The 72,089-nt window shown below is 44.9% G+C and overlaps 1 pseudogene; it reads right to left on the reverse strand.

Annotated features, from left to right (window-relative positions):
• Positions 1 to 26,462: 26,462 nt before the first annotated feature.
• Positions 26,463 to 46,673, reverse strand: LOC123989611 (annotated as a pseudogene).
• Positions 46,674 to 72,089: the final 25,416 nt, after the last annotated feature.

Genomic DNA, 72,089 nt, shown 5'->3' on the forward strand with positions numbered 1-72,089 from the left:
TCAGCCAGTTCTGAGATAAATTGAAATTCCTGTTGAAGATTTGAAAAGTAGCTACCATCATTTACTTTCATGATCAAATTGACAATGCCTTCTGTTGTGGTGGCCAATCCTGAGGGAGCTCTTTGGTTTATAGTTCCATTTGACTATATACACCAAATCCCGACTCATTGGAGTCATTCTTAATATTGAGTAACACTTAGGATTCCTTTAAGTGTTTCTGTCTCTTTGACATTTACATTATGTGGCGCACGTGAATGAGATTTTACGATTATGCCTGACCCTGACCTTGAATTTAGACCTAAAAGCTTTTTTTTGTTATGAATTTTTACAATATGAACACAATTTTGACTTTGCAGCACCCCATCTAGTGGATTTCGCTAAATTCTGCCTCCAGGACGAGATTCATCCCAATAAACATCAACTTGTGCCACAATGCTTGAGAAACGTAATTACTAGAACAATACCCTGTTCCTTTTCCAACAGAATTCTTCCCCAATTGTAGCCCAAGGTACATAAATGTGTTGTTTGTTGCAAGGTACCTAAGTTCCTAAACGAGAGAGAAAATAATGCAATCTGGAGAAGACGGCAATCTGAGTGTTGTTGTCCACAGGGGCCGTGGATATAAACAGGCTAAATCTGAGTGTTGTTGTCCACAGGGGCCGTGGATATAAACAGGCTAAATCTGAGTGTTGTTGTCCACAGGGGCCGTGGATATAAACAGGCTAAATGTGAGTGTTGTTGTCCACAGGGGCCGTGGATATAAACAGGCTAAATGTGAGTGTTGTTGTCCACAGGGGCCGTGGATATAAACAGGCTAAATGTGAGTGTTGTTGTCCACAGGGGCTGTGGATATAAACAGGCTAAATCTGAGTGTTGTTGTCCACAGGGGCTGTGGATATAAACAGGCTAAATGTGAGTGTTGTTGTCCACAGGGGCCGTGGATATAAACAGGCTAAATGTGAGTGTTGTTGTCCACAGGGGCCGTGGATATAAACAGGCTAAATCTGAGTGTTGTTGTCCACAGGGGCAGTGGATATAAACAGGCTAAATGTGAGTGTTGTTGTCCACAGGGGCCGTGGATATAAACAGGCTAAATCTGAGTGTTGTTGTCCACAGGGGCCGTGGATATAAACAGGCTAAATCTGAGTGTTGTTGTCCACAGGGGCCGTGGATATAAACAGGCTAAATGTGAGTGTTGTTGTCCACAGGGGCCGTGGATATAAACAGGCTAAATGTGAGTGTTGTTGTCCACAGGGGCCGTGGATATAAACAGGCTAAATGTGCAAACAATGAAATTAGCTAAATTAATAAGTTCTGCAGTTCAAATAAAAATAGGAAATACCTTGTATTTGTCATTTGCGTTGTTCTTTTTGGATTGTCAAAGAAGGATTTAAAATTAATGATATTCGATGGCTGTCAGCCAAACAGCATTCAGGGCTCAAACCACCCAGTTTATAAATGAATGATATACCACAAACAAGTGATAGGCTAAGCACGTAAACACACACACGTTGTCGTCATCGTAAATCGTTCTCCAAACTTTCTTTTGTGATGCACTTGCTCTAGTGAGGATAAAATGCACCCTCCTTCACCTCCTGCTAGTATAGCAGCGATGAGTTGTTGGCATCGCCAAAAAGGAGTAGCTATGTCATAGTCCCATGAAAACATATGCCTGAGGGTATCTTGACAAAACAATAAAAACTTCAAAGTCACTCTGCATCCACGATAGAGCCCACTGGAGCCCTGGCATCAATTTTAGATCATAGAAATCTCAACAAGAACAAAAATAACAACCGAGAAGCGTCTACATTACCAACACAACACATGGACCAATTGTCAAAGCTTCTGCGTGCGTGGACTTGAGTTGCGAGTTGATGCTCAAGTGTTCTTTTGAGTTTTTAAAGGTTCCAAAATGTATTGCTTTTCCATGATTGTTTTCAACAGAAATTCCACTTTATGCTGTTATGTCTCCCATCCTAAATTGGCAGAACCTTCCTATCTCTCGGTGAAACCCACTTGAGACTACTCAAGACAGTGAAAGTATTATATTTCCTTCTCGCTACAATGTAAAACGCCTTAAAATGCCATAGATTTCAATGCACTATGGGTGTTAACAGGTGTAAACAGTATATGATACCGTAAATACAGTGCATTCAGACCCCTTGATGTTTCCGGGAGGAAGCTGCCCGGGACCTAATCCAGCTTGATTTCCAGGTTGATTTCCGCATGTTGGCAGTGGAGAGTGCTTGGAACCAAGAAGCACTGTTCGATATGTTCCTGCACGGCATCTAGGAGGTGGTCAAGGACAAGCTTGCTGCTCGGGAGTTACCTTCGGATCTTGATTCCCTCATCGCGTTGACCATCCGTATAGATGGGTGACTACGGGAACGACGGACAGAGAGGAAATTTGACTGCACTCATACGTCCAGGGATTCCACCTTGCCTCCGAGTCATCCCCGACGATCTCGTTGCAGAGAGAACCTGAGGCCTCCCGACTTGCCACGAGAGTTGCCGGAATCGGCTGAGTTGCCGCTTCCCAAGCTTATGCAACTAGGTAGAGCTGGGCTATCGCCAGAGGAACAGAAATACAGGATAAACACAAAGAATTGTCTGTATTGAGGGACTCTTGGTCATTTTGTGTCCTCTTGTCCTTTAAAGAGATCAGGCTCACTGATAGGAGCAAGTACTCTAGTGGGCCATATGGAGAACTTTCCTGCTTTCCTTGTTCGCACCCCTGTTCCTACCATTCTGCTGTGGGGTAGCCAGTCTAAATCTCTTTGGGTCCTCATTGACTCTGGGGCCAGTGAGAGATTTTTGGACGCTACCCTGGATTCCGAGCTGAACATCCCCTCTCAGCCCCTCTCCACTCCGATGGAGGTTAGAGAGCTGGACGGGCGCCCTATAGGCCGGGTCACTCGTATTACCACTCCCATCAACCTACGGGGGTCAGGGAATCACAGCGAGAATATTCAATTCCTGCTCATCAAGTCTCCTCAGATTCCCGTGGTATTGGGATTCTCCTGATTCCAGCGACACAATCCCCTCATCAACTGGTCTACTGGTGCCATCGTGGGTTGGAGCCTGTCCTTCCCCACTCATTGCCTGAAGTCTGCTCTGCCTGCCCCGGTACGTCTTCCTAGGAGCTTGGAAATTTCCCTGGACCTCTCCACCAGCCCCGCAGAGTACCAGGACCTCCGGGAGTATTCAGTAAGGTTCTGGTCACTTCGCTTCCGCAGCACCGACCGGTATCCAAGAAGGTCAAGCCTAAGGTGCTGGCACGCCGCTATAGTGCTGTGGCTACACCCCTGGAAGCTGAGACCATTCACCCCACTCTAAGATCATTAGCCCCTCTGCTTTTTGTCCTCTGTTGCCCCGTACCCTCCATATTTTTCCTACCTTTTCTGTGTCTAGAGTTAAAACCATGCCTGACTGTCTTTTTTCTCCTGTTTCCATGCCCACCCCTCTCACTGATGGCCGACCGGTGTACATAGTGAGACTTCTCCTGAAGGCTCGACTTCGAGGCAGGGGAATCCAGTACCTGGTTGACTGGGAGGGTTATGGCCCAGATGAGAGGTGCTGGGTCTCTGCTATGGACATCCTGGACTCTCATCTCTGACTTCCAGCTCCGGCAACGCGCTCAACCAGGTATACGCATAGGTAGGACGCCAGGTGGCATCCCTAGAGCGGAGGGTACTGTCACGCCCTGATCTGTTTCACCTGTCTTTGTGCTTGTCTCCATCCCCTCCAGGTGTCAGCCATCTTCCTCATTATCCCTTGTGTACGTATACCTGTGTTTTCTGATTGTCTGTTTGTCTTGTATGTCAAGCTTACCATCGTCCATCCTGTCAGCTCCTGTCTTTTCCCAGCCTGTCTTTTTCTCATCCTCCTGGTTTTTGACCCTTGCTTGTCCTGACCCTGTACCCGCCTGCCTGACCACTCTGCCCGTCCCTGACCCTGAGCCTGCCTGCTGTCCTGTACCTTTGCTCCTACTCTGGATTATCGACCCCTACCTGCCTTGACTTGTCATTTGCCTGCCCCTGTGGTTACAATAAACACTGTTACTTCACACAGACTGCACTTGGGTCTTACCTTGATTCCTGATTGTAGGGATGGTGGCAGGTTTCCTCCAGACGTGATGCTTGACAGTTCAATCTCATTTCCTCAGACTAGAAAAGATTGTTTCTCATTTTCTGAGAGATATTTAGGTGCCTTTTGGCAAACTCCAAGTGGGCTGTCATGTGCCTTTTACTGAGGAGTGGCTTCCGTCTGGCCCCTACCATAAAGACCTGATTGGTGGAGTGCTGCAGAGATGATTGTCCTTCTGGAAGGTTCTCCCGTCTCAACAGAGGAAGTCTGGAGCTCTGTCAGAGTGACCTTAGGGTTCTTTGTCATTCCCATTGGTCCTTCTCCTCCGATTGCTCAGTTTGGCCGAGCAGCCAGCTCTAGGAAGCGTCTTGGTTGTTCTAAACTTCTTCCATTTAAGAATGAGTGAGGCCACTGTGTTCTTGGGGACCTTCAATGCTGCAGACATTTTTTGGTACCCTTCCCCAGATCTGTGCCTCGACACAATCCTGTATAAGAACTATACGGACAATTCCTTCGACCTCATGGCTTGTTTTTTTGTAAGGACAGATGCTTGGAAATGAGAAGCAAGTACAGGGAGTGAACATTTAATTAATAAGCAAACATGAAACAAGACTTGCCAGCATCTGGTCATGAAAAACGACACTAATGCTGATACGGGGATGAAGCAGAGGAGCAGACAGATATAGCGAAGGCAATCAAAGCATGACGGAGTCCAGGTGAGTCCAATGAGGGCTGATGTGCGTAATGATGGTGACAGGTTGTTAAAGGAATTATATTGCTCTATGTTTTAATACCCAATTAAAATTAAGCACTCTGTCAATTCATAAGGATTTGTAATATTCTATAATAATAGACAGAGCCAGTCTTAAAGTCAATCAGCAGAGTTTATTCACGAGAGTACTAAATACGATACTGTTTACCACAGGTTATAAACTGAAAATGATGTCATTAGTTTCAGCACCAATCCGTGCCATCTCCGTTCCAGTACAAAGGCTGTATCTCAAGCCTTCCCACATCCGTCTCCCTACCAATTTAATATAATTTACGAGCCAAGATCTTCTCGTGTAGATAAGCATTCTAGCCAGTCTGAAGATATCGTTCATTCATTTCTACCAAGGAACAGACAGTCATTGTTCTAAGTCTTGACCACATTCACACACATTATATTCAGTACTGGGATCAAGAAAGAAACTCATACATATAGAGTAACATAATAGTATTCTGATTGGTCAGTCCTGATTGAAATGTATACATAATTAGTCATCATTGATAAAAATTCCCCTAACACAGGTGTTCATAATGATGGGTAGCCTGGCGCCCTCGAGCACTAGAGAGGGGAAGTGGGCGCAGACGTGACAGTAACCCCTCAAGGGGTGCCACCGAGGCATGGGCGCTGGACAAGCCAGCTAAGGTGTAGAAGCTCTACGTGCCGGCGGAGGCGTGGGAGCCCGACGAGCCAGCTGGGGCATGTCGTGAGGTGGGAGCCTGCCGAGCCAGCCGAGGCAAGGAAACCTCTCGAGCCAGCTAAGGCATGGAAGCCCGACAAGCCAGCTAAGGCACCCCTGGTTCCATCGGCGGTGGACCACCAACAAAACAAAAACCAAAACTCACTGATGCTTCCAATGGTGGTGTTTGCATTCTGTAAGGACAGACGCTTGGAGACGAGAAGCAAGTACAGGGAGTGAACATTTAATTAATAAGCAGACGTGAAACAGGACAGTACAGCGTCTGTCAAAACGACATTAAACATAACGACTTTATTGCTGACACGGGGATGAAACAGAGGAATACACAGATATAGGGAAGTTAACTTTTTATGGCTGCAGGGGCAGTATTGTGTAGCTTGGATGAAAGGTGCCCATATAAAACAGCCTGCTCCTCATTCATAGTTGCTAATATTTGCATATTAATATTAGTTTTGGATAGAAAACATTCTGAAGTTTCTAAAACTGTTTGAATTATGTCTGTGAGTATAACAGAACTCATAGAGCAGGCAAAATACCTGAGAAATTCCACTTCCTGTTTTTTTTATGGAGGTGGCAGATTTTCAACCAAGGTCTCATTGAAATTACAGCGAGATATGGATGAGTTTTCACTTCCTATGCCTTCCACTAGATGTCAGCAGTCAATAGAACTTTGTCTGATGACTAATGTGAAGGGGGGTCGATTGACACAGGAAATAATCACCACAGCCATGGTGGACCATGCTTTCACCAGGCGCGTTCACAGGGGAAGGGCTTGCGTTCCACCGCTCATCTGAAGTAATTCTAATTCTCCGGTTGGAACGTTATTCAAGATATATGTAAAAAACGTTCTAAAGATTGATTCAGTACATCGTTTGACATGTTTCTACTGACTGTTATGGAACTTTTGGACATCATCACGTTAGGAATTGTTTACCAAACGCGCTAACCAAAGCAGCCAATTGGACATAAATAGCAAACATTTTCGAACAAATTAAGCATTTATTGTGGACCTGGGATTTCTAGGACTGCATTCTGATGATGTTCATCAAAGGTAAGGAAACATTTATCATGTATTTTCTGGATATGTTGACTCCAACATGAAGGCTAATTTGGCTACTGTTCTGAGTGCCGTCTCAGATTATTTGCATGGGTTGCTTTTTCCGTAAACATTTTTTGAAATCTGACACAGCGGTTGCATTTTAAGGAGAGGTATATCTATAATTCCATGTGTATAACTTGTATTATCATCTACATTTATGATGAGTATTTCTGTTGAAACGATGTGGCTATGCAAAATCACTTGATGTTTTTGGAACTAGTGAATCTAAAAAGCCAATGTAAACTCAGATTTTTTTATATAAATATGAATTTATCAAACAAAACATGCATGTATTCTGCAACATGAAGTCCTATGAGTGTCATCTTTTGAAGATAATTAAAGGTTAGTGATTCATTTTATCTTTATTTATGCTTTTTGTGAATGCTATATTTTGCTGGAAAATGGCTGTGCTTATTGTGGTTTTGTGGAGACCTAACATAATCGTTTGTAGTGCTTTCGCTGAAAAGCCTATTTGAAATCGGACATTTTGGTGGGATTAACAAAGTGAATAGCTTTAACATGATATAAGACGTATGTTTTAGGAATTGTAATTATGAGATTTCTGTGGTTTGAATTTGTCTCCCTCTATTTTTACTGGTAGTTGTCATATCGATCCTAATATCGGGATTGCAGTCATAACAGTTTAATCAAAACGTAAATGAGCGCTGATGGACGTAATGATTGTGACAGGTGTGCATAATGATGGGCAGACTGGCGACCTTGAGTGCCAGAGAAAGGGAGCGGGTGCAGGCATGACAGTTTTTGCTCTGACAATCACGGTCAACTGTGGGAGCTTATATAGACTGGTGTGTGCCTTTCCAAATCATTCCAATCGATTGAATTTACCACAGGTGGACTCCAATCAAGTTTTGTAAACATCTTAAGGATGATCAATGAAAAGAGGATGTACCAGAGCTCAATTTCGAGTCTCATAGCAGAGGTTCTGAATACTTATGTAATGAAGGTCTTTCTGTTTTTTAATGTTTAATACATTTGCAAAAAAAAACTTTTTTTACATCTGTTTTTGCTTTGTCATTGTAACGGCGTTCTTCATTTGTGGAAAGAGAGTCGGACCGAAATGCAGCGTAGTGGTTACTCATGACTTTAATAGAAAAAGTGACACATGAAATAACGATAGAAAATACAAAACAACAAACGGAACGTGACACCTAATTACAGCATATCTGGTGAAACTACACAGAGACAGGAACAATCACCCACGAAATACAAAGCGAAACTCAGGCTACCTAAATACGATTCCCAATCAGAGACAACGAGAATCACCTGACTCTGATTGAGAACCGCCTCAGGCAGCCAAGCCCATACAACACCCCTACTCAGCCGCAATCCCAATAACTACAAAACCCCAATACGAAATACAACAATAAACCCATGTCACACCCTGGCCTAACCAAATATATAACGAAAACACAAAATACAATGACCAAGGCGTGACAGTCATTATGCGGTATTGTGTGAAAATTAATCAGGAAAAAAACGTGTTTAATCAATTTTAGAATAAATCTGTGACATAAGAAAATGTGGAAAAAGTCAAATGGTGTGAATACTTTCCGATTACACTGTAAATAAAACGTCTCTGGTATAACATTACTTTAACCTGTAATAGGATTGTGATAGGATTAAGAGACATCAAGGTCTGAAGTGAACCAACCAAACAAGGAGTGTACAACACCTGTCAGATCAGGTCACAGATCACTGCACCTGTACATAGCCCATCTGGGTGGGGTTATATCCATCCTGTTTGGCCCTGTCCGGGGGTGTCCTCGGCCACAGTGTCTCCTGTCCCCTCCTGTCTCAGCCTCCAGTATTTATGCTGCAGTAGTTTATGTGTCGGGGGGCTAGGGTCAGTTTGTTATATCTGGAGTACTTCTCCTGTCCTATTCGGTGTCCTGTGTGAATCTAAGTGTGCGTTCTCTAATTCTCTCCTTCTTTCTTTCTCTCTCTCGGAGGACCTGAGCCCTAGGACCATGCCCCAGGACTACCTGACATGATGACTCCTTGCTGTCCCCAGTCCCCTTGATCGAGCTGCTGCTCCAGTTTCAACTGTTCTGCCTTATTATTATACGACCATGCTGGTCATTTATGAACATTTGAACATCTTGGCCATGTTCTGTTATAATCTCCACCCGGCACAGCCAGAAGAGGACTGGCCACTCCACATAGCCTGGTTTCCTAGCCACCGTGCTTCTACACCTGCATTGCTTGCTGTTTGGGGTTTTAGACTGGGTTTCTGTACAGCACTTTGAGATATCAACTATATAAATACATTTTATTTTATTTTATTTGATCAGTGATACTATCAAGAGCAGTGTGCGGTTTCCTTTTTCCTTGTACCATCATGTTTAAAATGCAAGAGAAAGGCCATAATGTATTATTCCAGGCCAGGTGCAATTTACATTTTGACCACTAGATGGCAGCAGTGTGTGTGCAAAGTTTCAGACTGCTCCTATGAACCATTGCATTTCTGTTCAAAATGTTGTATCGAGAGTGCCCAAATTAGTTTATTAACCTCTTGCTCCTACCTGGCACGCAGGCGTCCCATCTAGAGCTCTGTAAATGCAAATGCGCTACGCTAAATGCTAATAGTATTAGTTAAAACTCAAACGTTCATTAAAATACACATGCAGGGTATTGAATTAAAGCTACACTCGTTGTGAATCCAGGCAACAAGTCAGATTTCTAAAATGTTTTACGGCGAAAACATAGCACATATTTATGTCAAACCACCACCGCAGACATAGCTCATTAGCATAGCCAAGTAGGAAAAATATGCAATCAACAAACGCAGGATTAAAAAAAAAATCATTTCACTAACCTTTTGAAATCTTCATCAGATGACAGTAATATAACATGTTACACAGTACATTCATTTTTTTCAATAATCTGCAATATATATCCATAAATCTCTGTTTACAATGACGCATCGTTCAAAAAATGCTACTAAAATGTCAGGAGAAATGAAATAGCTCCGGCAGATAACGTCAGCTAACAAGGAATACACATCATAAACTTTGACTAAATATGAATGTTTTACATATGTTTAGGAAGATACACTTCTTCTAAATGCAATCGCTGTGTTACATTTATTTTTAACGTTACAGGTTGAGTTCACTAGACTATACTAGGAGTCGGCGCTCCAAATGTATCATTATGCCTCCTCTATCTTGGAGTCGACAGAAACCCAAAATTAACACATAAATATTCCCTTACCTTTGCTGTTCTTCCATCAAAAGACCTGGAAGGGATTATACTTACCAAAACAGCGTTTAGTTTTCAAGTCTGCGTCTTTCGGTTCTCAAAATAGCCACATTTCGGTCTAAATGTAGGCAAAATTCAAGTGGATGCGCACCAAAACGTCGAAAATATATATTATATGTCGAGTAAACTTGTCAAACTATGTTCATAATTAAGCTTTAACATGTTATAAAGGTGTACAGCAATTGTGAGGACGAAGCGAAACACACACGTCTTTTAATCGATCCTGAAGAAAAGACTTCACCGGAGCAGAGCGCGCATAATCGTACACTTTTTTTTCGCGTGACCGAGACCTTTCGGCACGCTCAACGTCTCGTGAGCGCGCGATTCTCACAATGAGAAGCCCCATTAAAAGCAGGCTTCGCGCTGAACACGTACAGACTGTTCCCAGAGCGGTAGTTGTTTGGGAAGGCGTATACGATGACGTCAAAGTTGGTCCAACTTTTTCCATGACAAGAGAGACTTTGGGAGAATGCATGCCCTGAGACTTCTGCTTTACATAGAGACAAAATTTAAACGGTTTTAGAAGCTTTAGAGTGTTTTCTATTTGATAATTTTTTTTATATGCATATATTAGCAACTTTTGACAAAAATGTATCCTGTTTTATATGGGTACCCAATTCCTCCAGAAGGGGCAGTAAACAGGGCTAGGCTTAACAGGTTAATAACTTTTCTTGTTCAAAATTGTGCACCCTCCTCAAACAATAGCATGGTATTATTTCACTGTAATAGTTACTGTAAATTGAACAGTGCAGTTAGATTAACAAAAATTTCAGCTTTCTGCCAATATCGATTATGTCTATGTTACATTTACATTTACATTTAAGTCATTTAGCAGACGCTCTTATCCAGAGCGACTTACAAATTGGTGCATTCACCTTATGACATCCAGTGGAACAGTCACTTTACAATAGTGCATCTAAATCTTAAAGGGGGGGGGTGAGAGGGATTACTTATCCTATCCTAGGTATTCCTTAAAGAGGTGGGGTTTCAGGTGTCTCCGGAAGGTGGTGATTGACTCCGCTGTCCTGGCGTCGTGAGGGAGTTTGTTCCACCATTGGGGGGCCAGAGCAGCGAACAGTTTTGACTGGGCTGAGCGGGAGCTGTACTTCCTCAGTGGTAGGGAGGCGAGCAGGCCAGAGGTGGATGAACGCAGTGCCCTTGTTTGGGTGTAGGGCCTGATCAGAGCCTGGAGGTACTGAGGTGCCGTTCCCCTCACAGCTCCGTAGGCAAGCACCATGGTCTTGTAGCGGATGCGAGCTTCAACTGGAAGCCAGTGGAGAGAGCGGAGGAGCGGGGTGACGTGAGAGAACTTGGGAAGGTTGAACACCAGGCGGGCTGCGGCGTTCTGGATGAGTTGTAGGGGTTTAATGGCACAGGCAGGGAGCCCAGCCAACAGCGAGTTGCAGTAATCCAGACGGGAGATGACAAGTGCCTGGATTAGGACCTGCGCCGCTTCCTGTGTGAGGCAGGGTCGTACTCTGCGGATGTTGTAGAGCATGAACCTACAGGAACAGGCCACCGCCTTGATGTTAGTTGAGAACGACAGGGTGTTGTCCAGGATCACGCCAAGGTTCTTAGCGCTCTGGGAGGAGGACACAATGGAGTTGTCAACCGTGATGGCGAGATCATGGAATGGGCAGTCCTTCCCGGGAGGAAGAGCAGCTCCGTCTTGCCGAGGTTCAGCTTGAGGTGGTGATCCGTCATCCACACTGATATGTCTGCCAGACATGCAGAGATGCGATTCGCCACCTGGTCATCAGAAGGGGGAAAGGAGAAGATTAATTGTGTGTCGTCTGCATAGCAATGATAGGAGAGACCATGTGAGGTTATGACAGAGCCAAGTGACTTGGTGTATAGCGAGAATAGGAGAGGGCCTAGAACAGAGCCCTGGGGGACACCAGTGGTGAGAGCGCGTGGTGAGGAGACAGATTCTCGCCACGCCACCTGGTAGGAGCGACCTGACAGGTAGGACGCAAACCAAGCGTGGGCCGCGCCGGAGATGCCCAACTCGGAGAGGGTGGAGAGGAGGATCTGATGGTTCACAATATCGAAGGCAGCCGATAGATCTAGAAGGATGAGAGCAGAGGAGAGAGAGTTAGCTTTAGCAGTGCGGAGCGCCTTCGTGATACAGAGGAGAGCAGTCTCAGTTGAATGACTAGTCTTGAAACCTGACTGATTTGGATCAAGAAGGTCATTCAGAGAGAGATAGCGGGAGAGCTGGCCAAGGACGGCACGTTCAAGAGTTTTGGAGAGAAAAGAAAGAAGGGATACTGGTCTGTAGTTGTTGACATCGGAGGGATCGAGTGTAGGTTTTTTCAGAAGGGGTGCAACTCTCGCTCTCTTGAAGACGGAAGGGACGTAGCCAGCGGTCAGGGATGAGTTGATGAGCGAGGTGAGGTAAGGGAGAAGGTCTCCGGAAATGGTCTGGAGAAGAGAGGAGGGGATAGGGTCAAGCGGGCAGGTTGACCCTATCCCCTCCTGGGAAATGTCCTGGGAAACTTTCTTGTTACTTACAACCCAATTCTAATCACATTAGCCTACGTTAGCTTAACTGACCCGTGGTCGGGACACCGATCCAGAAGAAGATGTATTTTAAAGGTTAAGTATTTTCCATTTCCTTTGGTCTGTTTTACCCTATAGTCACTGCCAGTTTGGATGCTTTTGGTAAGGACTCTAGAAGTGCAAGTGATTTGAAAGACCAAAATGCCTTAAACAAAGGCTTCCAAACTGGAATTCATTGATATATTGTAATACAGTGTGTAAACCTAGCATCCACCCTGCTTGAACCAATCCCTAGCAATTATGGTAAAATACAAACCCCATTTCCCCTCAATTAATTTCATGAAGTAATCCATTCATTCATTAGCTACAATCACTGTAATAAGATCACAGTAAGTAATGCACGGTACTGTTGTTCTATGGTAACCAGTTGCTGGCTGCCTGTAAATTGCCTGTAAATTGCCGTAAAAACAACAGGAAAGGTTTTAAAGTGTAGCTTATCAGCCATCACCTTTTAATTCGGCCTAGATGTTCACCTATGTGTACCTCCACTGCACAAGACCAATAACATCCCTGCTTATCCATGGACCAAGTCCAGTGAAGTCTGCTCCTCTGACCGCAGAAAGGATGCTTTCCTTGGGAGGACACTAGCGATGAGAGCCTCTGTGGAGATGAACTCTGGAGGTCACCTGCCACAACTATTTACCCTGCCAACATTACTAGGCTTTCTAAGGGCTGTTGACACACTAACAGCTGCATAGAGAGGGAGGACAGAGGGACGCAGCCTCCAGTCAGCAGGCGTTGGGCCAATGTCTGGCGGTGGAGGGATGAAGTTCAGAGCTTGTTTAACAAAGTTGGTAACCTTTTAACCCCGCGATTGCACTGGCCATTGGATGACTAATGGGCACAGGAAACCGTCACACTTCAATCCAACACACACACCCTCCACTTTCATCCGGCACTTAGCCATCTGTTGTGTTCCTTCTCTCATACGAACAAACACACACACACACACACAGCTTCAGTGCTCTGTTGCACAGCGTCTCTGTTTACCGGCTAAATGACTATGATGATCAGCCTTGGCAGGAAATCACAGGGAAATGGTGTGTGTGTGTGTGTGTGTGTGTGTGTGTGTGTGTGTGTGTGTGTGTGTGTGTGTGTGTGTGTGTGTGTGTGTGTGTGTGTGTGTGTGTGTGTGTGTGCGTGCGTGCGTGCGTGCGTGCGTGCGTGCGTGCGTGCGTGCGTGCGTGCGTGCGTGCGTGCGTGCGTGCGTGCGTGCGTGCGTGCGTGCGTGCGTGCGTGTGTGTGTGTGTGCGCGTGTGTGTGTGCGTGTGCGTGTGTGTGTGTAACCATAGGACTTGATGAAGGGTTGACTAGCTCTGCCTCTCTCACCCAAACTGAGTCTTAGAAAGTATCTGTGATTCAAATGCCAAACAGGATTTACACATCAGCTAGCCAGTCAGTCAATCAGCCACACAGGGGTTTCAGCAGCGCCTTGGCGTGACTAAGAAAACCATTGGTTTGAAAGATGCAGACACCGAGGTGTTCAGTAAAGTTTAGTATGGTTTAGTAAGGTTTTTAAGAGTTATCTTACGTTGCTGGCAAACATCTATGTTATCTTTGGAGTTGAGTTGGCAAGTCATTTAGACCTGATAGACTATGTGACTGCCATTGTTATTATCAATACATTAGATACCAATTACCGCCAGATCGTTATTTTTTTCCCACAAAGGTATGAAGTTTTGAAAATATAAATGTGATTTGTTCACTTCCATTTGTGATTTCTCCACAAATTTTCATTAAAGGCTAATGGAATCAAAACAAATAGATGACAATGCAAAATAAACTCAATTGCTTCAAAAGTTTGCAATGGTTTAAGTCTAAGGCTTACATATCCCACACAATGTGCGTGACATTATGAAAATGTCACACGACAATGTTGTGAAGTGAACTCTGAACTCTAGAATCAATGGAACTCAATTATTTTTTTGAACTCAGTGTTCCACTCTGGGAATTCAATTTTATTTCAGAGGGTGACCTGAGAACTCTATCTGGATATTGTTAATGAGCTGAATACCATTGACAATAAACACACACATGCACACACACACACAAACACACCACAAACAACTTGGGGACAGAATTCAATTCCCCTGCTGTGAAAGTCATGGACAGAACTAGCCCCAAGCTACGTATGTGAGGCTCAATATATAAAGAAAATAATCATATGTGCAAAGTTCCAGATTTGTAGACTTTGGGAAGGTTCTGGCAATATTTCCAATGTCAGTATGGGGATATCAGTCACATCCAAGAAGTAGTCTCTTCTATGGTAATCAACAGCATTATACACACTCTGGGGGTACACACACACACACACACACACACACACACACACACACACACACACACACACACACACACACACACACACACACACACACACACACACACACACACACACACACACACACACACACACACACACACACACACACACACACACACACACACACACACCCTGAGGGAGACAATGAGGATAGTAGATAAAAAAAAAAATCCATCCACACATTGACATTTCCCAATATCTCTTCCCAGAATTACAATACAGCCTCCATCATTTACATTGTCTTTTTCTCACTATCGTTTTTCATCTCTCATTGTGACCTGTTGTTTTACCAAACCAGATTTAGAGGCGCTCTTATTGCTTATTTTTCTGTGAGTCCCAGAGAGCACAGCAGCACTGCAGCGTGTTCATTGGGCAATGCAGCACACAGCCCTCAAGGAGAATGCTACTCAACCTTAATTATAGATAAAGGCACATGAGGCAGTGGTCAATAATGAATATACAGTGTCTCCAATATTCACCAAGTATCACAGCTTTTCAAGCCCTCTTACTCTGCTAAACATCTATCACCATTATTTAACTTCATTATCTCTATCGTACAACAGCCTGGTTTTGAGAAATTGGGTTGATTTGAGTTCAAATTGGTTTGGTATTATACCGTAATTTGCATTTTTTTCATTCCAGGTTTGTATTCAAAGGTATATTTAAAAAAATTATATGTAGGATGTGTCTGAGATTCCAACTTCTGGTGTTTACAGCGTGGCTTGTATAAGGGACTCATGTTATTGTAACCTTGTTTCACTCAGATATCATTAAACTGACTCATTTTTATGGGGATGTTTTCATGATGCTAATTAGATTTCCACGGGGGCGTAGACATCGACCTTAGGGGATTAAAGACCAGGAAGCTGTCTGGCCTTTTGACTTTTATAAGCTGCTGTGTCGAGACCTCCCCTGCCCTGCCCTGAAGTGCCCTGCGCTCCCCTCCCCTGTCCTGCCCTGAAGTGCCCTGCACTCCCCTCCCCTGCCCTGCCCTGAAGTGCCCTGCACTCCCCTCCCCTGCCCTGCCCTGAAGTGCCCTGCGCTCCCCTCCCCTGCCCTGCCCTGAAGTGCCCTGCGCTCCCCTGCCCTGCCCTGAAGTGCCCTGCACTCCCCTCCCCTGCCCTGCCCTGAAGTGCCCTGCACTCCCCTCCCCTGCCCTGCCCTGCCCTGAAGTGCCCTGCACTCCCCTCCCCTGTCCTGCCCTGAAGTGCCCTGCACTCCCCTCCCCTGCCCTGCCCTGAAGTGCCCTGCACTCCCCTCCCCTGTCCTGCCCTGAAGTGCCCTGCACTCCCCTCCCCTCCCCTGCCCTGCCCTGAAGTGCCCTGCACTCCCCTCCCCTGCCCTGCCCTGAAGTGCCCTGCACTCCCCTCCCCTGTCCTGCCCTGAAGTGCCCTGCACTCCCTCCCCTGCCCTGCCCTGAAGTGCCCTGCACTCCCCTCCCCTGTCCTGCCCTGAAGTGCCCTGCACTCCCCTCCCCCCCTCCCCTGCCCTGCCCTGAAGTGCCCTGCACTCCCCTCCCCTGTCCTGCCCTGAAGTGCCCTGCACTCCCCTCCCCTCCCCTCCCCTGCCCTGCCCTGAAGTGCCCTGCACTCCCCTCCCCTGCCCTGCCCTGAAGTGCCCTGCGCTCCCCTCCCCTCCCCTCCCCTGCCCTGCCCTGCCCTGAAGTGCCCTGCACTCCCCTCCCCTGCCCTGCCCTGAAGTGCCCTGCACTCCCCTCCCCTCCCCTGCCCTGCCCTGCCCTGCCCTGCCCTGCCCTGCCCTGCCCCTGCCCTGCCCTGCCCTGAAGTGCCCTGCACTCCCCTCCCCTCCCCTCCCCTGCCCTGCCCTGAAGTGCCCTGCACTCCCCTCCCCTCCCCTGTCCTCCCCTCCCCTGTCCTGCCCTGCCCTGAAGTGCCCTGCACTCCCCTCCCCTGTCCTCCCCTCCCCTCCCCTGCCCTGCCCTGAAGTGCCCTGCACTCCCCTCCCCTCCCCTGTCCTCCCCTCCCCTCCCCTCCCCTGCCCTGCCCTGCCCTGCCCTGCCCTGCCCTGCCCTGCCCTGTCCTGAAGTGCCCTCCCTCCCCTCCCCTGTCCTGCCCTGAAGTGCCCTGCGCTCCCCTCCCCTCCCCTGCCCTGCCCTGCCCTGCCCCTGCCCTGAAGTACCCTCCCCTCCCTCCCCTGCCCTGCCCTGCAGTGCCCTCCCCTCCCCTGTCCTGCCCTGAAGTGCCCTGCGCTCCCCTCCCCTCCCCTGTCCTGCCCTGAAGTGCCCTGCGCTCCCCTCCCCTCCCCTCCACTCCCCTCCCCCCCTGCCCTCCCCTCCCCTGAAGTGCCCTCCCCTCCCCTCCCCTGTCCTGCCCTGAAGTGCCCTGCGCTCCCCTCCCCTCCCCTCCACTCCCCTACCCTCCCCTCCCCTGTCCTGCCCTGCTTTGACACTGTCCTTCCTTTCCCATCTCTCTGCACCTCTTTCCCCTTCCGTCCCTTGCCTTCTATAGCTCTATCTCTCTCTCCATTATCCCCCTCCTCCACCCTCTCTCTCTGCTCCTCTAACAGGCTGTTCATCATGGTGAAATTGGTCACACCTTACCACTGGCAGCCTGCCTCAGAGTACCGTGGGACCGGTTGCCGGTACTGAGGCTAGACACTCACACTGAGGCCAGCGGCTACCCACTGCTGTTATGGTACAACACAGAGGCCAGGATCTCGGGCAATCACTAAGCGAGGGAGACAGAGAGAGAGAGAGAGAGAGAGAGAGAGAGAGAGAGAGAGACAGAGAGAAAGAGAGATAATGAGGGAGAGAAAGATGAATGAGGGAAAGAGAAAGTGGAAGAGAAAATGGGAGAGAGTGAAAGGGAGAAAAAGCAAGCAAGATGGATGAATAGAGAACAAACCCCTGAAACAAGAAGACTGTGGAACACTGCAGCACCACTAGATTGCTCTGAGAGCTGCTCTCAGTTTGGCACCAATCATAGTTGAGTCTCTCCGCTCCCATAGTCTGGGCCTGAAGCTCCGGGGTGGTTCCAGTTCACTGTTTTAACGAGAAATATTCCACCGATATTCCTGGCCTGATCCCCTGTCTGATCCCTACGTGCCGCCACGCAGACACAACACACACTGGAACTCCAGCTCACACACACAGTCTCTCGGAGTCTATTGCTCCATACATGTGGCATTAGACCACTGAAGCCTTGGCGTACGTGCTGGGAGCTAATTCAAGTATTCGGGTGGGTTGCACCAACATGGTTTAAATTCATCTTAGATTACACCTAATCTAGATATTTTAAATCTAGGTTTATAATTAATCAGAGATGTGTTGCACCACTTAATTTTAAATCTGGATTAGTTAAACTAAGGCTAGAGATGAGGATGAGTGAGATGATATATATGATATATCTCCCTCGACACTATCACTCCATGCCCCAAATCAAATCAAATCAAATCAGATTGTATTTGTCACATACACATGGTTAGCAGATGTTAATGCGAGTGTAGCGAAATGCTTGTGCTTCTAGTTCCAACCATGCAGTAATATCTAACAAGTAATCTAACCTAACAATTTCACAACAACTACCTTATACACACAAGTTTAAAGGAATGGATGTGAATATGTACATGAAAATAAAAATATATGAATGAGTGATGGCCGAACGGCATAGGCAAAATGCAGTAGTTGGTATAGAATACAGTATATACATATGAGATGAGTAATGTAGGGTATGTAAACATTATATAAAGTGGCATTGTTTAAAGTGGCTAGTGATACATTTATTACATTATTAAAGTGGCTAGAGACAAGTCAGAATGTTGGCAGCAGCCACTCAATGTTAGTGATGGCTGTTTAACAGTCTGATGGCTTTGAGATAGAAGCTGTTCAGTGTTTCAGTCTCTCGGTCCCCGCTTTGATGCACCTGTACTGACCTCGCCTTCTGGATGATAGCGGGGTGAACAGGCAGTGGCTCGGGTGGTTTTTGTCCTTGATGATCTTTTTGGCCTCCCTGTGACATCGGATGGTTTAGGTGTCCTGGGGGGCAGGTAGTTTGCTGCTGCGCCTTCTTCACCACGCTGTCTGTGTGGGTGGACCATTTCAGTTTGTCCGTGTGTCACGCCCTGGTCGAAGTATTTTGTGTTTATCTTTGTGTATTGGGTCAGGCCAGGGTGTGGCATGGGGTTTTTGTATTGTGGTGTGTTTTGTCTTGGGGTTTTGGTGTGTATATATTGGGATTGTAGCTATTGGGGTGATCTAGCAAAGTCTATGGCTGTCTGGAGTGGTTCTCAATCAGAGGCAGGTGTTTATTGTTGTCTCTGATTGGGAACCATATTTAGGCAGCCATATTCTTTGAGTTTGTCGTGGGTGATTGTCCTCAGTGTCCTTGTAACTGTCTAGTGTTGGTTTGCACCAGTTTAGGCTGTTTCGGTTTTCGTTACGTTTATTGTTTTGCAGTGTTTGTGTTTAGTGTGTTTTTTCATTAAACATTCATCGTAATCTACACGCTGCGTTTTGGTCCGACTCTCCTTCACCATATGAAAACCGTTACACCGTGATGTGTACACCAAGGAACTTAAAACTTTCCACGATCTCCACTACTGTCCCGTCGATGTGGATAGGGGGCAGCTCCTTCTGCTGTTTCCTGAAGTCCACAATCAACTCCTTTGTTTTGCTGACATTGAGTGTGAGGTTATTTTCCTGACACCACACTCTGAGGGCCCTCACCTCCTCCCTGTAGGCTGTCTCGTCATTGTTGATAATCAAGCCTACCACTGTAGTGTTGTCTGCAAACTTGATGATTGAGTTGGAGACGTGCATGGCCACGCAGTCATGGGTGAACAGGGAGTACAGGAGAGGGCTGGGAACGCACCCTTGTGGGGCCCCAGTGTTGAGGATCAGCGGGGTGGAGATGTTGTTACCTACCCTCACCACCTGGGTGCGGCCCATCAGGAAGTCCAGGACCCAGTTGCACAGGGCAGTGTCAAGACCCAGGGTCTTGAGCTTAATGACGAGTTTGGAGGGTACTATGGTGTTGAATGCTGAGCTGTAGTGGATCAACAGCATTCTTACATAGGTATTCCTCTTGCCCAGATGGGTTAGGGCAGTGTGCAGTGTGTTTGCAATTGCGTCGTCTGTGGACCTATTGGGGAGGTAAGCAAATTGGAGTGGGTCTAGGGTGTCAGGTAGGGTGGAGGTGATATGGTCTTTGACTAGTCTCTCGAAGCACTTCATGATGACAGAAGTGAGTGCTACGGGGGCGATAGTCATTTAGCGCAGTTACCTTAGCTTTCTTGGGAACAGGAACAATGTTGGCCATCTTGAAGCATGTGGGATCAGCAGACTGGGATAAGGATTGATTGAATATGTCCGTAAATACACCAGCCAGCTGGTCTGCGCATGCTCTGAGGATTACACAGCAAATTCCCCAGTGTTTGTCATCCAACCAAATACCTACCAAATACCAACCAACTTGTCATCCAACCAAATACCTAGGTATTTGTAGGATGACACATTTTCAATCAAACGCTTATGTCAAGCAACTTGGATGCAGTGAGCAGTGTTGCAGTAAAATCATCTCAAGCTAATTTAGTGCCACTCAAACAACAATGAAATTGCATCAATGATCTCATTTTTGTTTTACACATCCTGCATTGGGCATGTCTCTACACCTCAATTAGAATGATAATGATAATTTTAGCGTAATTACTTCAATGTAGCCTATAACTTCCTCGTTCTTAACTTCTAACGGGAGTGGGGCGAGTGTGGCTTCTGCTCACTGATTTGAGTGCTCTAACACACCTCCACCTTTGACATTGCCAAAACATATGCAGATGTCTGCTATTGGAGGTTAATGCTTGATCTGATTGAATCTAAGCCTTAATTGTGATGTTTACAGTCTAGGCCCTCAAAATAAGGCTTTATGAAATGAGTATTGTATTGTGTTGAAGGTCATGAACAGTCAAAATCATGTTTTCATGAAAATGGATGACATTTGAAGGAACCCAGATCAAAGTATGATGACCAAAGTATGAAAAATTACTGTTGTTCCTACATTGATCAAGTTTGATCTTAAAATTACTTGTCTTCTCCATCATGTCAAACACTTGGATTCATTATTAAGGAACAAGGTGATGTCACCTTAAATCTCAGTTTAATACACCAATGGTAACATGATATTCTCTTCTCTAATTTAAATAAGTACTGCCTTGTACCTAAGATCGGAAAAGGCGTGTTTGCAGAGGGGAGTTGTTTATATAACTGGATAGCTACTCTACTGGTGCCAAAATTACTGTGTCTGGTGTTAGCTAGTTGCTGGCTAGCTTGGTCTTCATCTGTGTCTGGTGTTAGCTAGTTATTGTCTAGTTAGGTCTTCATCTGTGTCTGGTGTTAGCTAGTTACTGTCTAGCTAGGTCTTCATCTGTGTCTGGTGTTAGCTAGTTACTGTCTAGCTAGGTCTTCATCTGTGTCTGGTGTTAGCTAGTTACTGGCTAGCTAGGTCTTCATCTGTGTCTGGTGTTAGCTAGTTACTGTCTAGCTAGGTCTTCATCTGTGTCTGGTGTTAGCTAGTTACTGTCTAGCTTGGTCTTCATCTGTGTCTGGTGTTAGCTAGTTACTGGCTAGCTAGGTCTTCATCTGTGTCTGGTGTTAGCTAGTTACTGGCTAGCTTGGTCTTCAGCCAGCGTGGTAGAAAAGGGGGGGAGGATCTTTCAAAACTCTGACAGTTGTCAAGTCAACACATCCATCAGTGCTGCTGTGAACTGTGCTACAAGAGAAATGCAGCGCTTTGTGTATCACCAAATTTGATGCAACACTGCGTCCAAGTTACTTAACATGTGTGTTTCAAAGAGCTGTCAGTCAAGGCGAGCTCATGAATTTAAGATTCCTCGCTGGTCTTTTCAAACTTCCTGGTAGTTAGCCATGTGAGAAAAAGTACATGCAAGAAGCATGTCTCTTTCACTAACAAATACAGTCATACATGGAGCTGGTAACTCTACAACTCACTCGAAAGGCACTCTGGGAAATAAGGCTTTACACCAAGCAGTGTGTTAAATTTAACTTGCTTTGTAAAATCAATCACCATAATACAGGCACAGTCATCCGTCTTTCAGACCCGACAGAATAACTTTGTGCAGAGAGAGAGAGAGAGAGAGAGAGAGAGGGGCAGAGAAAGACAGAGAGCGAGAGAGGGTGGAGAATGAGACAGAGATTTCATCATCAAAAGAAAAAGTCACCCACCAGTTCTCTTTTCCTATTCTTATTTATTTCCTCTCTCTTTTCCCCTGCCATTTGCTGATATGGCCTGTCAAGGTGGGCATTTAGGGCGTACCGCCAATAGAGAAAGATAAAGAAACCCAGTTCCAGCTCTAATTGACTCAGTGCTATTCATTAGATGACTTAATCCTTGGAAATAAATTGCTTGGAGGCTTGTTTAAACCCCTCAACAATCACCCATGTTGACTCTGGGAGGGCTGGAGATGCTTTGAGGCTGTATAGGCACATCCTGGTTAGACCTGAATAAATACACTCAGAGAAATGGAAGAGATTTGAATAAGGATGGTTAATGTCATTCCTGTTGAACGTTTTTCGATCACGATGCTCCGACTGCAGTCTGATGTGCAAATCAAATCAAATTGTATTTGTCACATGCGCCGAATACAACAGGTGTAAACCTTACAGTGAAATGCTTACTTACAAGAACTTTAACCAACAATGCCGTTTTAAGAAAAAATAAGGGTTAATTAAGAAAGTATTTACTAAATAGACTGAAGTAAACAATAAATACATAAATAATGTGGCATGCAGGGGAGAATGTGGCATGAGGGGGAGAATGCAGGGGAGAATGTGGCATGAGGGGGAGAATGCAGGGGAGAATGTGGCATGAGGGGGAGAATGCAGGGGAGAATGTGGCATGAGGGGGAGAATGCAGGAGAGAATGTGGCATGAGGGGGAGAATGCAGGAGAGAATGTGGCATGAGGGGGAGAATGCAGGGGAGAATGTGGCATGTTTGTTGTGTGTTCAACAGTTAGTACATACTGAGTGTATTTCACCAGGTTCATTCTGGGTCTGTATGACTGCACTCCTGGTGAGGGGGAGCTGTCTGAACTGGGTTTTGACTCTTCCACTGAGAAGGAGAGAGAGAAAGTGTGTTCGTGTGTGAGTGAGTGTATGGAGTGCAGTAAACCCCTTTACATTAAGAGACATTTATGACAGAATTACTGACCACAACTACTGACCACAACCACAAAATTACTGACCACAACCACACAACTACTGACCACAACTACTGACCACAACTGTTGACCGCAAGGGGCGGCAGGTAGCCTAGCGGTTAGTGCGTTAGACTTGTAACCTAGAGGTTGCAAGATTGAATCCCTGAGGAGACAAGGTAAAAATCTGACCACAACCACACAACTATCAAATCAAATCACATTTTATGGGTCACATGCACATGGTTAGCAGGTGTTATTGTGAGTGTAGTGAAATGCTTATGCTTTTAGATCTGACAGTGCAACAGGATCTAACAGGTAATATCCTCAACACTGGCAAACACTGCCTGTTTGCTTCCGCAGAAAAGTCCCTGGGTCCCAAAAAACACTAAGCAGCACTCACAATGATGCCAATTTTCACAGATTTTCTCTCTGTTTGCGCTGTGCAGTTGATAACCAAAGTATTACACTCTACAAAGTCCACCTTGTTAACATGCAACATGTCAGGATCTCTCTGTTGACAAGGAATGTGGTGTTTCTACTCCTGCTACCATTACTAGCTCAACTACACTCCTTTCTTCCGCTCTTCTCACCGCCTCCGGATAGGAGACATGCTGGACATCCCTTCATCTTAACACCACTATCTACCTCCTAGGCCCTCTCTTTTTCTCTCTGTACACCAAGTCACTCGGCTTTGTCATATCCTCACATGCTCTCTCCTATCATTGCTTTTCGGACGACACTACCTTCTGACAGGTGCTTGGAAGTCGGCCGACCATCTCTAGCTCAATCTCAACCTCGACAGCTTTTCCTCCCTGGGAAGGCCTGCCTGCTCCAAGACTTCTCCATCATGGTTAAGAACTACGGTGTCTCTCTTCCAGAGTGCAATGAACCTTGGCGTGACCCTGGACAACCCCCGGTCATTCTGTGCAAACATCAAAGCAATGACTCGCTCCTGCAGGTTCATGCTCTACACAAGGTTATTATAGTTTTGTTATTTTCTATTATTTATTTATTTTAATATATTTTTTTTAATGTTTTTATTTTTTATTCTGTTTAGTTTTGATTTCGTTTTCATGTTATTTAATTTGAGTTTGCGTATTAAGGACAGTAAATAGCCTCATGCATTGTAGGCTAGGAGCCATGCATCTGTTGTAGGCCTATAGCATGGGTACTGCAGTACTATTTATGAATGTGTTGTAGACCTATAGCAGGGGTACTGCAGTACTATTTATTAATGTGTTGTAGACCTATAGCAGGGGTACTGCAGTACTATTTATGAATGTGTTGTAGGCCTATAGCATGGGTACTGCAGTACTATTTATTAATGTGTTGTAGACCTATAGCATGGGTACTCCAGTACTATTTATTAATGTGTTGTAGACCTATAGCATGGGTACTGCAGTACTATTTATTAATGTGTTGTAGACCTATAGCATGGGTACTCCAGTACTATTTATTAATGTGTTGTAGACCTATAGCATGGGTACTCCAGTACTATTTATTAATGTGTGGTAGACCTATAGCATGGGTACTGCAGTACTATTTATTAATGTGTTGTAGACCTATAGCATGGGTACTGCAGTACTATTTATTAATGTGTTGTAGACCTATAGCATGGGTACTGCAGTACTATTTATTCATGTGTTGTAGACCTATAGCATGGGTACTGCAGTACTATTTATTCATGTGTTGTAGACCTATAGCAGGGGTACTCCAGTACTATTTATTAATGTGTTGTAGACCTATAGCAGGGGTACTGCAGTACTATTTATTAATGTGTTGTAGACCTATAGCAGGGGTACTCCAGTACTATTTATTAATGTGTTGTAGACCTATAGCAGGGGTACTGCAGTACTATTTATTAATGTGTTGTAGACCTATAGCAGGGGTACTGCAGTACTATTTATGAATGTGTTGTAGGCCTATAGCATGGGTACTGCAGTACTATTTATGAATGTGTTGTAGACCTATAGCAGGGGTACTGCAGTACTATTTATGAATGTGTTGTAGACCTATAGCAGGGGTACTGCAGTACTGCAGTAGTATTTATTCATGTGTTGTAGACCTATAACAGAGGTACTGCAGTACTATTTATTCATGTGTTGTAGACCTATAGCAGGGGTACTGCAGTACTATTTATTAATGTGTTGTAGACCTATAGCATGGGTACTGCAGTAGTATTTATTCATGTGTTGTAGACCTATAGCAGGGGTAATCCAGTACTATTTATTAATGTGTTGTAGACCTATAGCAGGGGTACTAGTAATATTTGAAAAAGTCTGGTCAAACACATGTCCTAGGTGGCATAGGTCCGGATGGATTTTACCATTCAACGGAGTAGTAACAAACCCCAACCCATACAACCAAACTGTTCAAACTGTTCACACCACCCTTGTTGGCAGTGAGAAACAAGTGCAGTTCTAAAGCAAATTGCTTGCAATTCTAAACATTTTCCTTGTCTTATGTGTGTTCATATGATACCAGGAGTCGAATCCTGACCGAATTCCCTCCCCAAAATAATGGCAGTCTCACCTTGTTTTTATCCTGAAATTCTTTGTGGCGCTGTTCTGTAACGATGTGTTTTGAGTCGGGAAGCAAGTTCAGGAAGTGAGTGTTTAAATTAAATAAACGGAACATAATACAAAACAAGAAACACTGACAGCACAAAGACAAGAAACTGAAAATGTAACGGCGTTCGTCTGTTGAAGGAGAGTCGGACCAAAATGCAGCGTGGTGGTTACTCATGTTCTTTAATGAAGAAAAGCGATACATGAAATAACATATAAATATTACAAAAACAACAAACGGAACGTGAAAACCTATACAGCCTGTCTGGTGAACAACTACACAGAGATAGGAACAATCACCCACAAAATACAGTGAAACCCCGGCTACCTAAATACGGTTCCCAATCAGAGACAACGAGAATCACCTGACTCTGATTGAGAACCGCCTCAGGCAGCCAAACCTATGCTACACCCCTACTCAGCCGCAATCCCAATGCCTACAAAACCCCAATACGAAACACAACAAAATAAACCCATGTCACACCCTGGCCTGAACAAATAATTAAAGAAAACACAAAATACTAAGACCAAGGCGTGACAGAAAAAGAAACAATGACACCTGGGCAAGGAACTAAAGGGAGTGACATATATGGGAAAGTAACCAAAGGGAGTGACATATATAGAAAAGGTAATCGGGGGAGTGATGGAGTCCAAGTGAGTGATGACGCACAGGTGCGTGTAATGATGGTGACAGGTGTGCTCCATCATGAGCGGCCTGATGACGGAGAGGCTGGAGAGGGAGCACACGTGACAGTACCCCCTCCCCGACGCACAGCTCCAGCCGCAGGACTCCAACCAAAATGACGACCCCGAGAATCAGGAGCAGACCAGTCACCTCTGCTGAGGTGCAGGAAACCGGTCAGTCCGGCTGAGACGCGGGAGCATGGCGACCTAGAGCACCGGAGAGAGGTCATACGTGACAGTACGCCCTCCCGTTCGGCTCCAGCTGCAGGATGCCATCCCAAGGGACGGTTCCAGTGATCAGGAGAGGACTGGTCACCCCTGCTGATGCGCGGGAACCTGGAAATCCGGCTGAGGCTTGAAAGCCTGATCCGGCTGAGGCAGGGGACCCTGGCGATCCGGCTGAGGCAGGGGACCCTGGCGATCCGGCTGAGGCATGAAAGACTGTAGCGGCTCCCAGATCTGACGTCATTCCACCTGACACAAAAAAACTCTCCCTGATACTTCCCTTAGGTGACACGTTATTCTGTAATGATGTGCGCTGAGAGTCAGGAAGCAAGTTCAGGGAGTGAGTATTTTAATCAAATAAATGGAAAATAATACAAAACAAGAAACACAGAAAGCACACTGACATGACACTGAAACAGAAAGCCTGGGGAAGGAACTAAAAGGAGTGGAATATACAGTTGTCGGAAGTTTACATACACCACAGCCAAATACATTTAAACTCAGTTTTTCACAATTCCTGACATTTAATCCTAGTAAAAATTATCTTTCTTAGGTCAGTTTAGATTACCACTTTATCTTTATTTTAAGAATGTGAAATGTCAGAATAATAGCAGAGAGAATGATTTATTTTAGCTTCAATTTCTTTCATCACATTCCCAGTGGGTCAAAAGCTTACATACCAAATACTAATTGAGAGTAGTATTGCCTTTAAATTGTTTAACTTGGGTCAAACATTTCGGGTAGCCTCCACAAGCTTCCCACAATAAATTGGGTGAATTTTGTCCCATTCCTTGTGACAGAGCTGGTGTAACTGAGTCAGGTATGTAGGCCTCCTTGCTCGCACATGCTTTTTCACTTCTGCCCACAAATGTTCTACAGGACTGAGGTCAGGGCTTTGTGATGGCCACTCCAATACCTTGACTTTGTTGTCCTTAAGCCATTTTGCCACAGCTTTAGAAGTATGCTTGAGGTCATTGTCCATTTGGAAGACCCATTTGTGACCAAGCTTTAACTTCCTGTCTGATGTATTGAGCTGTGGTTTCAATATATCCACATAATTTTCCTGCCTTATGATGCCATCTATTTTGTGAAGTGCACCAATCCCTCTTGCAGCAAAGCACCCTCACAACATGATACTGCCACCACCGTGCTTCACGGTTGGGATGGTGTTCTTCGGGCTGTATATTCTCCCCCATAATTATGGTTTCATCAGACCAGAAGACATTTCTCCAAAAAGTACAATCTTTGTCCCCATGTGCAGTTGCAACACGTATTCTGGCTTTTTTATGGCGGTTTTGGAGCACTGACTTCTTCCTTGCTGAGCGGCCTTTCAGGTTATGTCAATATAGGATTTGTTTTACAGTGGATATAGATACTTTTGTACCTGTTTCCTCCAGCATCTTCCAAGGTCCTTTGCTGTTGTTCTGGGATTGATTTGCACTTTTGGCACCGAAGTACGTTCATCTCTAGGAGACAGAATGCGTCTCCTTCCTGAGCGGTATGACGGCTGAGTGGTCCCAAGGTATTTATACTTGCGTACTATTGTTTTTACAGATTAACGTGGTACCTTCAGGCATTTGGAAATTGCTCCCAAGGACGAACCAGAATAGTGGAGGTCTACAATTTTGTTTCTGAGGTCTTGGCTGATTTCTTTTGATTTTCCCATAATGTCAAGCAAAGAGGCACTGAGTTTGAAGGTAGGCCTTGAAATACATCCACAGGTACACCTCCAATTGACTCAAATAATGGCTCCAACCTAAGTGTATGTAAACTTCCGATTTGAACTGTATAGGGAAGGTAATCAGGGAAGTGATGACGCGCAGGTGCGCGTAACGATGGTGACAGATGTGCACCATCACAAGCAGCCTGGTGACCTAAAGGCCTGATAGGGAGCACACGTGACTTGTTCAGATAAACTTTTGAAGTTGGTTGTGTTTTTCCCTTTTATCTCTGTTCCACATGCTGACATTTTCTGACACTACAATACAATTATAGATTTTTCCCAGCAATGTACTTAAAATAATCATACGATCGGTGCTTTCCCTTTTGCGACCGACTTCTGCTGGTGTTGGGTTTACTGCCGCCATTATTCAAGCCTATGCTTCACGCTCACACTCCATGTTCACCCTCTGATTTCTTCACTGTTAGCTACTGATAGCGAGTGAATGTGATGCACATGCTAGCTCTATTTGAAACATTGGTAAATGGCAGCATTTACCTGCCAGATTCAGAATCCCGAAAACCCCAATTATATATATTTTTTATTTTTACAAAATTAGATTTTTGCCCAAAGTTTAAGAAGTAAAAGAAAACTAAAACTAATCATCATTGGTTTTTTATTTTAGTTAGTTTTGCAGTCAAAGATAATAGTTTCAGCATAGTTTCATTTTTCAGTTATTTAATCATTTTGTTTCACTTTGCTAAATCATTTTTCAAATTTTTGTTTTTCATTTTAGTTTCAGTTTTCATTTCCTATAAAAACCTTGGTACGAACCTTCCTCATACAGGAAGCGATGCAGGTCCTGATCCTGGGGCTTGTCATCTCATGTCTAGGCTACTACAACTTTCTGTTGGAAGGGTGCTCTGCTTGTGCCATCAAATCCCTGCAACTTATCCAGAATGCCGCAGCCCATCCGGTGTTCAACATTCCCAAGTTAAACCATTTCATCCCACTCCTCCGCACACTCCACTGGCTTCCAGTCAAAGTTCAAATTCACTACAAGACCATGGTGCTTGAAACAGCAAGGGGAACTACCTTCAAATCATGCGCAAACCCTACATCCTATACTGAGCACTCCATTCTGCTACCGTTGGTCCCTTGGCCCTAAACCCTACAGGAGGGCAACTCCCACTCAGCTCAGTCAAAGCTCTTCTCTGTCCTGGCACAGCAGAGTCCCTACCCATCTTCCAAAATGTCTGAAACCCTACCTCTTCAAAGAGTATCTTAAATGAATCCCCCCTCCCCCACACATACAAAATAATTATTGTGATATGTTGTTGTCTCACCTAGCTATCTTAAGATGAATGCACCAACTGTAAGTTACTCTGGATAAGAGCATCTGCTAAATGACTCAAATGTCATTATGTAAATAACTACACTTTGCGTCTGTCCAACATTAAAGCACATAGTCGTGGACTGGCAAAGGCCAGGGGTTTTACTTATGCCAAAATAGATATGACTGGACTGGGAATGCCCAGTGGGGGCCCGCGGGCCTTTAGATCAAAGCCTTGGCCTGCTTCAATCCAAATAGGGCTCATTAGGGATGCTGAGAGGCAAAGAGATGAATACTGTAACACTGAGGAGAATACTACAACCCTGACTAGTACACATGTCTTCTGAGGTGGGGAACTCAGGGGAAGGGGGGATCCACTCTGGGAGCTACACTGTAAAAACTACAGGAAACATTTTACAGTGTAGGGGAGGGCAAGGTTCTGTTCTTCTGTTCAGTCAGCATTTAGTTATATTTCATCATTCTATTTCATGGATCTATTTCATCATTCTATTTAAAAAATAAATAAAAAAGTACTGCCATTTCACCTCAGAAAAATGCAATCAAGAAAACATGATAAAGTTAGAAAACAAGATGAAGTGTGAAGGTTCATGTCTGTTGTGGTCATCTTACAGGTTGGAACAGCAAGAGAAAGGAAAACGTTTGACTGGAGCGAGAACGCCTGGAGTCTATCCCACTAAGGCCGACATTTCAATACAGTTTGTTGATGTTGTTGTTCATGTCCCCTCTTCAGGGGTCGTACAGAGATGATGCTGGGGATTATGGAAACATTGGCATTTTCCTTTTTCTCTCCAAATGTCCAAGGTCTACAGAGAGAGAGAGAGAGGGGGGCACGACTATTTGTCTTTCATTTATTTTTATTCTACCTCCCAGGACTCTAAGTGTAATGTTGAACTCGTTTGGTGTTGAGGAGCTTCTGTGGCAGCACAATGCCATCCTAGAGTGCTGGCCTGCCTGCTTTCCTGCCCGCCCGCCTGCCTGTTGCTGCTGTAACCGAGGCAAGCAGTCAGGTGAGCCCCTCTGGAAGCGTACGGCTAATTTGTCTTCGCCAAATAAATGATGGTCGTCTGCAGGGTCTGGATGAGCGATCAATGTTGTAGAAAACAGGCAGTCGATGAGGTATTGAGTGATTGAGCTTTTTGTGTTTTGTTTAATTCTTTTCTGTTTCGGTATGGTGTGTTTATACCAGCCAAGCCATTCTGTTGGTGTCATTGTAGTGATTTTACTATTGCCAGAATTCAACTCTCCATTGGATGAATTATTGGAGGTTTGCTGATGTTTGTCTCTCGAATGGACTTGGTTGTTCATATCAGTTAAAAGTACACACACACCTCCTTACACCCTTGTTGTGACTAAATGTCAACAACAGTAAAATATTTATATCCATGCTTCCTCTTGTGGTATAATTAAGCAATAAGGCACGAGGGGGTGTGGGATATGACCAATATATCACGGCTAACGGCTGTTCGGCATTCAGGGCTTGAAACACGCAGTAAATGAGTGACATTATAAACGGGATGGTTCAAGCCCTGAATGCTGATTGGCTGACAGCCGTGGTATATCAGACCGTGTACCACGGGCATGACAAAACGTTTATTTCACAAGTGACAATAATATATTGGTGTTTTTCTCTTTCTGTCAGCTTTGCCTCAGGACAAATACATTAACCAGATTACCATAACAACTGACCGAGTCATTTGGTAATTTTTGTGTATCCAATTAGCAACCTAGAAACACATTGGCAATTTTCTGTCGGGAGACACACACTTTGATAGAGTGGACCTTGAAATCTGTCATGAACACCATCATCTCAGAAGACTGATCCACAAACAGATCTTCTCTCTCTGTCTCCCCCCTCCCTCCCCTCCCCTCTACCTCTCCCTGTCTCTCCCTCCCTTCCGTCTCTCTCACCATCTCTCCTTCCCTCCCGCACTCTCTCTCCCATTCTCTCTCTCTCCCTGTCTCTCTTCCTTACCCTCCCTCTCTCTCTCTCTCTCTCTCTCTCTCTCTCTCTCTCTCTCTCTCTCTCGCTCTTCCTTACCCTCTCTCTCGCTCTCTCTCTCTCTTCCTCCCTCTCTCTATCCATCTCACTCCCTCTCTCTAAGCTAAGCATCAATCAGGTTGGAAATTGTTCTCTCCTCATCAGAGACATAGAGCCCTGTGACAATCTGCTATTGTTTTGAGCTTGGTCACATTCTGTGGGCACAAACAGGAGAAGAACAAGATCTGGTACTGGTAGTCCCTCTGTTTCAAATCAATTTGTTTCCATTCTTTTGCATTGGACCCTGGTTCTGTCTTGTGTTGAACTTCCCCTCTGTCTGGCTTGGCAGGTCGAGTGATGGCATCAGTGGCCTGCATCTCCTCTCCCTGTCAGCTCTGTCCTCTGCCTCTGCTAACCTGCCTCTCACCTGTCTGTCAACACTGAAACCTGCTTGGAGAAGCATCCATCCACTGACATGTAGCCTCACAGCCTGCTGTGTCAGTGCTTATAGCTGCAGTTTGTGGTTTTGTTTCCTGTCTTTTCAAACATGGTGCCAAGTCTCATGAGGTGTATGGCAAAGCTGGCATCTTTAGGATTTGTGCTGTAGGAACTCCATTTGTTGTGCATATTATGGTAATGCTGCTTTACTGTTTCCAGATCCCTGTTATATCTCTGGGCAGAATCGGGCCCACTCACCAGTAGCTAATATGCATCATAATGTAACCACACACAGACACACGCACACACACAAACTGTCCCGTTATCGTTGCTAAGGCTGTCCCAAAATGAAAGGCTACTAATTACTGTCACTAATCAATGCGCTTCCGGTCTGAAAGCGCTTGCCAGCATTTTCTGTCCCGCAGTTTAGCTGTCCCCCGGAGTTAAGAGGGCTTTATGGGGGATAAACGAAGCCATTCAGAGTAATGAGACACCAAAGAACGCAGGTCAAAAGCTCTTTGAATATCATATTACAGCAGAGTATTGAGTCATGGGTATTAAGTCAATTGGAGGGTGAAATTTATGCACGGCAGGCCATGGTAGAATGTGGAAAGTGGGTGCATGCTTCAGTTAAACTTTTTATTTAGGCTCAAAGTAACAAAGCAGAATTGCTATGTTAATCACTTGAATGCGTCATCAGCGCTGTGCAGAAATGCTGAGACTGGTATCTAATCATGCTGTGGTTACTACTTGTCTTACCTAGGCTACTGCAAGATAAATTACATGCTGTGTTTCTAAAAAAAAACTGCAATAACTACACCTGTTAGTGTTTAGTGTAAGGTTAAATAGCATTGTACACTGTCATGCCTACGCTGTGGTTGTAATCTGTTTAGTTGATGTACATTCAACAAGTATACAATTTCGACCATAAAATTGTGCCATAATGATATCCAATGCCTTGAGTTCAGGGCCCGGTTTGACAAAAGCATCCCAAGGCTCAAGTTCATTGTTAGATCCTTCATAGTAGCATTGATAAATCTCAGAGCTGTTTCCCAAAACCATCATTATTAATGTTGCACCTGAAAATGCTACCTCTTCAGGATTGGACACATTTTTTACATTTTTGCCCAAATGTGCCTAATTGGTTTATTAATACATTTTCAAGTTCATAACTGTGGACTTTCCTCAAACAATAACATGATATTCTTTCACTGCAATAGCTACTGTAAATTGGACAGTGCAGTTAGATTAACAATAATTTGTTAAGCTTTCTGCCCATGTCAGATATGTCTATGTCCTGGGAAATGTTCTTGTTACTTACAACCTCATGCTAATCACATTAGCTCACGTTAGCTCAACGGTCCCGTGGGGGGACAACGATCCTGTAGATGTTTTAATCTAACGCCTGCCTCAGACCACTCGTGGAACAGATAAGTATATTGTTAGATGCTTTTCTGCCCTCCCTGGTCACTTTATACACAGAAGAGCAAAACATAGATTCACATAGTTTGTCCGTCTCTCTGTGACCACAGATAACTTCAGAAAATACAAATACAAAGTTGCAAATGTCTTTGCAGTTGATACAAACAAGCGAAGTATAAAACGACGTGCCAAATGTAAACCAAAATGACTGGATTAAAACAGAGTAGTCTATAGGCCTATTTCATTCATATTGAAATATGCTTCATGTTCAATAAATGGAGTTCTATTTTGCTACATACTTGTAGACTACTGTCTATAATTGGTCTCAATACATTTGAAGATGTGTATCCTAACATGTTTACAATGACGTGACAAATCTATGCTTTTGTGGAATTGTATTGGGTAAGCGTTAGAATAAGCCGCCTCAATATTTGTTGCCATAGGTAGTAATATCTTTCTAGGAGCTGATCCGTCGTCAGTATTGTGAAATATAACCTTCGTGTAAAATTTGAATTGAGAAAGCTGATCTGAGAGCAGGACAGACCTTGATTTTTATCCTATAACTATTGGCACATGCTCCAGTGACACACTTAGCAACTGACCTCTCTTCGTGGTGAGAAAGATGCATCATTAAACCACTTGTAAGCCTAAATTCCATCGCTATTGGGAAACTGGCCCGGGTGGGTTAAGGTTTAGCTGGGTTAACATTATTGCAATGTTTGGCAACCTTTCAAAACACGCTAGTCTTCAAGCCACATGGTACACTGAAGTCACTTTTCCACACTGTCGAGAATTTCTCCACTAACCTTGTAGCTGGACTGGATTATTTAAAGCCAAATAGACAGTACTTTGTCCGGGGACAGTTAGCGTAGTTCTCCTAATAGTTAAATAAAAGAGTCAAATTAGCGAAATTAGAAGGACAACAGCAACATTACCCGACTTAATGGTTACCGTGACGATGTGTGTCTGTCATAATTACCTCATTATGTGCCTATCTATCACTCACTTGTCGGGAAAATATCTGAATCCCTGATTGCTTCACAAATAGAAAGTGCATTGCGTATGGTGCACTGAATGTGACTCTGGAAAGCTTTGATGTTGATTTGATGGATGAAGCGAGGAAAGACTGCCAGTGTCACTCCATCAGAGCTAATGGAGCTGAGAAAGAGAGCGAGACTTCAGGGAGCCCAATACTAAGGGCCAAGGTTGCATAAAATCTCATTCATTCCACATAATTATAAACGGAGAGAGTTTTCTGTGGTGATGGTATTGTGTCCTTTACTTTCCTTTTCTTTCTCTCTCACCTCTCTTACCGGCAATCAATGAAGCAATGTTCAATATGTGAAATATGGATACACTAGGGCCCACTGCCATGTAATTAAAACGTGTGCTTTTTGCAGAGAAGATAGTGTTTACATGCCTTGCTTACAGTGTAGCAATTACCATCTTAGACCAATGTTATCTTAGACCAATGTTGTCTTAGACCAATGTTATAATCATAGGCCGATGTTATAATCATAGGCCAATGTTATAATCACAGGCTAATGTTATAATCATAGGCCAATCATAGACCAATATTATAATCATTGACCAATCATATACCATTGTTATAATCATAGACCAATCATAGACCAATGTTATAATCATAGAGCAATGCCTGTTAAGGGTTTAGCCTAAATACCATATCCTATTGACTCTTATTTGCCAGTGCGTGCGAGTGTGTGTGTGTGTGTGTGTGTGTGTGTGTGTGTGTGTGTGTGTGTGTGTGTGTGTGTGTGTGTGTGTGTGTGTGCGTGCGTGCGTGCGTGCGTGCGTGCGTGCGTGCGTGCGTGCGTGCGTGCGTGCGTGCGTGCGTGCGTGCGTGTGACTGTGTGACTGTGTGACTGTGTGTGTATGTGCCCCATGGCTTGGTTTGGAGAGGCTCACAGGGGAGAGTGACAGAGCTGTGAAAAGGAGGTAAGATGAATGACTACCACTCCCGTTTACTCTCCATCCCTCCATCTATCTCTCCAGGCGGTATGGAGTTAAAGCATGTCTTTCTGGCTGTCATCCACCGCCATTGTGGACTCTGTAAAGGTGAACCAGAATAACAATAGTCAGGGTGATAACAGTGCCTGGCAAGCAGAGAGAGGGCTGTAGAGCATGCTACTCATGTACAGTCCATTGACTGCAGGGAATAGGCATAGTAATGTCCCATGGACATAGTACTGTATGTTAGAAAGTAACCTTTCTTTTGAATAGGGCCACCACTCTGTCATAGGTGGCGGGGGGGTAGTATAGTCAGTAGCTAGCTCTGGACCTATGTAGTCTGTAGATACCTCTACATTACACTTTAAAACCTGATAAGTTCCGACTTCTCAAACATTTTGAGGAAACCGATTACCTAGAAATGAGTACTTAAGAAACTTAAATAGCTGAAGTGAGCAGGACATATGTGACTCACCACCTGGATTCGGTCTTATGTAGCAACATTTGAATGTCTGCTTGTTACATTGGATAAAGGTAGAGACTCAGAGCTACAAAATCGTATATCATATACTGCATTTGTGGAAACAATGGGAAAGTAATAATGCTTTGAAAGTTGATCAACTTGTAAACTCACTTTTGAGAAAACCGTCTTTCAACATTTTTGGTACTACTATTGGAGAACCCTTCTTTGTCTACACCCATTCAGCATTGTTCACACCCTCTTAAGCCTTAGCCCCACCCATCTCTTTATGGGTTGATCAGTGCATTCTATAATAATTTGCCAGCTGCTTCCAGACTTCTAAGAGAGAGAACAGCTCACGGAACATTACTCGCCCTATCAGAGCTGGTTAGGCTGTTATGTTATCCAGAGCGTTGGTGACTGCAACTATGCTGTCAGATTGTCACTTCGTAAATTCAGAGTGTTTCGCGTTCAGAGCACATACTAGATGCTCTGTCCAATAAGCAGGGATGATTCGAAAGCTCTGACCTCACAACGACAGTCAAGCACCCAAGCTAACTGGCTAACATTGGCTAGCTACTTCCAGACACATAATGAGAGAGCATCCCAATCTGACCATTTTACTCCCCCTAGTAGAGCTGGTTAGGCTGTTTTCATGTTATCCAGAGCATTGGTGGATGTAACTGTGCTGCTGGCAACAATTGAATTATGCTTTGTTGCCGACATATTCAATGGGTGTTGAGTGTTCAGAAATGTATCAGTTATTCTGCGCTCTGGCACACTAAGACGAGAGTCTTTTGTTAAGAAATATAGCTAGATAGGTAAACAATGAATCCCAACGCTTGACGTAACGTCAGTTAGCGAGCCAGCCAGCTAACGTTAGCTAGCTCACAATACACTTTAACTTGAAATGAAAATACTTTACGTCAAAATTAGAAACATGTAAGATCTGAAAATGTAGCTAGCTAGACTATTTTACCTGTGGTCTGAAATCAGAGTAGATTGCCAGAGCGAATTTACCAGCTGGCACATCTATCAACAGTTGCAGTGACATTCTATTGAAAATGATACTTGCATGGAGTGTTTTGTTAAGACATGTAGCTAGGTAGCTAGCTAAACAATGGACCATAATCAGAACTCATGATGTTACTACCCTGCATGATTATACTGGTAGCTAGCCAACCAGGTTCAATGGCTATAACTAGTCAAGCAAATATGTCTGAGAAACGAAGAATAAGATCATACACATAACATCAGCTAGTAACCCAGCTAGCTTACGTTAGCTAGCTAACAGAACACTTGATATTAAACCACATTCTGTCAAAATTAGAAACACGTGTATTTGAAAATGTAGCTAGCTAGACTACATCATGGTTGGACGTGTCTCCTGTCTTGTGCCATGCATGGTTGCCTTTAGTTTGAAGATGTGATATAAACAGGTGTTTTCTCTATCTCCTAATGCTATCATACTCGAATTCCACTGATTTCAAAACTTGGTCCTCCAGAAAATGGAGAGCATACACATAACGTTAGCTAGCGATCCAGCCAGCTAACGTTAGCTAGCTAACTGTACACTTTCACTTGACATTAGGTTTATGCAGTTTTACAATGCAATAAAAAAAATGTAAAGCCGCATTTGACGCGATTACCTAGACATACAGACCAGCTCCAATAGACAGATGCGTGCTATATGGCAGACCAATCCAAACTATTTTCTCGGCATGTCCAACCCACTCATTATCTTAGCCAATCATGTATTGCAGGAAGGTTGCTGGCTATTTCTCTGGCTAAACCAACTAGGCTCGTAGTTTTATAATTGTATTTGTATTTACAGATGGCATTCATGTTTGATTTTAAGGCACATGAAAGTTCACATGTTCGAGAAGGCATTTCTGCCAAGAAACGCATTTTTATTTTAAAAAATGTCATGTACGTTCAAACGTCTCTCCTGTGAAGTCTTGACTTGGGACAAGTTTCCTGAATCAGGTCACATATGAGCAATACAAATGCAGTTATTTTTTGTAAGGTAAACTTACATTTAATGTGCCAGGCCTCCAATAATTATCCAGCGTGCCTTGCCTTTTTTATTGATTTGTAGAGTTACCACCCACGACTGTATTTGTCAGTGACAGAGACATGGTTGTTGGATTTTTTCATATTTAGATCTGTGGCCTTTACCAAGTGACATCCTAGAGGAATGTTATCACTATAATTACACCTCTACATATATCTTAAGGCCTTATACTACTGCCTGAAACTCATAGTACACATGCAACATCAGGGTTGCAAAATTCCCAAAACTTTCTACCTAAAAATTCCAGTGATGTTCCATTAAGGATTTCTGGAAAATCTGTGAAAAGTACCAGACTTTTGCAACCCTACTTTAAATCGCATTGTGCTGGCTTGCAAAGTGATGTGGTATTCCTGTTGGAATCTAAGCCAGCTTTAGGCATTCCAAGAATTTACATTTTTATTCACCCACAACCTGCATTCATGACTGTCAGGGTTAAGAAGAAACAGAGGAAACTACCTAAGCCATTTAAACTGGAACATTTTATGTTGCTTTGACTTCTGATTAAGTTTTTAGTCAGTACCACATAAACCTTTTAAGTAATAATGACCTTTCATTAATATCTCACAAATAGTCTGCTCACGTGCTTGTTTACATGGTGTACGTACTACATAGGTGTATGACACCGCTAGTAACACCATGACAGGCCCAGTAGAAAGTGATTTAAGGTGTCAACAGGTTACTTTGTCTGTGTATGAGTGAGCTCTCATGGAGGGTTTTCAATTCCTATTTCAAGGCTAATCCCAATTTGTTTGTGCAGATCAAGCGATCTGGACTGATGCTGATTGGAACGTTAATAAAAATGCCTCGGGGGGGTTCTGCCCACCCTCTATGTTCCACTCAGTTTCTCCACACCCTCTTCTTTAGCCAATGGGATACCGTATAATAGGAAACAAATCATAGCCACATGCATCTGAATCAGTGATGAACCAAGCCCATTTGGTTACATTCTGTACATAATTATGCCTGTACACAATTAACCACAGCCTTTAATAAGGCTATATAAAAAAAACAGATGTATGCTTAAGCTGTGGCATTTTCTAATTCCCTTGAAGGATTAGGGCTTTCCTTACCTTGATTCATAAATTCCCCTGCCTAGACAATATTTATCATGTCTCTATAATTCTGATGCATATTGTTTTTCTATGACCTCTCTTTCCTCTCTCAGTTTTATTTCATTTCAGTCATATTTTCTAGGTGGAACAAGATTGTCCTCTGGTGGTTTAACCACAGTAGTGACACTCATAACTCTATCCACTGAATGAGAGAGTGGTCTGAGTGTGGATGGGAAATCAGAAAACCATCTGTTATTGGCAGAGAGTTTTGGAACTCTTTCTTATTGGTCTATTAACTAATTGACCAGCTGGTGATGTCACAGTGGAATGCCAAAACTCCATCCCACCAAAACTTTCTGAAATGTCTGGCGGTCTGTGCAAACAGCGTTTACACTAAAAAAGGATTTATCATCATTTTCACAATTTCACAGTATCACTCCAACCTCATAGTGTGGAAATATACACAGTGTACAAAAGAAACACATGTTTAAAAAGCATTCCACAGGGATGGTGGACCATGTAGAGTCCCAAAGCTTCCCATGGTCCTGTCAAGTTGGCTGGATGTCCTTTGGGTGGTGGACCATTAGGTCATGATACACACGAGCAACTGTTGAGTGTGAAAACCCCAGCAGCTCTTGACACACTCAGGCCTGGCACCTACTACCATACCCCTTTCAAAGGCACGCAAATGCTTTGTGCTGCCCATGCCTCGATTGTCTCAAGGCTTTAAAATCCGTCTTCAAACCTTCATCTACACTGATTGAAGTGGATTTAACAGGTGATGTCAATACTGGATCATGGCTTTCACCTGGATTCACCTGGACGGTCTATGTCATGGAAAGAGCAGTTGTTCCAAATGTTTTGTACACTCAGTGTATGTAAAACACCGGAATATCATGTTTTTGAGTGCAATGGGCCTTAAATCTCAAAACCTGACTACATGTATGTTACATCAATTACTGGGCAGCAGTCGAGCGGATTGCTATATCATCTGCGGTTAGCTGATATGTTAAACACCTATGTATTGTGAGATCTGGCAATTGTCTGCAATTTAGTCAGGCAGGAAAGACCCCATGAGTAATTGAGGTCAAGTTCCTGCCTGACTACATTTAATCAAATGCCAGATAGAGTTGTGTCCTATAGAAAGATGTGTCAATATTAGAGTGTGTTCTTTACTGGCAGACCTTTCTCACTGTGCTCCACTGGAAAACAGCACTTCTGACTAGTCGGACTGCATACATACACTGATATGCAGGGGTATTATTTTGTGTATACGTTTATACACATGGAACTACGCTCACAGTAATCATAATACTTTGTACCCGAACTGCAGTCTGTTTGGAGTAAGAAATCATGAATGTGTTTACGTGTTTGAATGTCTTCCTTCGTTGTTTATCTCTGTTGGACCCAGGCCTTCATGGAAAGGGTTCAGTTGGGCCTTTGTGGAAAGGGTTCGGTTGGGCCTTCTCTTAAGTGTAAGGCTCTGATTGTCCACAAGAGGTCACAATTTCCTTCTTCCTAGATGTCCGTGGCTTTAATGCCTTGTCCTGTAGTCTGAAGCAGAACTAACAGGGTGGTGTTTCCTTTCACTCGTTCAGGAAGAGTGGTCCTCTGAAGACAGTGAATCAGCCGTGTCGATGATCCCCAGTGGGGTGTTGAGAGCAGTGTAGTAGACGATGGTTGGAAGAGAATAACCGGAAGGTCCTACTTCAATTCACTTTCTTAGGTACAGTACTTATAACAGCTACTCAGCCATAGCATTGGATCGTTAGAAAGGCTACTTTGTCGTCTTCACTTCGGGTTGATTTTCACGGTTGTAACCAATGGAGACCTAAGCTGCAGCTTGAGTCCTTCTGGTCTGATATGTTAATTGTCAACTCATCCATTATACACTCCATGAGCTCCCTCAGGCATGGCTACATACTGGGGCAAAGTATCATCAGAACTATGGTCTCATTAGACAACTAAAATCACATTCCTATCTTAACAAAACATACTCTCATCATCTTTGATATTGCCTACACAACGTAAAGGATGAAAACTTGACATATACAGTGTGTATACTCTTCAAGTTACAATATTTGCATCATCATTTTTTTTATACCATTCTTAATGACATCACAAAATAGACATTCGTTTTCCATAGACCATCTCTCATCATTCCCCACATTCGGATCTCAGGAATATTGTTCCAGGGTTCACTTTTGGACATTAGAGTTTTGGGGGTCGGCAAAAAGTCTGATTCAAAGCCACATTCCAATCACTTCCTCTATACATAATATCAATTCCTCTATACCTAATATTTCCAGGTTCTTGATATCCTTCTTTTCTTCGGTCTTTGCTAATTGACTTGCCTCTTCAATTCAAACCACACGTTTTCAATGGGGTTCAAGACCAGAGACTGAGATGGCAATTGCAAAATGGGATTTTGTGGCAAATGAACCATTTCTTTGTGGATTTTGATGTGTGCATGGGTTTATTGTCTTGATGGAAGATCGACTTGCAGCCAAGTTTCAGCCTCCTCGCAGAGGCAGACAGATTTTGGGGTAAAATTGACTGGTAATTGGTAGAGTTCATGATGCCGTTGACTTTAACAAGGGCCCCAGGACCAGCGGAAGCAAAACAGCCCCATAGCATAAAAAAATCCACTTGTAGATATGAGGTTCTTTTCACTGGTGTGTGTGGCCAAAGAGCTCTATCTGACCATAGCAACCATTTCCAATCGAAGTGCAATTGCCATTCAGTAAACTCCAGGCTTTTCCATTTGTTGCTTTCTCTCAGTAAAGTCTTTTTCTGGCAGCCCTTCAAGCCTATTGGCATGGAGGTGGTGTGTTATTGTAGATTTTGTCACGATCGTTGAAAGAAGGAGACCAAGGCGCAGCGTGATATGCGTACATTCTTCTTTAATTAAGAAAGAAAAAATGAACAAACTAACAAAGTGATACGTGACACTAATAGAGTGGGGCAAAAAAGTATTTAGTCGGCCACCAATTGTGCAAGTTCTCCCACTTAAAAAGATGAGAGAGGCCTGTAATTTTCATCATAGGTACACTTCAACTATGACAGACAAAATGAGAAAAAAATCCACAAAATCACATTGTAGGATTTTTAAATTAATTTATTTGCAAATTATGGTGGAAAATAAGTATTTGGTCAATAACAAAAGTTTATCTCAATACTTTGTTATATACCCATTGTTGGCAAAGCCAGAGGTCAAATGTTTTCTGTAAGTATTCACAAGGTTTTCACACTGTTGCTGGTATTTTGGTCCATTCCTCCATGCAGATCTCCTCTAGAGCGGTGTTGAAAGTCAGTAGAACAGTGACTTTCAACTCCCTCCAAAGATTTTCTATGGGGTTGAGATCTGGAGACTGGCTAGGCCACTCCAGTACATTGAAATGCTTCTTACAAAGCCACTCCTTTGTTGCCCGGGCGGTGTGTTTGGGATCATTGTCATGCTGAAAGACCCAGCCACGTTTCATCGTCAATGCCCTTGCTGATGGTAGGCTTTGTTACTTTGGTCCCAGCTCTCTGCAGGTCATTCACTAGGTCCCCTCGTGTGGTTCTGGGATTTTTGCTCACCGTTCTTGTGATCATTTTAACCCCACAGGGTGAGATCTTGCGTGGAGCCTCAGATCGAGGGAGATTATCAGTGGTCTTGTATGTCTTCCATTTCCTAATAATTGCTCCCACAGTTGATTTCTTCAAACCAAGCTGCTTACCTATTGCAGATTCAGTCTTCCCAACCTGGTTGCAGGTCTACAATTTTGTTTCTGGTGTCCTTTGACAGCTCTTTGGTCTTGGCCATAGTGGAGTTTGCAGTGTGACTGTTTGAGGTTGTGGACAGGTGTCTTTTATACTGATAACAAGTTCAAACAGGTACCATTAATACAAGTAACGAGTGGAGGACAGAGGAGCCTCTTAACCTCTTCAACCTATGGGGGCGCTATGTCATTATTGGATTAAAAAACGTGCCCGTTTTAAGCGCAATATTTTGTCACGAAAAGATGCTCGACTATACATATAATTGGCAGCTTTGGAAAGAAAACACTCTGACATTTCAAAAACTGCAAAGATATTATCTGTGAGTGCCCCAGAACTGATGCTACAGGCGAAACCAAGATGAAACTTCAAACAGGAAATGAGCAGGATTTTTGACGCTCTGTTTTTCATTGTCTCCTTATATGGCTGTGAAAGCGCCACGAATTAGCCTGCCCTTTCTATCGTTTCAGAGAGGAGACTTCCAGGAGCATGCTGGGAAATATGATAATGACCAGCTAGACCAGCTAGACCAGGCCTGGGCAATTATTTTCCATGGAGGGCCACATTAGAATATATTTTTTCCATCGCGAGCTAGAATCATATTACAGGATTATGCATCATGTGTATGACTGTGTTGACAGATATTTTACATTTACATTTAAGTCATTTAGCAGACGCTCTTATACAGAGCGACTTACAAATTGGTGCATTCACCTTATGACATCCAGTGGAACAGTCACTTTACAATAGTGCATCTAAATCTTAAAGGGGGGGCTTGAGAGGGAATACTTATCCTATCCTAGGTATTCCTTAAAGAGGTGGGTTTTCAGGTGTCTCCGGAAGGTGGTGATTGACTCCGCTGTCCTGGCGTCGTGAGGGAGTTTGTTCCACCATTGGGAGGCCAGAGCAGCGAACAGTTTTGACTGGGCTGAGCGTGAGCTGTATTTCCTCAGTGGTAGGGAGGCGAGCAGGCCAGAGGTGGATGAACGCAGTGCCCTTGTTTGGGTGTAGGGCCTGATCAGAGCCTGGAGGTACTGAGGTGCCGTTCCCCTCACAGCTCCGTAGGCAAGCACCATGGTCTTGTAGCGGATGCGAGCTTCAACTGGAAGCCAGTGGAGAGAGCGGAGGAGCGGGGTGACGTGAGAGAACTTGGGAAGGTTGAACACCAGACGGGCTGCGGCGTTCTGGATGAGTTGAAGGGGTTTAATGGCACAGGCAGGGAGCCCAGCCAACAGCGAGTTGCAGTAATCCAGATGGGAGATGACAAGTGCCTGGATTAGGACCTGCGCCGCTTCCTGTGTGAGGCAGGGTCGTACTCTGCGGATGTTGTAGAGCATGAACCTACAGGAACGGGCCACCGCCTTGATGTTGGTTGAGAACGACAGGGTGTTGTCCAGGATCACACCAAGGTTCTTAGCGCTCTGGGAGGAGGACACAATGGAGTTGTCAACCGTGATGGCGAGATCATGGAACGGGCAGTCCTTCCCCGGGATGAAGAGCAGCTCCGTCTTGCCGAGGTTCAGCTTGAGGTGGTGATCCGTCATCCACACTGATATGTCTGCCAGACATGCAGAGATGCGATTCGCCACCTGGTCATCAGAAGGAGGAAAGGAGAAGATTAGTTGTGTGTCGTCTGCATAGCAATGATAGGAGAGACCATGTGAGGTTATGACAGAGCCAAGTGACTTGGTGTATAGCGAGAATAGGAGAGGGCCTAGAACAGAGCCCTGGGGGACACCAGTGGTGAGAGCGCGTGGTGAGGAGACAGATTCTCGCCACGCCACCTGGTAGGAGCGACCTGTCAGGTAGGACGCAATCCAAGCGTGGGCCGCGCCGGAGATGCCCAACTCGGAGAGGGTGGAGAGGAGGATCTGATGGTTCACAGTATCGAAGGAAGCCGATAGATCTAGAAGGATGAGAGCAGAGGAGAGAGAGTTAGCTTTAGCTGTGCGGAGCGCCTCCGTGATACAGAGGAGAGCAGTCTCAGTTGAATGACTAGTCTTGAAACCTGACTGATTTGGATCAAGAAGGTCATTCAGAGAGAGATAGCGGGAGAGCTGGCCAAGGACGGCACGTTCAAGAGTTTTGGAGAGAAAAGAAAGAAGGGATACTGGTCTGTAATTGTTGACATCGGAGGGATCGAGTGTAGGTTTTTTCAGAAGGGGTGCAACTCTCGCTCTCTTGAAGACGGAAGGGACGTAGCCAGCGGTCAGGGATGAGTTGATGAGCGAGGTGAGGTAAGGGAGAAGGTCTCCGGAAATGGTCTGGAGAAGAGGGGAGGGGATAGGGTCAAGCGGGCAGGTTGTTGGGTGGCCGGCCGTCACAAGACGCGAGATTTCATCTGGAGAGAGAGGGGAGAAAGAGAAATAGGTCAGAGCACAGGGTAGGGCAGATATATCTACTGTAAATCATGTCTAGATATGCTAATTATTTTACTTGTTTAACATACACAGAAATAAACCACATCCATGTTCTCCTTTTGGTAGGTATTTTCAATATCAAACATGCTATGAACTACACGGAGGGAAAAGTACACTGTGCATTCAGAACTCTTGTTAACCTGAACTCTTGTTAACGGGTAAGCACAAAAACACGAGAAATAGAGAGAGCTCAACATTACATTTAAACTACCCAATTAGTGTGAGGAGTGAAGTCTCTGAAGGGCATTGACTAGAGCAGTGAAGTAAGGTATAGTTTCTGACGTCGCTATGTGCAGGATTGCTGAGAGGTTAGAGTTTTTTTTTTTTTTTTTTACCTTTATTTTACTAGGCAAGTCAGTTAAGAACAAATTCTTATTTTCAATGACGGCCTAGGAACAGTGGGTTAACTGCCTGTTCAGGGGCAGAACGACAGATTTGTACCTTGTCAGCTCGGGGATTTGAACTTGCAACCTTTCGGTTACTAGTCCAACGCTCTAAACACTAGGCTACCCTGCCGCCCGCAGAGTAGAGTCAGTAAGAGATGATCTTTGCCTTGATTTGAAATATTTAATCACTGAAAATTAATGTTCACATGACTGTTTCGCATGTCTCCTAATCTTTGGAAAGTTTTGTTCATCAAGAGTTGCATAGAACCTTGTCAGTGACATTGTTTTGAATAATTCTCCAATCACTGCATCAGACTGAACGATAAGTTCAAGTTGCAGGTCAGTGGGAGCGTTATCCACATTGAAGGTGAAGGGAGAGGTAACCAACAGCATGTCATTTTCCAACACTTTGAAATCCTTAAAACGACAAGAAAACTCACAGTTCAATGCACACAGCAGCCATGTGTACTTCTCCCACTGTTCATCTGATAGGGAACAGAATAGTAGTGTCAGAAGGTGTGTTAAATTGTTGGCTTCTACTTGGCAGGTCAGGGGGAGTAATTTCCCTTGAAGGCTTTGACAAGACTGTACATCTGATGTGCAAAAAGGCCCTTCCCTTGTAGTTTGGAATTCAGTTCATTCATGAAGGCCAAAACTAAGGCAAAAACTCAGCAATATCCAACTTCAGGTCCCCCTTTTAAGCACATTCCCCAAACAGCCATCTCATGTTTGTGTGGTAGGTGAGATTTGCTTGACCCGACTCTGTCTCTTCCAACAGTGAGACAAACTGCCTGTGGTTTAAAGATTTTGCTCTCATGAAGTTTACCACTTTAGTGACTGTCTCCACAACATGACTCATTTCCAGAACACATTTCCAGAACACCTCCTGATAAATAATGCAATGCAGGAAAATAATTTTCCGAGCTGAGTTCAGCAACTTGATCTTATATCCTTTTCAAAAGGCCAATGTTTTTTCCTGTCAAGTTTGGGCACCCATCAGTGGTCCCACTGGATAACTTTTCAAAACTCAGTCCCAGCTTTGCCACACACTTATTAACCTCCTACAATAAGTCTTTCCCTGTGGTTGTGCTCTTCATTGACTGCACTGAAGCAAGGTCCTCTGTAATTTCAAAGAAAGTCTGGGGTTATGCCTCGTAAGAATATCAAAAACTGCGCCGTGTCACGTGCATCACTGTTCTCATCCAGGCTCTCATCACTGCTCTCATCCAGGCTCTCATCACTGCTCTCATCCAGGCTCTCATCACTGCTCTCATCCAGGCTCTCATCACTGTTCTCATCCAGGCTCTCATCACTGCTCTCATCCAGGCTCTCATCACTGCTCTCATCCAGGCTCTCATCACTGCTCTCATCCAGGCTCTCATCACTGTTCTCATCCAGGCTCTCATCACTGTTCTCATCCAGGCTCTCATCACTGTTCTCATCCAGGCTCTCATCACTGCTCTCATCCAGGCTCTCATCACTGCTCTCATCCAGGCTCTCATCACTGCTCTCATCCAGGCTCTCATCACTGCTCTCATCCAGGCTCTCATCACTGCTCTCATCCAGGTCCAAGGAGAAATAGACTAAATTCTGTACCTTTTATTTCAACTGCTGTCCCATATTATCTGCGATGTCCTCAAAATGCTGTGTCACTGTTCGTCTTGACGGGGAAACATTTTGAAACAGCTCTTCCTTGTCGGGGCAAAGTATTGCTGCAGAGTCTAAATAAACATTTTTTTTAATGAATTCGCCCTCAGCGAATGGCTTGCAATGTTTAGTAATCTTGTGGGACAGTACATAGCTACCTCTCGCAATTCTGTCTCTTGTTGAATGCAGTTTTGTGAAATGTCCGTGCTGCTTTTGCAACTGAGAAAGCAACTCTTTCAATGCACTTGCCCTCTGCTCAGAAGACATATTCCTATATTTCTCTGCATGCTTCGTCTGGAAGTATGGGGACAAGTCGTAGTCTTTCAAGACAGCGATTCTCTATTGGCACACTAAGCACACAGCTTCCCCTGATACCTCAATAAAGACATATTTGGATGTCCACTCTTGCTGGAACACCCTACATTCATTGTCTGCTTTCTTTTTCTTTGACATCTTTGAAAAACTAATTTTTGCGCGAAATTTTTAACTAGCTGCTATTTGAAACTATGACGTTTGTCAGCCTGTCAGTCTTTGTCTGTCACCAGCTTGACCAGCAAATTGACCATCATCACCAGACCAGGGTTTCCCAAACTCGGTCCTCAGCTTCCCACACGGTGCACATTTTGTTTTTTTTATTAAATGGATACTTCGAGATTTTGGCAATGAGGCCCTTTCTCTACTTCCCCATGTCTCTCATTCCTGTTCATGTTGTTAAGTTTGTACACTTCAAATGTAATTTGTTCTTCAATATAGTTGCACCTTACACATTTTAATGTTAATTTAATAACATTATTAGTTATATACTATAGCAAAGTGGTAACTCTCCCAACATTGGGATATGCAAGGGCGCTGGAGGAACTCCTAATCTTCACTCATAAAAGTTACAAAAGTGTCTTTGCTCAACCTTAAAGGTCATGAACAGTCAAAATCATGTTTTTCATGAAATGTGATGATATTTGATAAACCATATCAAAGTATGATGAACAAAGTATGAAAAATAACTTTTGAATCTAAATTGATAAAGTTTGATCATAAAGTTACTGCCCCCCCCCATGTCAAACACTTGGACTCAGGAGGAGGGATTATTAAACCTAGTGTGGTGTTCATGTTTTTGGTCTGATGGACCCACAGCATTATGTGGTTTTTAATGGCATAGTGTGACATCACCCTAACTCTCCTTTTAATACACCAATGGTAACATGATATTCTCTTACCTAATTTAAATATGAAATACAGTGCATATGGAAAGTATTCAGACCCCTTGACCTTTTTCACATTTTGTTAAGTTGCAACCTTGTTCTAAAAATGATTAAATTAAAAAATGTCCTCATCAATCTACACACAATACCCCATAATGACAAAGGGAAAACAGGTTTTAGATTTATTTTTTTTGCAAGCCTATTAAAAATGAAGTACAGAAATACGTTATTTAGACCATTTACTATGAGACTCGAAATTGAGCTCAGGTGCATCCTGTTTCCATTGATCATCCTTGAGATGTTTCTACAACTTGATTGGACTCCATCTGTGGTAAATTCAATTGAGTGGACATGATTTGGAAAGGCACACGCCTGTCTATATAAAATTCCTCACTTGACAGAGCATGTCAGAGCAAAAACCAAGCCATGAGGTCAAAGGAATTGTCCATAGAGCGCCGAGACAGCATTGTGTCGAGGCACAGATCTGGGGAAGGGTACCGAAAAATGCAGCAGATCTGGGGAAGGGTACCAAAAAATGCAGCATTGAAGGTCCCCAAGAACACAGTGGCCTCACTCATTCTTAAATGGAAGAAGTTTGGAACCACCAAGACTCTTCCTAGAGCTGGCCACCCGGCCAAACTGAGCAATCGGGGGAGAAGGGCCTCTGTCAGGGATGTGACCAAGAACCCGATGGTCACTCTGACAGAGCTCCAAAGTTCCTCTATGGATATGGGAGAACCTTCCAGAAGGACAAACATCTCTGCAGCACTCCACCAATCAGTCCTTTATGGTAGAGTGGCCAGACGGAAGCCACTCCTCAGTAAGAGGCACATGACAGCCCACTTGGAGTTTGCCAAAAGGCACCTAAATGACTCCCAGACTATGAGAGATTCGCTGGTCTGATGAAACCAAGATTGGACCCTTTGGCCAGAATGCCAAACTTCACATCTGGAGGAAACCTGGCACCATACCTACAGTGATGCATGGGGGTGGCAGAATCTATGGGAATGTTTTTCAGAGGCAGGGACTGAGAGATTGGTCAGGATTGAGGGAAAGACGAAAGGAGCAAAGTACAGAAAGATCCTTGATGAAAACCTGCTCCAGAGCACTCAGAACCTCAGACTGGGGTGAAGGTTCACCTTCCAACAGGACAATGACTCTAAGCACACAGCCAAGACAAAGCATGAGTGGCTTTGGGATAAGTCTCTGAATGTCCTTTAGTGGCCCACCCAGAGCCCAGACTGGGGAGACCAGAAAATATCTGTGCAGCTATGCTCTCCATCCAATCTGACAGAGCTTGAGAAGATCTGCAGAGAAGAATGGGAGAAACTCTGCAAATGCAGGTGTGCCAAGCTTGTAGCATCACACCCAAGAAGACATTTAAGTCATTTAGCAGACACTCTTATCCAGAGCGACTTACAAATTGGTGCATTCACCTTATGACATCCAGTGGGACAGTCACTTAACAATAGTGCATCTAAAACTTAGGGGGGGGGTGGGGTGAGAGGGATTACTTAACCTATCCTAGGTATTCCTTAAAGAGGTGGGGTTTCAGGTGTCTCCGGAAGGTGGTGATTGACTCCGCTGTCCTGGCGTCGTGAGGGAGTTTGTTCCACCATTGGGGGGGCCAGGGCAGCGAACAGTTTTGACTGGGCTGAGCGGGAGCTGTACTTCCTCAGTGGTAGGGAGGCGAGCAGGCCAGAGGTGGATGAACGCAGTGCCCTTGTTTGGGTGTAGGGCCTGATCAGAGCCTGGAGGTACTGAGGTGCCGTTCCCCTCACAGCTCCGTAGGCAAGCACCATGGTCTTGTAGCGGATGCGAGCTTCAACTGGAAGCCAGTGGAGAGAACGGAGGAGCGGGGTGACGTGAGAGAACTTGGGAAGGTTGAACACCAGACGGGCTGCGGCGTTCTGGATGAGTTGAAGGGGTTTAATGGCACAGGCAGGGAGCCCAGCCAACAGCGAGTTGCAGTAATCCAGACGGGAGATGACAAGTGCCTGGATTAGGACCTGCGCCGCTTCCTGTGTGAGGCAGGGTCGTACTCTGCGGATGTTGTAGAGCATGAACCTACAGGAACGGGCCACCGCCTTGATGTTAGTTGAGAACGACAGGGTGTTGTCCAGGATCACACCAAGGTTCTTGAGGAGGACACAGTGGAGTTGTCAACCGTGATGGCGAGATCATGGAACGGGCAGTCCTTCCCCGGGAGGAAGAGCAGCTCCGTCTTGCCGAGGTTCAGCTTGAGGTGGTGATCCGTCATCCACACTGATATGTCTGCCAGACATGCAGAGATGCGATTCGCCACCTGGTCATCAGAAGGGGAAAGGAGAAGATTAATTGTGTGTCGTCTGCATAGCAATGATAAGAGAGACCATGTGAGGTTATGACAGAGCCAAGTGACTTGGTGTATAGCGAGAATAGGAGAGGGCCAAGAACAGAGCCCTGGGGGACACCAGTGGTGAGAGCGCGTGGTGAGGAGACAGATTCTCGCCACGCCACCTGGTAGGAGCGACCTGTCAGGTAGGACGCAATCCAAGCGTGGGCCGCGCCGGAGATGCCCAACTCGGAGAGGGTGGAGAGGAGGATCTGATGGTTCACAGTATCGAAGGCAGCCGATAGATCTAGAAGGATGAGAGCAGAGGAGAGAGAGTTAGCTTTAGCAGTGCGGAGCGCCTCCGTGATACAGAGGAGAGCAGTCTCAGTTGAATGACTAGTCTTGAAACCTGACTGATTTGGATCAAGAAGGTCATTCAGAGAGAGATAGCGGGAGAGCTGGCCAAGGACGGCACGTTCAAGAGTTTTGGAGAGAAAAGAAAGAAGGGATACTGGTCTGTAATTGTTGACATCGGAGGGATCGAGTGTAGGTTTTTTCAGAAGGGGTGCAACTCTCGCTCTCTTGAAGACGGAAGGGACGTAGCCAACGGTCAGGGATGAGTTGATGAGCGAGGTGAGGTAAGGGAGAAGGTCTCCGGAAATGGTCTGGAGAAGAGAGGAGGGGATAGGGTCAAGCGGGCAGGTTGTTGGGCGGCCGGCCGTCACAAGACGCGAGATTTCATCTGGAGAGAGAGGGGAGAAAGAGGTCAGAGCATAGGGTAGGGCAGTGTGAGCAGAACCAGCGGTGTCGTTTGACTTAGCAACGAGGATCTGTCGTCGACCTTCTTTTCAAAATGGTTGACGAAGTCATCTGCAGAGAGGGAGGAGGGGGGGGGGGGCGGAGGATTCAGGAGGGAGGAGAAGGTGGCAAAGAGCTTCCTAGGGTTAGAGGCAGAAGCTTGGAATTTAGCGTGGTAGAAAGTGGCTTTAGCAGCAGAGACAGAGGAGGAAAATGTAGAGAGGAGGGAGTGAAAGGATGCCAGGTCCGCAGGGAGGCGAGTTTTCCTCCATTTCCGCTCGGCTGCCCGGAGCCCTGTTCTGTGAGCTCGCAATGAGTCATCGAGCCACGGAGCGGGAGGGAGGACCGAGCCGGCCTGGAGGATAGGGGACATAGAGAGTCAAGAGATGCAGAGAGGGAGGAGAGGAGGGTTGAGGAGGCAGAATCAGGAGATAGGTGGGAGAAGGTTTGAGCGGAGGGAAGAGATGATAGGATGGAAGAGGAGAGAGTAGCGGGGGAGAGAGAGCGAAGGTTGGGACGGCGCGATACCATCAGTAGGGGCAGTGTGGGAGGTGTTGGATGAGAGCGAGAGGGAAAAGGATACAAGGCAGTGGTCGGAGACTTGGAGGGAGTTGCAATGAGGTTAGTGGAAGAACAGCATCTAGTAAAGATGAGGTCGAGCGTATTGCCTGCCTTGTGAGTAGGGGGGAAGGTGAGAGGGTGAGGTCAAAAGAGGAGAGGAGTGGAAAGAAGGAGGCAGAGAGGAAAGAGTCAAAGGTAGACGTGGGGAGGTTAAAGTCGCCCAGAACTGTGAGAGGTGAGCCGTCCTCAGGAAAGGAGCTTATCAAGGCATCAAGCTCATTGATGAACTCTCCGAGGGAACCTGGAGGGCGATAAATGATAAGGATGTTAAGCTTGAAAGGGCTAGTGACTGTGACAGCATGGAATTCAAAGGAGGCGATAGACAGATGGGTAAGGGGAGAAAGAGAGAATGACCACTTGGGAGAGATGAGGATCCCGGTGCCACCACCCCGCTGACCAGACGCTCTCGGGGTGTGCGAGAACACGTGGGCGGACGAAGAGAGAGCAGTAGGAGTAGCAGTGTTGTCTGTGGTGATCCATGTTTCCATCAGGGCCAAGAAGTCGAGGGACTGGAGGGAGGCATGGGCTGAGATGAACTCTGCCTTGTTGACCGCAGATTGGCAGTTCCAGAGGCTACCGGAGACCTGGAACTCCACGTGGGTCGTGCGCGCTGGGACCACCAGAGTAGGGTGGCACGCGGTGAGGAGCGTTTGTATGGTCTGTGCAGAGAGGAGAGAACAGGGATAAACCGACACATAGTTGACAGGCTACAGAAGAGGCTACGCTAATGCAAAGGAGATTGGAATGACAAGTGGACTACACGTCTCGAATGTTCAGAAAGTTAAGCTACGTAGCAAGAATCTTATTGACTAAAATGATTAAAATGATACAGTACTGCTGAAGTAGGCCAGCTGGCAGTGGGTGCGTTGTTGACACTACACTAATCAAGTCGTTCCGTTGAGTGTAATAGTTTCTGCAGTGTTGCTATTCGGGGCTAGCAGGCTAGCTAGCAGTGTTGTTTACGTTACGTTGCGTTAAAAGAACGACAATAGATGGCTAGCGAACCTAGAAGATCGCTCTAGACTACACAATTATCTTTGATACAAAGACGGCTATGTAGCTAGCTAAGTAGCTAGCTACGATCAAACAAATCAAACCGTTGTACTGTAATGAAAATGAAGTGAAAATGTGATACAACCTGTGAATGCGACCGGGTAGTTGAGTTCTATACAGAAGACGTTGGCTAGCGTTGGCTAGCTGTTGGCTAGCTAGCAGAGTCACCTACGTTAAGGACGACAAATAGCTGGCTAGCTAACCTCGGTAAATTAAGATAATCACTCTAAGACTACACACTCTAAACCTAAACAACACAATTATCTTGGATACGATGATACGATGATACGAAGACAGCAAAGACAGCTATGTAGCTAGCTGACACTAAACTAATCAAGTCGTTCAGTTGAGTGTAACAGTTTCTCCAGTGCAGCTAATCAGTGGACGTTAGCTAGCTGGCTAGTGAAGACTAGTGAAGACTACGTTAGGACGGCGAAATACGATAATTACGCAATTATCTTTTGATACAAAGACGGCTATGTAGCTAGCTGAGAAGAAATTGCTAAGATAAGACAAATCAAACCGTTGTGATATAATGAAATATAATGAAAAAGTTATACTACCCGTTGGAGCGACGTGCAGATGCGACCACTCCGCTCCAACCGGAACCGGAAATAGAAGACTCAAGGCTGTAATCGTTGCTAGAGGTGCTTCAACAAAATACTGAGTAAAAAGACTAAATACTAATGTAAAGTGATATTTTTTCAATATATATATGTGCAAATGTGCAAACCTGTTTTTGCCTTGTCATTATGGGGTAATGTGTGTAGATTGATGACAGAGAAAAAACAATTTAATACATTTTTTAACAAGGCTTTATTAACGTAGCGAAATGTGGAAAATGTCAATGAGTCAAGGAATGAATACTCTCCGAAGGCACTATAAGTGACCCAACTGGCTGTGTCAAAATAACCCAACGTGTTCTGTCCAATACTTTAAAAAATGTTTTGGTGTGTCATCCACACACATCTATATACATTTAGTATATTGATCTGGAAAATGTGATTAATATTGTAATTCCTGGTAAATACTCATCTAAATAAGTACGGGTGTATCTGGACTGGCGGGACAGCACTCTGTCCTACAGCAAAGCCTCATCTGATTCACCAACGCTTCTCTATATGTTTGTTCTTCACCACCTTCACACAGGGTTTTGTGACCTCAAATAAAACTTCTTAGGGATAGCCCCCTTTTTCAATTTTCGCCCAGGCTTTATCGTAACCGGCCGCGACAGGGAGGTCCGTGGGGCGACGCACAATTGGCCTAGCGTCGTCCGGGTTAGGGAGGGGTTGGCTGGATATCCTTGTCTCATTACGCACCAGCGACTCCTGTGGCGGGCCGGGTGCAGTGCGCGCTAACCAAGGTTGCCAGGTGCACGGTGTTTCCTCTGACACATTGGTGCGGCTGGCTTCCGGGTTGGATGCGCGCTGTGTTAAGAAGCAGTGCGGCTTGGTTGGGTTGTGTATCAGAGGACGCATGACTTTCAACCTTCATCTCTCCCGAGCCCGTACGGGAGTTGTAGCGATGAGACAAGATAGTAGCTAATAAACAATTGGATACCACGAAATTGGGGAGAAAAATGGGATAAAACATTTTTTTACAATTAAAAATAAATAAATGTTGTATCGAGACTGCCCAAATGTGCCTTATTTGTTTATTAATAACTTTTCATGTTCAAAATTGTGCACTCTCCTCAAACTATAGCATGGTATTCTTAACTCTGTAATAGCTACTGTAAATTGGACAGTGCAGTTAGATTAACAAGAATTTAAGCTTTCTGCCAATATCAGACATGTCCTGGGAAATGTTCTTGTTACTTACAATCTCATGCTAATTACATTAGCCTACGTTAGCTCAACCGTCCCATGGAATGGACACCGATCCCAAAGACGTTTTAAAATGACAAGATGAAGACCTCAGGGTCAAAACGTCCAAATAACATCACCTGGGAACATGAGCAGCAGTGCTTTTTATTTTTCCTATAGTGGTACATCTTCATTCAAAGGCTTATATGCCACTTGAATCATTCTAATGATGGCACAAAATGAATCAAGTTTATATATCCAATAAAAGCAGTAAATATTAAAACATAGATTATATACAAAAGCAAGAGTTAGCTGTAACCAAATTACGATGACTAAATTGTTTGGGTGGTATCACTAATCACATGTATTGCAATATTGCGTGATGACTATTCTGAGGGCATTCTCCCAGAAGACAAGCACAATGTGCCTTTAAAATGAATAAGGTCTTGATCAAGGAAAACTCTCTCACTTTCTACCGCTAGATGGAGCTCACAGCACGCGTTTGTGTGTGTGTGTGTGTGTGTGTGTGTGTGTGTGTGTGTGTGTGTGTGTGTGTGTGTGTGTGTGTGTGTGTGTGTGTGTGTGTGTGTGTGTGTGTGTGTGTGTGTGTGTGTGTGTGTGTGTGTGTGCGTGCGTGCGTGCGTGCGCGTGCGCGCGTGCGTGCGTGTGTGTTGTCTCTGTGTTTAATAATCAGGGTGAGAACCTCAACAAAGCATTACAATTGCTTGTTATCTTGTCTGTCTTTTGGGAAATTGAATGATTGAACTTCCAGAGCTGTCTCTCTGCACATCTCTGGGGTTATTCTCTCTTGTTTATTCACGTTTTAATGTGAAAACTTTACTCATTGTTTGATATTAGCTGTTTGCTTGTGATTGGGTTGGTGTCAAGTCGAGGCTGTGACACAAGCACAGGCCAAATGAGAATGACAACCCTGGCTCTTCACCCCCCCCCCCCCCCCTCTCTCTCTCTCTCTCTCTTTTTTACATTTCAGCCATTTAGCAGACCCTCTTATCCAGAGTGACTTACAATTACATCTCTTCTCTCTCCCCTCTTTCACTCTCCATCCTCTCCTCTCTCTCTCCATCCTCTCTCTCTCTCTCTCTCTCTCTCTCTCTCTCTCTCTCTCTCTCTCTCTCTCTCTCTCTCTCTCTCTCACTCCCTCCTTCCACCAGCTTTCCCTCTTTTTCTCTCCTTCCTTCCCTCCCTCCATCTCTCTTTAATGACTACTCGTATTGTTTCTGTTCTGCTCCAGGCGTCCTGATGCTAGCTGGGATATGTCTGTTAATCTCCTACAGCCTTATTACACCCAGATCTACTTTAATATTTCATGAGGTGAAATGAGACCCATGGAATTAGATACTGGTAGTTTGGGCTGGGTGGTGATCAGGGTCCAGCTGTAGCATCCTCACTTACAAACACACACACACTAGTGAAAGCACACACACACACTTACAGGTCCAAGGTTATATGGTCTATGTGTGTGTGCTGTGGTGTTGACCACGTTGGGCAGAAGCTTGTGCCCAGTGATTTAAACTCCAACCCCAGCCAGTTTATCATAGTTAAAGTTCAGTAACATCCACAATTCTTAACCTGTTACCAGAAACCAGTAGTGATAGTGGCAGGCACAGAATGAGGCATAGGAGGGAGACAGCTGCTCTGCCACCCGCCTGTCGTGTTCGTAAACAGTGCACGCACACAAACAAACACACACACATACACATAGCTTTGGCTGAGGTGTGAATATTCACCTAGACATAGAAAGTGTGCAATAAACTGAAATGCAGTCTTCCTCTTGGCACAGGAAGACAGAAGTTCAGAGCTCGGAGATGCTACATTTAATAATGAGTAGTACATTTCGCATCACTGACTCCAATCTGAGAAATCCAATTTGAGAATTGTTTAATTATTCCGTTTGGAAAATGAATCCATTAAAAGTTCACACAACAGAAACAACAAAATGTATTTACATTGGTATTTTATTGAGTAGAATTTCAAATTACTGTTCTAATTATTGTCTGAAACCATCTATATACAGACAATACCATCTCTAGTGGTACCCAGAGACAATGCCATCTATATACAGACAATACCATCTCTAGTGGTACCCAGAGACAATGCCATCTATATACAGACGATACCATCTCTAGTGGTACACAGAGACAATGCCATCTATATACAGACAATACCATCCCTGGTGGTACACAGAGACAATGCCATCTCTATACAGACAATACCACCTCTAGTGATACACAGAGACAATAACAGAAAATACCATCTCTAGTGGTACACAGAGACAATAACATCTGTATACAGAGAAAATAAAATCTCTACACAGATATTATACCATCTCTCAAAAATATCATCTCTACAAAGAGACATTACCATCTCTACACAGAGACAGTACCATCTCTATTGATATCCATAGACAATACCATCTCTTCACGAGACAGTACCATCTCTTCACAGAGACAGTACCATCTCTACACAGAGACAGTACCATCTCTACACAGAGACAATACAATCTCTACACAGAGACAGTACCATCTCTACACAGAGAAAATACCATCTCTACACAGAGACAATACAATCTCTACACAGAGACAGTACCATCTCTACACAGAGAAAATACCATCTCTACACAGAGACAATACCATCTCTTCACAGAGACACTACCATCTCTACACAGAGACAATACCATCTCTACACAGAGACAGTACCATCTCTTCACAGAGACAATACCATCTCTACACAGAGCCATTACTATCTCTACACAGAGACAATACCATCTATACACTGAGACAATACCATTGCTTAACAGAGACTGTACGATCTCTACACAGAGACAGTACCATCTCTACACAGAGACAATACCATCTCTACACAGAAACAATACCATCTATACACTGAGACAATATCATTGCTTAACAGAGACTGTACAATCTCTACACAGAGACAGTACCATCTCTACACAGAGACAAAACCATCTCTTCACAGAGACAGTACCATCTCTTCACAGAGACAATACCATCTCTACACAGAGACAATACAATCTCTACACAGAGGCAATACCATCTCTACACAGAGACAATACCATCTCTACACAGAGACAATTTAATCTCTACAAAGATACAATTTAATATCTTCACAGAGACAATACCATCTCTACACAGAAACAATACCATCTCTACACAGAGACAGTACCATCTCTACACAGAGACAATACCATCTCTACACAGAGACAATACCATCTCTACACAGAGACAGTACCATCTCTACACAGAGACAGTACCATCTCTACACAGAGATAATACCATCTCTACACAGAGACATTACCATCTCTACACAGAGAAAATACCATCTCTACACAGAGACAATACCATCTCTACACAGAGACAGTATCATCTCTACACAGAGAAAATACCATCTCTACACAGAGACAATACAATCTCTACACAGAGACAGTACCATCTCTACACAGAGATAATACCATCTCTACACAGAGACATTACCATCTCTACACAGAGACAGTATCATCTCTACACAGAGAAAATACCATCTCTACACAGAGACAATACCATCTCTACACAGAGACAGTACCATCTCTTCACAGAGACAATACCATCTCTACACAGAGACAATACAATCTCCACACAGAGACAATACCATCTCTACACAGAGACAGTACCATCTCTACACAGAGACAATACCATCTCTACACCGAGACAGTACCATCTCTACACAGAAACAATACCATCTATACACTGAGACAATACCATTGCTTAACAGAGACTGTACAATATCTAATCCCAGAGACAATACCATCTCTTCACAGAGACAATACCATTTCTTCACAGAGACAAAACCATCTCTACACAGAGACATTACTATCTCTACACAGAGACAATACCATCTATACACTGAGACAATACCATTGCTTAACAGAGACTGTACAATCTCTACACAGAGACAGTACCATCTCTACACAGAGACAATACCATCTCTTCACAGAGACAGTACCATCTCTTCACAGAGACAATACCATCTCTACACAGAGACAATACCATCTCTTCACAGAGACAATACCATCTCTACACAGAGACAGTACCATCTCTACACAGAGACAATACCATCTCTTCACAGAGACAGTACCATCTCTTCACAGAGACAGTACCATCTCTACACAGAGACAGTACCATCTCTACACAGAGCCAATACCATCTCTTCACAGAGACAGTACCATCTCTACACAGAGACAGTACCATCTCTACACAGAGACAATACCATCTCTACACAGAGACAAAACCATCTCTACACAGAGACAGTACCATCTCTACACAGAGACAATACAATCTCTACACAGAGGCAATACCATCTCTACAAAGAGACAATACCATCTCTACACAGAGACAATTTAATCTCTACAAAGATACAATTTAATATCTTCACAGAGACAATACCATCTCTACACAGAAACAATACCATCTCTACACAGAGACAGTACCATCTCTACACAGAGACAATACCATCTCTACACAGAGACAATACCATCTCTACAGAGACACTACCATCTCTACACAGAGACAGTACCATCTCTATTGATATCCAGAGGCAATACCATCTCTACACAGAAACAATACCATCTCTACACAGAGACAGTACCATCTCTACACAGAGACAATACCATCTCTACACAGAGACAATACCATCTCTACAGAGACACTACCATCTCTACACAGAGACAATACCATCTCTACACAGAGATAATACCATCTCTACACAGAGACAATACCATCTCCACACAGAGACAATACCATCTCTACAAAGATACAATTCCATCTCTTCACAGAGACAATACCATCTCTACACAGAGACAGTACCATCTCTTCACAGAGACAATACCATCTCTACACAGAGACAATACCATCTCTTCACAGAGACAATACCATCTCTACACAGAGACAGTACCATCTCTACACAGAGACAATACCATCTCTTCACAGAGACAGTACCATCTCTTCACAGAGACAGTACCATCTCTTCACAGAGACAGTACCATCTCTACACAGAGACAGTACCATCTCTACACAGAGACAATACCATCTCTTCACAGAGACAGTACCATCTCTACACAGAGACAGTACCATCTCTACACAGAGACAATACCATCTCTACACAGAGACAATACCATCTCTACACAGAGACAGTACCATCTCTACACAGAGACAATACAATCTCTACACAGAGGCAATACCATCTCTACAAAGAGACAATACCATCTCTACACAGAGACAATTTAATCTCTACAAAGATACAATTTAATATCTTCACAGAGACAATACCATCTCTACACAGAAACAATACCATCTCTACACAGAGACAGTACCATCTCTACACAGAGACAATACCATCTCTACACAGAGACAATACCATCTCTACAGAGACACTACCATCTCTACACAGAGACAGTACCATCTCTATTGATATCCAGAGGCAATACCATCTCTACACAGAAACAATACCATCTCTACACAGAGACAGTACCATCTCTACACAGAGACAATACCATCTCTACACAGAGACAATACCATCTCTACAGAGACACTACCATCTCTACACAGAGACAATACCATCTCTACACAGAGATAATACCATCTCTACACAGAGACAATACCATCTCCACACAGAGACAATACCATCTCTACAAAGATACAATTCCATCTCTTCACAGAGACAATACCATCTCTACACAGAGACAAAACCATCTCTTCACAGAGACAGTACCATCTCTTCACAGAGACAATACCATCTCTACACAGAGACAATACCATCTCTTCACAGAGACAATACCATCTCTACACAGAGACAGTACCATCTCTACACAGAGACAGTACCATCTCTACACAGAGACAATACCATCTCTACACAGAGACAAAACCATCTCTACACAGAGACAGTACCATCTCTACACAGAGACAATACAATCTCTACACAGAGGCAATACCATCTCTACAAAGAGACAATACCATCTCTACACAGAGACAATTTAATCTCTACAAAGATACAATTTAATATCTTCACAGAGACAATACCATCTCTACACAGAAACAATACCATCTCTACACAGAGACAGTACCATCTCTACACAGAGACAATACCATCTCTACACAGAGACAATACCATCTCTACAGAGACACTACCATCTCTACACAGAGACAGTACCATCTCTATTGATATCCAGAGGCAATACCATCTCTACACAGAAACAATACCATCTCTACACAGAGACAGTACCATCTCTACACAGAGACAATACCATCTCTACACAGAGACAATACCATCTCTACAGAGACACTACCATCTCTACACAGAGACAATACCATCTCTACACAGAGATAATACCATCTCTACACAGAGACAATACCATCTCCACACAGAGACAAAACCATCTCTACAAAGATACAATTCCATCTCTTCACAGAGACAATACCATCTCTACACAGAGACAGTACCATCTCTTCACAGAGACAATACCATCTCTACACAGAGACAATACCATCTCTTCACAGAGACAATACCATCTCTACACAGAGACAGTACCATCTCTACACAGAGACAATACCATCTCTTCACAGAGACAGTACCATCTCTTCACAGAGACAGTACCATCTCTTCACAGAGACAGTACCATCTCTACACAGAGACAGTACCATCTCTACACAGAGACAATACCATCTCTTCACAGAGACAGTACCATCTCTACACAGAGACAGTACCATCTCTACACAGAGACAATACCATCTCTACACAGAGACAATACCATCTCTACACAGAGACAGTACCATCTCTACACAGAGACAATACAATCTCTACACAGAGGCAATACCATCTCTACAAAGAGACAATACCATCTCTACACAGAGACAATTTAATCTCTACAAAGATACAATTTAATATCTTCACAGAGACAATACCATCTCTACACAGAAACAATACCATCTCTACACAGAGACAGTACCATCTCTACACAGAGACAATACCATCTCTACACAGAGACAATACCATCTCTACAGAGACACTACCATCTCTACACAGAGACAGTACCATCTCTATTGATATCCAGAGGCAATACCATCTCTACACAGAAACAATACCATCTCTACACAGAGACAGTACCATCTCTACACAGAGACAATACCATCTCTACACAGAGACAATACCATCTCTACAGAGACACTACCATCTCTACACAGAGACAATACCATCTCTACACAGAGATAATACCATCTCTACACAGAGACAATACCATCTCCACACAGAGACAATACCATCTCTACAAAGATACAATTCCATCTCTTCACAGAGACAATACCATCTCTACACAGAGACAAAACCATCTCTTCACAGAGACAGTACCATCTCTTCACAGAGACAATACCATCTCTACACAGAGACAATACCATCTCTTCACAGAGACAATACCATCTCTACACAGAGACAGTACCATCTCTACACAGAGACAATACCATCTCTTCACAGAGACAGTACCATCTCTTCACAGAGACAGTACCATCTCTACACAGAGACAGTACCATCTCTACACAGAGACAATACCATCTCTTCACAGAGACAGTACCATCTCTACACAGAGACAGTACCATCTCTACACAGAGACAATTTAATCTCTACAAAGATACAATTTAATATCTTCACAGAGACAATACCATCTCTACACAGAAACAATACCATCTCTACACAGAGACAGTACCATCTCTACACAGAGACAATACCATCTCTACACAGAGACAATACCATCTCTACAGAGACACTACCATCTCTACACAGAGACAGTACCATCTCTACACAGAGATAATATGTCATGTTTTGTCATTTATTATCTTGTCTTGTCCCTGTGCTTCCCATTCTATTCGTTTCCCTCTGCTGGTCTTATTAGGTTCTTTCCCTCTTTCTATCCCTCTCTCTCCCCCTCCCTCTCTCACTCTCTCGCTCTCTCTTCTCTCTATCGTTCCGTTCCTGCTCCCAGCTGTTCCTATTCCCCTAATCAATCATTTAGTCTTCCCACACCTGTTCCCGATCCTTTCCCCTGATTAGAGTCCCTATTTCTTCCTTTGTGTTCCGTTCCTGTCCTGTCGGTTCCTTGTTTAGAATTCACCGTGCTGTGATTGTGTATCGCCCTGTCGTGTCGTGTTTTCCTCAGATGCTGCGTGGTGAGCAGGTGTCTGAGTCTGTCTGGTTCGAGTGCCTTCCCGAGGCAACCTGCTGTTCACCTGCTGTTCAAGATCGAGTCTCCAGTTAGTCCTCGTCATTTCGAGTGAAAGTTGTGTTTTTTTGTTTGTATTCACTTTACTGGATTAAAGACTCTGTTTTCGCCAAGTCGCTTTTGGGTCCTCTTTCACCTGCATGACAGAAGGAACCGACCAAGGAATGGACCCAGCGACTTCAGACGCTCGTTACACTGCCGTCGAGATCCAAGGAGCCATGCTCGGCAGACACGAGCAGGAATTGTCTGCTGCTCGCCATGCCGTGGAGAACCTGGCCGCTCAGGTTTCCGACCTCTCTGGACAGTTCCAGAGTCTACGTCTCGTGCCACCTGTTACTTCCTGGCCTGTCGAGCCTCCAGAACCTAGGGTTAATAACCCACCTTGCTACTCCGGGCAGCCCACTGAGTGCCGCTCCTTTCTCACGCAGTGTGAGATTGTGTTCTCTCTCCAACCCTACACATACTCTAGAGAGAGAGCTCGGGTTGCTTACGTCATTTCACTCCTTACTGGCCGGGCTCGAGAATGGGGCACAGCTATCTGGGAGGCAAGGGCTGATTGCTCTAACAAGTTCCAGAACTTTAAAGAGGAGATGATTCGGGTTTTTGACCGTTCAGTTTTTGGTAGGGAGGCTTCTAGGGCCCTGGCTTCCTTATGCCAAGGTGAACGGTCCATAACGGATTATTCTATTGAGTTTCGCACTCTTGCTGCCTCTAGTGAGTGGAACGAGCCGGCGCTGCTCGCTCGTTTTCTGGAGGGACTCCACGCAGTGGTTAAGGATGAGATTCTCTCCCGGGAGGTTCCTTCAGATGTGGACTCTTTGATTGCTCTCGCCATCCGCATAGAACGACGGGTAGATCTTCGTCACCGGGCTCGTGGAAGAGAGCTCGCATCAACGGTGTTTCCCTGCTCCGCATCGCAACCATCTCCCTCCTCTGGCTCAGAGTCTGAGCCCATGCAGCTGGGAGGGATTCGCATCTCGACTAAGGAGAGGGAACGGAGGATCACCAACCGCCTGTGCCTCTATTGCGGAGTTGCTGGACATTTTGTTAATTCATGTCCAGTAAAGGCCAGAGCTCATCTGTAAGCGGAGGGCTACAGGTGAGCGCAACTACTCAAGTCTCTCCATCAAAATCCTGTACTACTTTGTCGGTCCATCTACGCTGGACCGGTTCGGTGCTACATGTAGTGCCTTGATAGACTCTGGGGCTGAGGGTTGTTTCATGGACGAAGCATGGGTTCGGAAACATGACATTCCTTTCAGAGAGTTAGATAAGCCTACGCCCATGTTCGCCTTAGATGGTAGTCATCTTCCCAGTATCAGATTTGAGACACTACCTTTAACCCTCACAGTATCTGGTAACCACAGTGAGACTATTTCTTTTTGATTTTTCGTTCACCGTTTACACCTGTTGTTTTGGGTCATCCCTGGCTAGTATGTCATAATCCTTCTATTAATTGGTCTAGTAATTCTATCCTATCCTGGAACGTTTCTTGTCATGTGAAGTGTTTAATGTCTGCCATCCCTCCCGTTTCTTCTGTCCCTACTTCTCAGGAGGAACCTGGCGATTTGACAGGAGTGCCGGAGGAATATCATGATCTGCGCACGGTCTTCAGTCGGTCCCGAGCCAACTCCCTTCCTCCTCACCGGTCGTATGATTGTAGTATTGATCTCCTTCCGGGGACCACTCCTTCTCGGGGTAGACTATACTCTCTGTCGGCTCCCGAACGTAAGGCTCTCGAGGATTATTTGTCTGTGTCTCTTAACGCCGGTACCATAGTGCCTTCTTCCTCTCCGGCCGGGGCGGGGTTCTTTTTTGTTAAGAAGAAGGACGGTACTCTGCGCCCCTGCGTGGATTATCGAGGGCTGAATGACATAACGGTTAAGAATCGTTATCCGCTTCCCCTTATGTCATCAGCCTTCGAGATTCTGCAGGGAGCCAGGTGCTTTACTAAGTTGGACCTTCGTAACGCTTACCATCTCGTGCGCATCAGAGAGGGGGACGAGTGGAAAACGGCGTTTAACACTCCGTTAGGGCATTTTGAGTACCGGGTTCTGCCGTTTGGTCTCGCCAATGCGCCAGCTGTTTTTCAGGCATTAGTTAATGATGTTCTGAGAGACATGCTGAACATCTTTGTTTTTGTCTATCTTGACGATATCCTGATTTTTTCTCCGTCACTCGAGATTCATGTTCAGCACGTTCGACGTGTCCTACAGCGCCTTTTAGAGAATTGTCTCTACGTAAAGTCTGAGAAGTGCTCTTTTCATGTCTCCTCCGTTACTTTTCTCGGTTCCGTTATTTCCGCTGAAGGCATTCAGATGGATTCCGCTAAGGTCCAAGCTGTCAGTGATTGGCCCGTTCCAAGGTCACGTGTCGAGTTGCACCGCTTTTTAGGTTTCGCTAATTTCTATCGGCGTTTCATTCGTAATTTCGGTCAAGTTGCTGCCCCTCTCACAGCTCTTACTTCTGTCAAGACGTGTTTTAAGTGGTCCGGTTCCGCCCAGGGAGCTTTTGATCTTCTAAAAGAACGTTTTACGTCCGCTCCTATCCTCGTTACTCCTGACGTCACTAGACAATTCATTGTCGAGGTTGACGCTTCAGAGGTAGGCGTGGGAGCCATTCTATCCCAGCGCTTCCAGTCTGACGATAAGGTTCATCCTTGCGCTTATTTTTCTCATCGCCTGTCGCCATCTGAGCGCAACTATGATGTGGGTAACCGTGAACTGCTCGCCATCCGCTTAGCCCTAGGCGAATGGCGACAGTGGTTGGAGGGGGCGACCGTTCCTTTTGTCGTTTGGACAGACCATAAGAACCTTGAGTACATCCGTTCTGCCAAACGACTTAATGCCCGTCAAGCTCGTTGGGCGTTGTTTTTCGCTCGTTTCGAGTTTGTGATTTCTTACCGTCCGGGTAGCAAGAACACCAAGCCTGATGCCTTATCCCGTCTGTTTAGTTCTTCTGTGGCTTCTACTGATCCCGAGGGGATTCTTCCTTATGGGTGTGTTGTCGGGTTAACAGTCTGGGGAATTGAAAGACAGGTTAAGCAAGCACTCACGCACACTGCGTCGCCGCGCGCTTGTCCTAGTAACCTCCTTTTCGTTCCTGTTTCCACTCGTCTGGCTGTTCTTCAGTGGGCTCACTCTGCCAAGTTAGCTGGTCATCCCGGTGTTCGAGGCACTCTTGCGTCTATTCGCCAGCGCTTTTGGTGGCCGACTCAGGAGCGTGACACGCGCCGTTTCGTGGCTGCTTGTTCGGACTGCGCGCAGACTAAGTCGGGTAACTCTCCTCCTGCCGGTCGTCTCAGACCGCTCCCCATTCCTTCTCGACCATGGTCTCACATCGCCCTAGACTTCATTACCGGTCTGCCTTTGTCTGCGGGGAAGACTGTGATTCTTACGGTTGTCGATAGGTTCTCTAAGGCGGCACATTTCATTCCCCTCGCTAAACTTCCTTCCGCTAAGGAGACGGCACAAATCATTATCGAGAATGTATTCAGAATTCATGGTCTCCCGTTAGACGCCGTTTCAGACAGAGGCCCGCAATTCACGTCACAGTTTTGGAGGGAGTTCTGTCGTTTGATTGGTGCGTCCGTCAGTCTCTCTTCCGGGTTTCATCCCCAGTCTAACGGTCAAGCAGAGAGGGCCAATCAGACGATTGGTCGCATACTACGCAGCCTTTCTTTCAGAAACCCTGCGTCTTGGGCAGAACAGCTCCCCTGGGCAGAATACGCTCACAATTCGCTTCCTTCGTCTGCTACCGGGTTATCTCCGTTTCAGAGTAGTCTGGGTTACCAGCCTCCTCTGTTCTCATCCCAGCTTGCCGAGTCCAGCGTTCCCTCCGCTCAAGCGTTTGTCCAACGTTGTGAGCGCACCTGGAGGAGGGTGAGGTCTGCACTTTGCCGTTACAGGGCACAGACTGTGAGAGCCGCCAATAAACGCAGGATTAAGAGTCCAAGGTATTGTTGCGGCCAGAGAGTGTGGCTTTCCACTCGCAACCTTCCTCTTACGACAGCTTCTCGTAAGTTGACTCCGCGGTTCATTGGTCCGTTCCGTGTCTCCCAGGTCGTCAATCCTGTCGCTGTGCGACTGCTTCTTCCGCGACATCTTCGTCGCGTCCATCCTGTCTTCCATGTCTCCTGTGTCAAGCCCTTTCTTCGCACCCCGTTCGTCTTCCCTCCCCCCTCCCGTCCTTGTCGAGAGCGCACCTATTTACAAGGTACATAAGATCATGGACATGCGTTCTCGGGGACGGGGTCACCAATACTTAGTGGATTGGGAGGGTTACGGTCCTGAGGAGAGGAGTTGGGTTCCGTCTCGGGACGTGCTGGACCGTTCACTCATCGATGATTTCCTCCGTTGCCGCCAGGATTCCTCCTCGAGTGCGCCAGGAGGCGCTCGGTGAGTGGGGGGTACTGTCATGTTTTGTCATTTATTATCTTGTCTTGTCCCTGTGCTTCCCATTCTATTCGTTTCCCTCTGCTGGTCTTATTAGGTTCTTTCCCTCTTTCTATCCCTCTCTCTCCCCCTCCCTCTCTCACTCTCTCGCTCTCTCTTCTCTCTATCGTTCCGTTCCTGCTCCCAGCTGTTCCTATTCCCCTAATCAATCATTTAGTCTTCCCACACCTGTTCCCGATCCTTTCCCCTGATTAGAGTCCCTATTTCTTCCTTTGTGTTCCGTTCCTGTCCTGTCGGTTCCTTGTTTAGAATTCACCGTGCTGTGATTGTGTATCGCCCTGTCGTGTCGTGTTTTCCTCAGATGCTGCGTGGTGAGCAGGTGTCTGAGTCTGTCTGGTTCGAGTGCCTTCCCGAGGCAACCTGCTGTTCACCTGCTGTTCAAGATCGAGTCTCCAGTTAGTCCTCGTCATTTCGAGTGAAAGTTGTGTTTTTTTGTTTGTATTCACTTTACTGGATTAAAGACTCTGTTTTCGCCAAGTCGCTTTTGGGTCCTCTTTCACCTGCATGACATAATACCATCTCTACACAGAGACATTACCATCTCTACACAGAGACAGTACCATCTCTTCACAGAGACAATACCATCTCTTCACAGAGACAATACCATCTCTACACAGAGAAAATACCATCTCTACACAGAGACAATACCATCTCTACACAGAGACAATACCATCTCTACACAGAGACAATATCATCTCTTCACAGAGACAATACTATTTCTTCACAGAGACAAAACCATCTCTGCACAGAGACATTACTATCTCTACACAGAGACAATACTATCTCTACACAGAGACAATACCATCTCTACACAGAAACAATACCATCTATACACTGAGACAATACCATTGCTTAACAGAGACTGTACAGTATCTACACAGAGACAGTACCATCTCTACACAGAGACAATACCATCTCTACACAGAGACAGTACCATCTCTACACAGAGACAATACCATCTCTACACAGAGACAATACCATCTCTACACAGAGACAATACCATCTCCACACAGAGACAATACCATCTCTACAAAGATACAATTCCATCTCTTCACAGAGACAATACCTTCTCCACACAGAGACAATACCATCTCTACAAAGATACAATTCCATCTCTTCACAGAGACAATACCATCTCTATTGATATCCATAGACAATACCATCTCTACACAGAGAAAATACCATCTCTACACAGAGACAATACCATCTCTTCACAGAGACAATACCATCTCTTCTCAGAGACAGTACCATCTCTAGACAGAGACAGTACCATCTCTACACAGAGACAATACCATCTCTTCACAGAGACAATACCATCTCTACACAGAGACAATACCATCTCTACACAGAGACAATACCATCTCTTCACAGAGACAATACCATCTCTACACAGAGACAATACCATCTCTACACAGAGACAATACCATCTCTACACAGAGACAATACCATCTCTTCACAGAGACAATACCATCTCTACACAGAGACAATACCATCTCTTCACAGAGACGCTACCATCTCTACACAGAGACAATACCATCTCTATTAGTTTTCAGAGACAATACCATCTCTTAAAATCAAATGTATTTATATAGCCCTTCTTACATCAGCTGATATCTCAAAGTGCTGTACAAAAACCCAGCCTAAAACCCCAAACAGCAAGCAATGCAGGTGTAGAAGCACAGTGGCTAGGAATAACTCCCTCGAAAGGCCAAAACCTAGGAAGAAACCTAGAGAGGAACCAGGCTATTAGGGGTGGCCAGTCCTCTTCTGGCTGTGCTGGGTGGAGATTATAACAGAACATGGCCAAGATGTTTAATTATTCATAAATGACAAGCATGGTCAAATAATAATAATCACAGTAGTTTTCGAGTGTGCAGCAAGTCAGCACCTCAGGAGTAAATGTCAGTTTGCTTTTCATAGCCGAACATTAAGAGTATCTCTACCGCTCCTGCTATCTCTAGAGAGTTTAAAACAGCAGGTCTGGGACAGGTAGCATGTCCAGTGAACAGGTCAGGATTCCATAACCGCAGGCGGAACAGTTGAAACTGGAGCAGCAGCACGGCCAGGTGGACTGGGGACAGCAAGGAGTCATCATGCCAGGTAGTTCTGAGGCATGGTCCTTGGGCTCAGGTCCTCCGAGAGAAAGAAAGAAAGAGAGAAAGAGAGAATTAGAGAGAGCATACTTAAATTCACACAGGACACTGGATATGACTCCAGATATAACAAACTGACCCTAGACACATAAACTACTGCAGCATAAATACTGGAGGCTGAGACAGGAGGGGGCAGGAGACACTGTGGCCCCATCTGATGATACCCCCGGACAGGGCCAAACAGGAAGGATATAACCACACCCACTTTGCCAAAGCACAGCCCCCACACCACTAGGGGGATATCTTCAACCACCACCTTACCATCCTGGGGGGCGCCAACCCAGACAGGAAGATCACGTCAGTGACTCAACCCACTCAAGTGACGCAACCCTCCTAGGGACGGCATGAAAGAGCACCAGTAAGCCAGTGACTCAGCCCCTGTAATAGTGTTAGAGGCAAAGAATTCCAGTGGAGAGAGGGGAACCGGCCAGGCAGAGACAGCAAGGGCGGTTCGTTGCTCCAGAGCCTTTCCGTTCACCTTCACACTCCTGAGTCAGACTACACTCAATCATATGACCCACTGAAGAGATGAGTCTTCAGTAAAGACTTAAAGGTTGAGACAGAGTCTGCGTCTCTCACATGAGAGATACTTCCGGCGCCGACTGAGATGGCCGCCTCGCTTCGCGTTCCTAGGAAACTATGCAGTTTTTTGTTTTTTTACATGTTATTTCTTACATTAGTACCCCAGGTCATCTTAGGTTTCATTACATACAGTCGAGAAGAACTACTGAATATAAGATCAGCGTCAACTCACCATCAGTACGACCAAGAATATGTTTTCCGCGACGCGGATCCTGTGTTCTGCCTTACAAACAGGACAACGGAATGGATCGCATGCAGCGACCCAAGGAAACGACTCCGAAAAAGAGGGAAACGCGGCGGTGTTCTGGTCAGACTCCGAAAAAGGGCACATCGCGCACCACTTCCCAGTATTCTTCTTGCCAATGTCCAGTCTCTCGACAACAAGGTTGATGAAATCCGAGCAAGGGTGGCATTCCAGAGGGACATCAGAGACTGCAACGTTCTCTGCTTTACGGAAACATGGCTTACTGGGAAAACGCTATCCAGGGCGGTGCAGCCAACGGGTTTCTCCACGCATCGCGCCGACAGAAACAAACATCTATCTGGTAAGAAGAGTGGCGGGGGCGTATGCCTCATGACTAACGGGACATGGTGTGATGAAGGAAACATACAGGAACTCAAATCCTTCTGTTCACCTGATTTAGAATTCCTCACAATCAAATGTAGACCGCATTATCTTCCAAGAGAATTCTCTTCGATTATAATCACAGCCGTATATATCCCCCCCAAGCAGACACATCGATGGCTCTGAACGAACTTTATTTAACTCTTTGCAAACTGGAAAACATTTATCCGGAGGCTGCGTTCATTGTAGCTGGGGATTTTAACAAAGCCAATCTGAAAACAAGACTCCCTAAATTTTATCAGCATATCGATTGCGCAACCAGGGGTGGTAAAACCTTGGATCATTGTTACTCTAACTTCCGCGACGCATATAAGGCCCTGCCCCGCCCCCTTTCGGAAAAGCTGACCACGACTCCATTTTGCTGATCCCTGCCTACAGACAGAAATTAAAACAAGAGGCTCCCACGCTGAGGTCTGTCCAACGCTGGTCAGACCAAGCTGACTCTACACTCCAAGACTGCTTCCATCACGTGGACTGGGACATGTTTCGTATTGCGTCAGATGGGAATATTGACGAATACGCTGATTCGGTGTGCGAGTTCATTAGAACGTGCGTCGAAGATGTCGTTCCCATAGCAACGATAAAAACATTCCCTAACCAGAAACCGTGGATTGATGGCAGCATTCGCGTGAAACTGAAAGCGCGAACCACTGCTTTTAATCAGGGCAAGGTGTCTGGCAACATGACGGAATACAAACAGTGCAGCTATTCCCTCCGTAAGGCTATCAAACAAGCTAAGCGTCAGTACAGAGACAAAGTGGAATCTCAATTCAATGGCTCAGACACAAGAGGCATGTGGCAGGGTCTACAGTCAATCACGGACTACAAGATGAAATCCAGCCCAGTCACGGACCAGGATGTCTTGCTCCCAGGCAGACTAAATAACTGTTTTGCCCGCTTTGAGGACAATACAGTGCCACTGACACGGCCTGCAACGGAAACATGCAGTCTCTCCTTCACTGCAGCCGAGGTGAGTAAGACATTTAAACGTGTTAACCCTCGCAAGGCTGCAGGCCCAGACGGCATCCCCAGCCGCGCCTCAGAGCATGCGCAGACCAGCTGGCCGGTGTGTTTACGGACATATTCAATCAATCCCTATACCAGTCTGCTGTTCCCACATGCTTC

This window comes from Oncorhynchus gorbuscha, linkage group LG11 (assembly GCF_021184085.1).
Source record: "Oncorhynchus gorbuscha isolate QuinsamMale2020 ecotype Even-year linkage group LG11, OgorEven_v1.0, whole genome shotgun sequence".
Classification (NCBI taxonomy): Eukaryota; Metazoa; Chordata; class Actinopteri; order Salmoniformes; family Salmonidae; genus Oncorhynchus; species Oncorhynchus gorbuscha.